The sequence below is a fragment of the Quercus lobata genome, chromosome 2, assembly GCF_001633185.2.
Source record: "Quercus lobata isolate SW786 chromosome 2, ValleyOak3.0 Primary Assembly, whole genome shotgun sequence".
NCBI lineage: Eukaryota > Viridiplantae > Streptophyta > Magnoliopsida > Fagales > Fagaceae > Quercus > Quercus lobata.
This window is the reverse complement of record NC_044905.1, coordinates 39,194,820-39,266,848: the sequence shown is the minus strand read 5'-3', so window position 1 is coordinate 39,266,848 and position 72,029 is coordinate 39,194,820. Positions and strand designations below refer to the sequence as shown.

Sequence of the window (72,029 nt, the reverse complement as noted above, 5' to 3'; positions counted from 1 at the left end):
TCAAGGGATCTCAATTAGCTCTACAACACTATATAAACATCGAGCACTCGCTTCCTCAAGGTATGTGAAATTATCCTAGCTCTTGCATCCCTAAATTCTTGGATATTCTTCTATCACTGACTTAACCTTCAAAGGGTCTTTGGTCGACATCCCACCGATGCTCTCTGTAAGTTCTTTACCTTTTTGTTATTCAGGTACCCCTATTAGAGCGTTTGTGGATGATCAGCTCACTAATGATTTTTGTATATCATCAATTGGTGCCGTCTGTGGGAACAAGTGATTAGCCATATCACTGCTTCTAAGACAAAAAGTTGCGTGGTCCAATCACGATCAATGGCTACCATTAACCAAAAGACCGGGAATCCCTCCAACGCATTGGAAAGACAAGTACAAACCCTTGTTGTGGCGGTCAAGGGACTCACCCAACGTAACCAGGAGTTGGAGCAACAACTGAACAAGAGGAATGAGCAACGTCCTAACAATCAACATGATGAGAGGGGCAATGGTGAGCGCAACAACAGCCACCTCCCAACGAGGGGACGACAGGAGAAGAAAGATCAGAAAGAAAGCAACGCCGCAAGCAAACGAGATCGACAAGACACTAATCGTCCGTCCGAGCTAGAAATCGGTGCGATCCGCATGGCACAGGACATGCAGATGATGAAGGAGAAGATGGACATAATGATGAACACCATAAGGGGACGAGTATCCATCGACCTAGACGAGCTAGTCCATCGGACTAACTCACCCTTCATAACGCAGGTCACCTCTTTTCCTCTTCCAGCCAAGTTCCAGATGCCACAGGTAGAGGCGTATGATGGATCGAAAAACCCACTCAACCATCTAGAATTATTCAAGACCCTCATACACCTACAAGGGGTCCAAGATGAAATCATGTGTAAGGCCTTCCCTACCACACTCAAGGGACTGACTAGGGTGTGGTTCAGTAAGATAACACCCAACACCGTCTTGACCTTTAAGGAGTTGAGTGGACATTTTGTCTCACACTTCATTGGCGTGTAGAGGTACAAGAGGTCCACCATGAGCTTGTTAAACAAGTAATGGGAGGACGAGAGCTTAAGGTCGTACGTAACTCGATTCAACAAAAAAGCCCTTTTGATCGACGAAGCCGACAACAAGGTCTTGGCTACAGCTTTCACCAATGGACTCTAGTCCAGGGATTTTCTCTTTTCCGTCTACAAGAAGGATCCAAAAACTATAGCAGATATGTTGTACCAAGCTACAAGATACATGAGCACTAAAGACACTATGATAGCCTAAGGAGGCAGACTAAAGAAGAGAGAAAGGCAAAAAGATCCCTGTCAAGATAGAGGGAGAAATACTGCCCGAACAAACAAATGAAGGGACGATAAAAGGTCGAAACCTCCACCTAGTAGGATGACCAATTCACCTTGCTGAACATTCCACTCAATTAAGTCCTCATATAGATAAGGGACGACGCAGCACTAACGTGGCCAAACAAGTTAAAGGGAAACCTTAACAAAAGACTGAGGAACAAGTATTGCCACTTTCATCGAGACCACGAGCACGACACTTCCGAATGTTATGATTTAAAGCAGCAGATAGAGGCCCTCATCAAGTAAGGAAAGCTAAAGCAACTCATCAGGTGAGAAAGAGCTAGAGAGAATCCACTAAGGGATTTAGAGCCCAACCAATGGACCAAGGAATGAACAAGAGCTCCACTCAGAGAAATAAGGGTGATTATAAAGGGAAGCATGATAGCTGGTTCCTCTAGAAAGGCAAGGAAGACCTACTTACGAATGGTGCAAAGTGTCCAAATCACTAGTCGTCTGCCCAAGTTGACAAGGGTCGATAACCCAACTATTAGCTTTTCTGATAAAGACGCCCGACGACTCGACCACCACCTTGACGACGCTCTAGTCATCAACCTATCGATAGCTGACTTCAATACCCAATGAGTCCTAGTGGACAACGGAATCTTAGATGACATCCTCTACTATAGTGCCTTCCAACAGATGAAGATCAACAAGGAGCAGCTTTTACTATCGAACACTCTGCTTGTAGGATTCGATGATACCAAAGTCTTCCTCGTCGGATCCCAATGACCATTGGCACATATCCTCAGCAACTCACCAAGGAGATCACCTTTTTAGTTGTCGACTGCTCCTCAGCCTACAACACCATCATTGGGTGACCTACACTTAACACATGAAGAGTAGTGACCTCTACTTACTACTTGTTTGTAAAATTCCAAACTGAGTACGGAGTAGGGGAAGCACACGAAGATTAGATGGCTCATCGCGAGTGCTACATAGCCATGCTAGAAATAGATGATCACCTACAAGCTCTAAACATCGAAGAGCAATGGGTGACGGTAGAGCCAACGAAAGCCTTGGAAGACGTTTCTCTTAATGACGAGCGTCCAAACTAGACCACCCACATTGGCACATAATCCAGCCTTTTGGTCCACAAAGAACTTACCTTCTTCCTGAGGAACAATCTAGACATTTTCGCTTGAAGCCATAAGGACACACCAGGGATTGATCCTAGTACTGTGGTTTATTGGATCAACGTCTCTCCACCCTTCCCCCCCATTCAACAGAAGGAGAGGGTCTTCACCCAAGAAAGGTTCAAAGCTATAGCTAAAGAGGTTCACAACCTACTGGAAGCAGGCTTCATCAGAGAGGTTTGCTACCTCAAATGATTAGCCAATGTAGTAATAGTTAAAAAAGCAAACGACAAGTGAAGAATGTGTGTGGACTTCATCAAACTAAACAAAGCCTGCCCGAAAGATAGTTACCCACTCCTATGGATTAACCTCCTTGTAGACTTGACGGCTGGACACCAGCTACTAAGCTTTATAGACGCTCTCTCTGGCTACAATCAAATCAGGTTGGACAAATTCGATCAAGAGAATACTTAGTTTGTCACAAGCCAAAGGCATTTTTGCTACAAGATCATGCCGTTTGGGCTAAAGAATGCGGGAGCGACATATCAAAGGCCTGTGAACAAAATGTTCGTCCAGCAGATTGGGCAAAATGTTGAAGTGTACATAGACAACATGTTGGTAAAGAGTAAGAAGGAAGATCACCATCTTGACGACCTTCGAGATCCTTTATCTTTATAACATAAAGCTGAATTCCAGTAAGTGTGTGTTCGGGGTGTCATCAGGAAAGTTTCTGGGTTTCATGGTATCCCAGCGGGGCGTCAAGGCCAACCCAGAAAAAATTAAGGCCGTGTTGGAAATGGAGCCCCTAAAGAACCTTAAGGAAGTGTAGAGTTTGATCGGAAGGGTCGCGGCCTTCAATAGGTTCGTCTCTCAAGCGACTGACAAATGCCTACCGTTCTTCAAGACACTTAAGAAGGCCTTCGAATGGACGGACTAATGACAAAAGGCCTTCAAGGAGCTGAAGGTATACCTTACGTCCCCACTTCACTCAGTCCATCCAAACCCAATGAAGAGCTTTCCCTCTACCTAACCATATCCTTCATGGCCATCAACTCAACTCTCATTCGGGAAGAGGACCACATACAGTTACCTGTATACTACACCAACCGAGCACTTAGGGGGGCAAAAGGGAGGTATCCCCCTACGGAAAAGTTGGCTTTCTCTCTAATTACATCCGCTCGCAAGCTTAGGCCGTATTTCCAAGCATACACCATAGTGATCCACACCGACAAACCCCTGTGCAAAGCAATGAACAAATCGGAGGCAACCAAACAATTGGTCCTATGGGCAATAGAGCTAAGTGAGTTTGACATACAATATCGACCGAAGACTACATTTAAAGCCCAAGCCCTAGCTGACTTTGTCATCGAATTCACAACGAATGAGGATAAAGGCTGCGGGGCGACCCTATGGTTGGTCAAGACGGGTGGATCACCTAACAGACATGTCGAAGGGATTGGAGTTGACCTATAATCCTCAAAAAGGGACATGATAGATTGCGCGATCCATCTCCAATTCCCAACGACTAATAATATAGCTGAGTATAAAGCGGTCCTGACAGGCCTCGACTTGGCCAAAGCAGCAGGGGCCTCATTAGTAGTCATACACAGTGACTCCCAAGTTATCGTTGGGCATGTCAATGGAAACTATGAGGCCAAAGATACGAAGAAGTACTTGCATCTGGTTAAGAAACAAATGAATCTAAATTTCGCAGTGAAATTCGTACAAATCCCAAGGTAAAAGAATGAACATTCTGACCATCTGGCCAAAGAGATATCTGCAGAACATATGATCGTCAGTAGTCAAGTACTATCCTTCATCCAGTATTTGCCTACCATTAATGAAGTAGATGTACAGATAATCCTAATAGGAGCTAACTGGATGACTTTAATCATCTCCTACCTCAAAAGCGGGACACTTCTGGAAGACCACAACGCCTCCCGAAGGTTGAGGGTGTAGGCGTCGTGCTTTGTATTAATAAGAAACGTCCTTTATAAAAGGGGTTTCTCCCAACCGTACTTGAGGTGTCTATTTCCCGACGAAGAAGACTATGTCATGAGAGAAGTCCACGAGGGGGTACGTGGAAACCACTCGAGAGCACAATCACTGGTTCATAAGCTTATACGCGCGGGGTACTATTGTCCCACTATGCAGAAGGATACCCAATCCTACGTAAAATCATGTGATAGATGCTAACGCTTTAGAAACATCATAAGGCAACCATCATAACAACTCACTCCGATGAATGCCCCATGGCCCTTCGCCCAGTGGAGACTTGACATTACGGGATCCTTCCTTATGGCAATACTGCAGCTCAAGTTCCTCGTAATAGGAATCGACTGCTTCATTAAATGAGTCGAAGTAGAACCCTTGGCCACAATCACTAAGAAGAACGTCTGAAACCTTGTGTGGAAGAACATCATTTGTCGCTTCGGAATCCTTAGAGTCTTTGTCTCTGACAATGAAAGCAATTCGACAACGATGCATTCAAAGACTTCTGCCAGCAACTGGGGATCAAAAACCACTACTCTTCACTCGCCTGCCCACAGGCCAATGGACAGGTTGAGATTACAAACCGATCCTTGCTCAAAATAATCAAGACTCGGCTTGAGGGGGTAAAGGGGATATGGACAGATGAGCTACCAAGCATTTTATGGGCATACAAGATGATGACTCGAACACCTACAAGCAAGACACCCTTTTGCCTTACATTTGGGAGTGAAGTTTTCATTCTAGTAGAAGTTGGGTTAACAAGCTCTAGGATAGCCCATCATGATAGAGGGAAGAATGAAGAAGGAATACGCCTATAGTTAGACCTTCTGGATGAAATTAGGGCGACAACTAAACAACGGATGGCACGCTACTAGGACCTTATGGCCAAGCATTACAACACCAAGGTTAGGTCCAGACACTTTAAGGTCAGGGACCTCATCTTGAGGAAGGTGAAGACAACTACTAAAGATCTCATGTAGGGCAAGTTAGGCCCCAATTGGGAAAGACCTTACAAAATCATTGATTGCTATAAAAGGGTACCTACCACCTAGAAACGCTCAACGAACAAAGGCTACATCACTCTTGGAACACCGAGCACCTAAGGAAATACTAATAGTAGTACGCAAACTACAAACTATGTTATCGCTTCTCCTTTAAAGTACTGTTATGGTTTTTCAGTTGTTTAAATTTTGTTGAGTAAACTCCAATGGCCCGTCGGGCAATCTATCTACATTTTTCATATATTTTCAATAAGAGGAATTGTTCTTGAAGAATTATCTACCCACAACAAGAAAAGCTAAAAACTTATAAGTCCTAACTACAGGGTAGATCAACGACTGAGGACACCAACGGGTGCCTACTCATTCAAAAAATTCTAAGTCTCACCTACAGGGTAAACCGATGACTACAATCACCAACCAATGCCTAGTCATTTAAAAAAAAAAAAAAATTCAAAATCCTACCTACCAGGTGGACGGACGGACCAGGACACTGACAGGTGCCTAGTCACCCATATATTCTAAATCCTACCTGTGGGGTGGACCAACGACTATGGACACCAACAGGTGCTTGGTCACCCATATATTCTAAATCCTACCTATAGGGTGGACCAACAACTATGGACATCGACAGGTGCCTAGTCACTTATAAAAATTCTAAATCCCACGATAATGTAGAACAACAACGAAGGACACCGATAGATGCCTAGTCGCTCATATCCTAACTCTTACCTGGAGGATAAACCAATGAACAAGGACACTGATAGGTTCCTAGTCCATAAATTTCTAGATCCTTCCTAAGGTATGGATCTAAGTCAATGGGTATATTGTATATAAAGTCGCTTAAAGATCGACAAATGCAACATGCAATTGAGCTAAGCATATAAAGCAGACGGGTACGTTAAATGCTCAATAAGGTCAATACATCATGCATTCATCACACATTCATGCATAAACAATATGTGCAAAAAACATGGATATATAAATAAAACTTCATCAAATCAAATGGAGGCATAAATTGTCACTTATGCCAAAACAAGGCACTCGAATTGTTTTCAAAATTATTTTAAACATAAAAAAGAAAAAGAAAAAGGGCTCAAAATAATCATGTTGGAGGAGCCTCAGGGACGGTTAGGCCTTCCGTGGTAGTTTCCCTATCGATCACACCTCTAGCCGGACTAGCTTTCTCCACCTTCACTTGTCCATCATCTCCCTTGTCATCGATCTCTACAATCATATCGCCTCCTCCAGAAGTCATTGGGACAGTAGTGTCAATCTAAACTTGAGAAAAGTCCTAACCAGGGAAAATGAGGATGGCCTACTTGCAAAATTCCTCGAAGCCTTCCCCATACTGGCCCCCCAACTCGTCAAAATAAGGTTAGGAATCTTTGAACTCCTCTACGGTGTCAGCTTTGGCCTTGTAAACTTGCTCACGGAGAGCAACCAGTTCGATCCTCAAGTTGGCATTGGTCTTGGCCAGCTCCTTCACCCAACGGGCATGACCCTGTAGCTGGGTCACCTTGGCTTTTTGATCATTGACCTCACCATTAAGGAGACAAATGGCCTCCTTATATTCCTTTATCTTTTCGCTGTCGGCAGTTAGACGGGTCCTTAAGCGCCTAACCACCACCTCCTAAGTAACACACCTAATCTGTATGGCCCGCATCCACACTAAAGCCTGATAAAGAGAGGGACGGTTAATGACATAGTATAGACAAAAGAGAAGTAAATGTGTGAGACAAGGGGCCTACCCTCGTTAGGTTGAAGAGGCCAGCATCCCCCAAAGGCTTCGTCTCATGCTCAGAGCATTCATCGAGGTCCACATCCCTAACAAAGGATTGGACCATCGTGACAACATACTGCTTGTTCCTCACAAGTAGGGGGGCGAGCGTAGGGGCAACAATTTTGGAGTTGACGGTTGAAGGAGTGACGAGGCCTTAGGAAGTCATCAAGCCTTTACGCACGCCATGGCGAGGGGGGTCGGGGGTCTTCTACGAGGGACCTACGCCAGCACCCACTTGAGGATCCATCATTCTCTTTAGTGGGTGCTCTTTGTCGCCCAAGTTCCTCCTCTTCTGCCCCACCTTGGCCGAAAGGGCAGACGGATTGCCGAACTTAAGCTAAAGGGCTGCCACCCTTTTTACCTCCAAGGCCCTATTCTTCCTTAGGTCCATCTCTGAAATGACAAAACCAACCAACAGGTTAAGTCGGTACCAACAAACCAATTTGGCAAGGATGAACCAAGATAGATAAGGGATGAGTGAAAGTAAACTTACGCAAACGGGCTTAGGCATCCAATCTTCTTGCTTTATCTGTCGGGATTGGGCTACCACAAAATGCGTGCAAGTTGTCAAGCGTGACCAACTTCTTCCAATTCCTTTCCCTGAGAGGGATAGCAAGGATGTGTTGTAAAAAGTCTTCTTCTTTTTCGTTAATCATAGGGCACACCTGGGTTGAAATAGAAAGCACATAGAGTCAATATAAAGAAGTGAGTACCGACGAATCAAACTATGACAAGCGACTCACCAAACTCATCCAAAATACCCCACATGTTGTCATATTCCTCCCCTATGTTGTCCCACTCGTCAAGCCTATACACCTAGTTTGAGCCCTAAACAAAGAAATACCTACTTTTCCTATCGCGATTGGAATCAGGATTGTCAGACACTAATTTTAACGACGGCTTGCGAACAAAAAAAAATTGTAAAATCCCTTCGAGGTTGCAATCTGTTAAGGTTTATAACAGTAGAAAAACTCGTCTAAGGTAAAGCAATGACAAAGAGATAATTTAACTTACATACTAAATGAACAATGAGTCCCAATATTTATAAACTTTTTCATGTCTTTTGGGAAGAGATATATCTGTTTACCAAAAGATGTATTTTATCTAAGAAACATGTTGTTTCGAGCTGAATAAGACTGAACGGTTTTTTTTAGTAAGACACATGTCGCAATGGGAGTGAATTAAGGATTAGGCTTCTAAGATTGGAACTTGGCAAGAGAAGTACTCATTCTAAGATTGTTCAATAAATAGAGAAACACTAATTTGGAGAAATTGATTGAAAGTTGTCCACAGGAAATAGATCTTAAAGAGAAGGAGAGAGAAAGAGCGGAGAGTATAGAGAAAGAAATAGATAAGAAAGAAGTGAGTTGTTTTATATTTTGTAACTACTACCCAAGAGACAGAACATTGTGTCTCTAAATTAATACAAACAAATGAACAGCAATGGTACTAAGAAAATCAAAACGTTTCGCATAAACCAACAAATGAAAAGGCACATTTTTTTGGGAGATTTTAAATGTAAACATGACAGTAATTTATTTAGCTATGTGGCGCAGTAAAGAGTGATCAATAAAAAGAAAAACGTTTCACAAGAGAACATAATTGTGATGAATTAATTATTATATACAGATTGGTATTCCTTGTATAAAAAAATTAAAAAAAAAAAGTAATTTGTATTTTTTGTCAATCAAGAAACACAATGATTTGAAGTTAAGAGGCAAGTCTTTGTTTAAATGGCAACGTTTCAAGTAAAGGGATGTATGGAAGACAAGGACAAGGTTTAATCGTGATAAATTATAGCTATCAAGTAGGCCAATAAATGGAATCTGATCTGTCCCCTTGTCTGTCATATCTATTCATCTGTCTTTTGTCTTTGCTCCTCCCTCATACTTCAAGTCACCATCCGTTGAGTCGAGACGCAAGTCATACCTCCAAGCCCCCTTTAACTATTCCCTTCACTCTCATTGAAGAAACCTTGGAAAAACTCAAAGTGAGGGAAGGAAGTTTATGGCAATCCTAAAAGAAGGAAAGAATCTCAATTAGGCAGGTTGCAATATCCATATTAGCCTGATTTTCTTGGATAAGTTGGATTGAGTTTAGTCAAGGATCAAAAACACCCAAGATGATTAATTTATCTATATATATATATATATATATAAAACCGAAGCCTTTGGAGCTCCCACAATTTTCCACGTCACCACTATTTTCTTTTTCTTTTTATTTGCCACATCATTTTTATTTTTTTGCTCCAATTCCAATTAGAACACATCTTTATTTCTCTCTTTACGTAACCCTTCTTTGCCAAAAGGCCCAAAACCCACACTTCATCATTGACACAAATAAAGGCTGCCTCCATAAACCCTAAACCTTCAACAACCCTAAACGTTGTAGCCAGTGTCTCCCTCTGCCTCCAAGAAAACATTTATCCATATTGGGTTTTCAAGTCATGTAGCTACAGAGCTTACAGTCAAGCTGCTAAGGATCCTATTGTAGTGACAGGAGAGAGTGCAAAAGAATAAACAACTAGGAAGAAAGAAGAAGTTGAGAAAGAATTAGAGGCTAGAAGATCAGCCGAAAGAAAGGTATGTGTGTACAAAAATTATATCTTTACTATTGCATAGACCTTCAATTATATGACCTTTTGAACATGAAATTCTACATGTTTACCTTCACAGCTTCACAACACTAAATTGATGTTTGTAAAAGTAGATCACTAATTTAAAGTAGCCACAAGACAATATACATTTATTTAGAATTGCTAAAGACTAAGGTAGTATTAACTGTATAGATGCATAATATGGATTATGAAAACATGTAGCATGGTAAGAGGAGTCTTGGCAATAATTTAGATTGAATTTAGTAGTAGTAGCCAAAATTAGGCTACAGTTAATTTATGAAGCATTCATTGGTCTGTTGTAGTTCACCCTTCAATATTGTACAAATAAACATTCTCTTTGTTTGTGTTCGTGACTAATCTGACGTTAGAGACTTTTAATTTGAACTATTTTTCTTTTGTTATTTTCTGCTCTATATTTATTCTTCAAACATATTTATTCCTTTGTTATATTTTGCTCTATGGGTATTTATTGTAAAATATAGGTTAATGCACTTTTTTATTTAGTTAAAATTTTGTATTTTGTTATTGTGATTTTCATGTTTTGATACTTTTGTTGTAAGTGAATGGACAAGTGCTTACATTGCGAGTGTCCTAGCCAACGTATTCAAATAATTTTTATTTCTTTGGTTACATCTTTCATAGTTTATGAATTATGTTTGTTTTAATTATTCGAATTAAGCTCTTCTTAATTGGAGGCTTGGAGTGACTAAACTTCTTGAGAATTTCTATTGAGACCTTGCATTGAAGATAAGAACATTGGCCTAATCCCCTTGTGACATTCAAGGTTTGGTCTTATCAAAATGAAAAATTTTCTAAGCAAGGTATGCTTTAGTTTCCCCACCTATCAACTAAAATCCAATTAAATTTAATTTAGTCTTTTACTATCTTTGATGTTAGGGTGTGCTATCAATTAGGGGTTTCATTGTACATTTTTTTTTTTTTTTTTTGTAAAATTATTAATGTACCTTCATGCAAATTAAATATATATGATTATTATTGAATTATCCTGTGCATCGCACGGGTTAGCGACTAGTTATTACTATTATCATGAGAACAAGAGTGTCCAAGGTTCTTTTAGAGCTTGACTATTTCTTTGAGTATTATAGAAAGAAATTCTTTAAGGGTGGTCTCAAGTTGTTGACTAAATATTTCAAACTTAAGACCTCATGGATTTCATGAGATCTTAAGAATCATTATTCATTAGGCCAACCTTAGGGTTAAATATTTTGAATTAGTGATTTAAGCAGTATTATATTTTTATTTGGATTACAGTGAAACTGTCCTAGAAATTAAATTTACAAGCTGAACAAAATTGGATTAAGTTATTTAAATTAGCAAGTAACAAATTTTAGATCTGAAAATATTTTATTTCAAAATAAGTTGTCCCATGTGCGGTAGGTGGCCTACAATTAGGGGGTTGGATATACAGTGAAATCAACTGCCTAATAAAGGGGGAAAAGAGAGATAACCGTTTGAGCTTTTACTGGTGTGTGATGTGTCCACCTCCACCACAATCATAACGACTAATGGGGGTAGGGTTTCCTAGGCATGAGCTTGTATCAAATTAAGAGACAAACTTATTGGGCCTCAATCTATGCCAATTAGATTGTAAATTTCCGTGTAATTTTTTAATATAAAAATTTCATAAAATTCCTACAATATTCGCTTAGGTTCCAATGTCGTTATGATACGCCTACAATTACTAACAAGTAACAATACAATACAAATTGCAACACAATGCAAATTGTCTATCTCCAATTTAAATTAGTAGCTCTGCCTCAGGTGAACTGGTGAAGGATTACACTCAGTACAGATATTGACACCTATTTTTCTAAGTGGAATTTAAAAAAGAAATTTGCAGTTATTCTGATAATAAATAAAATAATATTAAATTAAAGAGAAGGTGAAAATCCAAAGAAAAAGAAGAATTTGTAATGTTAAAAAAAAAAAAAAAAATCAAACCAATAGTAAAAGGCGTCCCATATTCCCATTGCCACGCACATGGTGAAGTTTGTCTGAACGTAGAATTCCCTATATAATAACAGTATAACACACAACAGTCAGCCTTAATTAATGGACCTTTACAAAAGCTTTTACTAATGAATAAATAAATAAAATACTATTGATTAAAGGTATAGATTTTCAAAGATAAATAACCAATGGTAGTTGGTAGTAAGTGAAAAAAGTTAGTACTTGACAACAAGCAAACACTGAACCCAAAACAGAGCTTCTTTAGAGAGAGAGAATGGAGGTAGTGAGAAGAAGAAGTGGGTCTGGGTGTTTGAGCATGGTGGTGGCTATAATGTGTGCTTTTGTGGTGGTAATGGTACCTGGAGCGTTGGCTACTCGCTGGACTGTGGGAGGGAATATGGGTTGGAACACTAATGTCAATTACACTGTTTGGGCTCAGGACAAGCACTTCTACAATGGTGACTGGCTCTGTAAGCGCTCTCTCTCTCTCTCTCTATGTGTGTGTGCATGCATGTTCTGAAGCTCACAGATCTACTCTGTACTTGTAGTACACCTTTCTCTATAAGTAGTTCATAGCAAAATTCATGTTCTTTCACGTTTTAGTCAGGTTTAGTTTCAAGTTGCAGCTAAAATGAGATAGATCTAAATTGGGTTGTGGAGATTATGCGCTTTTTCCTTGTTTTTGCTACTTATTTTGCCTTCTGTTTTAAGATAAAATTTCTGCTTTATGGAGATTGGAGAGTTCTTTCCCCTGATTTTGTTGAAATGCTTATCTTTTTGTGTAAAAACCGTTTGCACATATCAGATTATCTCAGATCTTTCAATTGTTGTTGTTAATTTGTGAAACTTACACTTATGGCCCACTTTGCCTGCTTGAAGATGCAAGAAAATGGAAAGAGGAAAAGATAAAAGAAAAAAAAAAAAAAAAAAAAAAGTGGCTAATGCACAGCAGACCTGAGAAATCAAAAAAATTTCCGACTCTACTGCTCAGCTTTGTTGAGTTGAGTCTTTTGTTTGCTGACCAAAAAAAAAAAAACTATTTTGCTTTGCTTTTCCAGCAACTAAAAGTGGGTGGTGAACTGGTGATTGAAGTAGTATTTTGAATTTTGATTTCTTCATTGTTTTGGTCATGACTGTCCAGGCTGGCTCAGATTTAAGGATTTAGTTGTTCTTTAGTTTAGGATTACTTTATGTAGATTTGCTACTTTCTTGAACGTTCTTGGGCTTCTGTTTGTGCCAAGTATAGAGTGCTTGTCTTTATTCTTTTGCGCTGTAGTTAGCTAGCTTTATTGATAAATCATGGTAAAAATCTCTTCTTTCTTGATCTAGACATATCTTTCACTGTTGCCTTCAACTTGAACTATCTTGCTTCTTTTATTTAAAGTTTTGCTGCGTAGGATTGAGTCTAACATACAGTGCCAACTTGAGCCTCAATTTTGCTTGATGACATTTCAAGACCTTCAACCTTGTTGGTCATTGTTGGCTTGATATGCATATTGTTTGTCCTGATTTCTTATTACTTAAGTATCTCAGATGATGAGGTTCTCTGACATGATTTTTGAACTCTTCAAACAATGTTCTTGGTTTGTACAAGGGGAGTGTTAGTTGGTTAGCTTGAGATACTCATTACTGATCAGGTTCTTAGCCACTTTTAAGTTTTTGGGACAATCTGTGCATCCCACTGAACCTGATCTTTGCTAAGGGAACAAAGCTATTGTAGTTTATTAATCACTGGAAGATCCTAAATTAGTGATCATGTTTGATTGGACTCTACATCAATACCATACCACATACATAATATTGTTTCTACATTCTATTAGTCATTATGCTCTCAGCTGAGTTAGACCCTCCTATCTATTTTATGACATTTGGCACAATGCAAACTATTTCAATTGAGAGTTTATCTCGATTGTAATTTTGTAAAGCTCTAAAAGGAGGAGTTTGTATGTGTAGTGTGAGTACCTTGCAGAAAGTATAGATTAGCATCAATTGGGAGTCAGTATCACTCATTCATGCTTATGATAGGGCAATGCCAAGTTCATTAAGAACATATAAATGAAGCACTTCTTGTAATCTGCTGATGATGCTAACCCTAGCTAATGTCAACAGAGAATGTTTAGATTTAATGCTCATAATTGAATTGTTAAATTTTAAACATTTCATATATTATTTCTCTTAAATATTTGGTTTGCTTGTTTGGAGAATGTTTTAGTGATTTCTTTCTAATATTTAAGCACAGCCATGTAATATCACTGTTATTTACTTAATTTGAAGGTTAATATTTAAGCTGCTGAGTAACTCATTGTTGTTTTCCCCAGTTTTTGTGTATGATAGGAACCAGATGAACGTGCTAGAGGTGAACAAGACGGACTATGAGTCATGCAATTCTGATAATTTTCTTCACAATTGGACTACTGGAGCTGGAAGGGATGTGGTTCCATTGAATGTGACTCGAAATTACTATATCATTAGTGGCAAGGGGTTCTGCTATGGTGGCATGAAGCTAGCAATACATGTGGAAAACCTACCACCTCCTCCCTCATCAACCCCATTGGATGAAAAAAGCAGCTCTCCTACTTTGACTTCAAGAGGCATGATTGTTTTGCCAATGGTTTTGGCCATTGGTGCAGTGTGGGATGCATTCTTCTGGTACTGGTAGCATTGTTGATCTTCAAAAATTCAGCATTTTAATGAGGGCATTCAATTATATTTGAGACATTCCTTAAACCAATTTGTAGAAAGGAAAGGAATCGAGTTGTAATCCACCTTTTTTTTTTCTTTTCTTTGGGGGGTAATTTTAATTTATGATGTGTGTTGGTTTTCTTCATGGGATGGGATGGATTGGTAGCTGACCTAAAATTGGGGGAAGGTAGTGTGAGTGAGTGAGTACATGATGTTTGAGTTTCAAATATGTTGACTGGACTGCAATCTGCAAGTGCAACACTAAGATATGATATGGTTTTATTGTCTGAGATTTTATTTATTGGAGAATTCAACTGCGTAAAATGCGGTTCTACTGCTGACTTCTTCTTTTTTTCTTCTTTTTTAATGAAGCAAGCTTTAACCATGTGCAGCTATATGTACTTGTTATGTCGCTTTCATCATGTGCTCATGTACACATATTCTACTAATGACACTCGTAAATCTTTATGAGAAAATGTGAACTGATATTGATGCTTTATATAAAATCCTTTTTATTCGTCTATTACCAACACTTGTACCAAGCATTATTTATGAAAAAAGTCCAAACCATCTTGGTCCCATAGCACCACTTAGAGCATTATCATCATGTGTGTCAAATGTCAAATATTTGGCATTTAGCACACCAAACAACAAAAATAGACCGTGTGCCAAATACCAAAAAATTTGGCACACCGTTACAGTATCGTCTCAAATATGAGACGGTACGGACACAAATGCTATAAATTTTTTTCCTTATTTTATTCTCTTTTCTCTCTCTCCACAACACAGTTCTCTCTCTCTCTCCTCTCTGGTCTCCATCTCTCCTCTCCGTCTCTGCGTCTCTTTCTCTCTCTCTCTTTTTTTTTTTTTTTTCCTGAGAAGGCGATTCCGATCTGAACCTCTGCTCGTCGATTGAAGCTTGCCAATCTGAACCTCTGCTCGCCCAGGGGTGATCGCCGATCTTTGCTCATCGTCCTCCACAGTCGTCGATCTTTGCTCGTCTTCCTCCACAGTCGCCGTTCCTTGCTCTTCGTCCTCCACAACTCTTGCCGCCGATCTCGTCGCCGATGGTTGGTTGAGTTTGGTCATTGATTGATCTGTTGGGTTGGGGTTTTGTTGAAGATTTTGAGTTTTTTTTTTTTTTTTTTGGTTGAGGTTTTTGGATTTGGAATTTGTTGGAGGATCCGGTGATTGTGGTTGTTGTGGCGGTGGTTGTAGCGGTGGTTGTTGGACCCGGTGGTGACTGGGTTGTGCATTTGTATTTTTGCTGTGTTTTGGGTAAATAAATTATTTTAATGTGTAGGAAATATTATTTTAATGTATAGAATTGAAGTATAGAACATCTGATAAATGATATGTTGTAAAATGATGTTCTAAAATGATAAAGTGGGTTTTTGGTGCGTTAAAATGGCATTTTTTTGAGAGAACTGATGAGAATGCTCTTAATAGTCCAATGAAGCTTTTTTTTTTTTTTTAAGTGAAAACGTTGGGTTTAGTGATTCTATTTTATTGCAAAAACAAAAATTATCTTTATTTTTTATATTTAATTTTTATTTTAAGATTTTAATTTATAAATAGATAAAGTAATTTGAAAATTAATAGGAGAGTGACCTTATTTTATAGGCAATGTTTTAGTGGGAGTTAGAGTTGTATTTTTACCGAATTGTCTTTTAGTTTTGTCTCTACATAAATATAGGAGTGTAGGAGTATTTTTAAACCAAAAAATGAGGAATCCAAATAGGAGAGCCTCTTAAATAGTAGTATAAATTAGACATTTTGTGGATTCCAATTAGATCAACTGGTAAAGTTTTTTATGGTTGAATAGGAGGAGTCCAAATCTTTTATCCTACTTTTCCTACTCCACTTTATACTCCACCAATAAAAGCTTGCCACATATTCACCTAATTAATTAAATACTACCATTAATTAATAATGATAATATTGATAAGTCAATAATGATAGTATTTAATTAATTATGTTAACACGTGGCAAGCTTTTATTAGTGGAGTATATAGAGTGGAGTAGAAAAAGTGGGACAGAAGATCTGGATTCGAATAAGAGATCAGAGGCTCAATTCTTGCCTACAGGAGCAGATACCATAAGTTGAAACCCTCTCAAATGAATCTCAATGCATGCATCTAATAAAAAGAAAGATAGAGATAGAATATATTTTTTAGAAAATAAAGATAGAATTTAAATTCAACTCGCTCATCCAACCAACGATCTTAGTTTTCTTTTTCTTTTTTCTTTTTTTTGGATAAGAGCGATCCTAGTTTTCTTTAAAAGAACCTCCTTCTTTTTTTCTTGCTTTTGCATTTTTTGGTCACTAAAATTGAGCCAATCACCAGTGGTCCCCTCCCTATGTTTAAGTTCATTTGAATAGAGCTATTCAAATTAAACCAGTTTTGAGGCTAATTGTAGAATTGTACATGCGGTATGATAATTGGGTCCTTCTACTCCTTTTGACGGGCTGTACCCAACAAATACTTCAAGGTGGGTTTGGGTTGGGGTGGGGTGCGGTGGCAGCAGATTTCTAGGACTCTCACTGTGTTAGTGAATTTTAGTCAAAGGCCAGCTCCCTTGAATCAGGCAGGGTCTTGCGCATATCACCTCACCAACGTAGACAAAACAGGATCAACGTGGACCGAATAGGACCAATGTAGACCGAATGGACCGACATGAACTGAATAAGACCAAATGAGCCAAATTGGACCGAATAAAACTTTAGTAGATAGAATGGACTAAATAGGACTGAATGGACCGAATATGACCAAATTGGACTGAAGAGGACAAAATGGAACGATATAACTAATGTGGACCAAATAAGACTTTTGAATATTTATCATTTTTATTGCATTTTTAAGGCTCATCTTTCCAATTTTTAATGTCTATTTTATTATTTTCTTTGTATTTTTTTAACTCAAAACTAAAAATTTTAGCCCAAATATTATAAAATTTCATACTTTTCAACCCAAATATGAAGAAAAAAAAATGTTAAGCCAAACTTAAAAGAAAACTTACAAAAAGAAGGATAAACTTTAAGTACAAAATTGGTTGTGATCTAAGATTACAATCTTACGCATCACGTAAAGTTGTAGTTTTATACTTTTATCATTTTAATTATTTATTCTCACGCATCGCGAGAGTCTGTGACTAGTAGTAGGATGATAATACCATACTTCATACTTCTTAATGTTGTCATACTTATCTTATTATATTTCAATGCTATTTAAAAAATTTATATTTCAATGAATAAATTATAATATATATTTAATTTTTATAAACACACAATAGAATTTTAAGTGTTGGTTATGAATCTTATGATATACTCCCTCCGTCCCACTTTGATTGTCCTGTTTGAAAAGTCAAACTTTTTAAGAGAACATCATTTATTGTCTTGTCTACCTTTTAAAAATGTACAAGTTTCCAAAATTACCCTTAAATAAATTTATCAAAAAATTGAATTAGTAAATTAATAGGGATATAATAGGAATATTAGTAAATTAATGACTTTTATTTTTAGAAACAGAACAATATTTTGGGACATCTCAAAATGGAATAGAGGACAAATAAAGTGGGACGAAGGGAGTATCAATTTGTAAGATTTACCATTCAGGTGGAGGTGGAACCCAGTTACAGTTTTCTAAAGGGCAACTCTCTCTATTGTCTAGACTCTAGAGTACTCTCCTGGGCGGCTTGGTATTCCATTAAAAGACTTATTGCTTTCTTACACATCTCTGCAGGTGTTTGTTTCCTTCCCCCATCCCCATGTCGCACCTCATTTCTATTTTTCCATACACTCCAGGCAATCATCAATCGAGTTGGAATCAATACTGGGATTCATCACAATTTTCTAAAGGATGTCTATAAACTCTCCTTGCCCTTGATCAATCACATGACACAGCTTGCTATAGCTCCATACCTTTTTGCATTCACACAATACATGCATAACAGTTTCGGCCCAGAGCCACGTGGGATCGTCGATGACTTTACTGTGAAAAAGGTTCATCTTCGTTGGAATAATATTTTGACACACTCTCCATAACCTTATTTGGGACTTGTGCTTTCCAAATTTTCTTACATAGTCTTTTCATCCCTGAAGGGTTTGACCTCTCTCCACCATTCATGCTTCCTTCTCTAGCTAATTTTCTTACTTTATGATTATGATTTTTTTTTTCTTTTGGTGTGTGGCCGTTGTTACTATTTGAATCTCAGTATGGATAAAGTTTTGCTCCAAACTAATTTAAAAGAATTTCTTTCAATCTATTATGTGGCGATTTATAAGATTATTCATATTTTTTATTTAATGAGTCACGTAACTAAAATTACACACTCTTATAATTTATTATGTAGCGATTTATAAGACTACTTATATTTATTATTTAATGAATCATAGGACTAATTTGGAAAGTCATTAATATTTTTTCACTGGTGGTTGTATGTAAAACTTAGAATATGTGAGGATATGTCAAGAGCTATGTAACTCAATTAGCATCTCTTAGTATTTTAAACGGAGATATCTAGTAGTTCAAATCCCTCCACCCCTAACTATCGAATTAAAAATAATATATATAAAATCCACCTAAAAATGCTACAACTTGTGCTTAAGAGTCTAAGCCCCCCTAGCTCCCCCAAAAAAACAACGGTCTATTTGGGGCTTTTTTGAGCTTATTTTGATGGGTTCTATGGACATTGATTCTCGTACATTTGTTAGTCTGTATGCATCACTTATTTCAGGTTTTAAATGTGGATATCAAAAAAAAAAAAAAAAAAAAAAATTGATATAACTTGTGAAGTTATAAATGTTGTATGTACAAAGTGTACATCAACGGGTGTGACAATATTTTCGGGGTTTTATACCAAACATTTCCGCTCCATTTTTGGTAGTTTTAGAACAAAGTCAATATAAAACACTTGTAAAAGAGCCTCTTCAGCGGTCCTAAGCTGTTCTTGTCATGGTGGCTGAGATAGGAATGGCAGACTATCTTATGCAGTTTACCATGAAAGAGAAAATTGATTTGCACTAAATCTGTGGGTTGGAGTTATTCACTCATCACTCTAGTGTTTGAATTACTGGTAATGTTGAAGCATTACCAACTGCAAAGAATGCATTACAGATATATATATTTATATATATATATATTTTCATTCCGATATAATTATTAGATCTTACTGATAGAGTAAATTCTATTTAGCTGTCAACCTGACTTCGGGTTTATTTCTGAACTATCTTTCATTACAAGATTTCGCATTTGACAAGTACCACTATATATATATGGTGTTCTGGAGGTGAAGAAGATAAGTTATGAGAAGTGCAAATGAGCAAGGCTTCATTAACAACATTCCAAGGGTTGGTCGGGATGTGTTACAACTCACAAGGGCAAGGCCATATTACTTCCTATCCAGTGGAGGCTACTGCTATGCCTATCATGGAATGAGAGCTGCTGTGTATGTTGAAACCTAACCCTCTCCAGCCACAAATGGTTCTCCTTCAAATACACCTACCCCATTCGATTCTTCTGTCCATTCCATTTTACATAGCTTTTGTATTTGGCCATCATGCTCAAAACAATTCAAAGGTTTCGCTTGGAAAATGAATACATGAGCTGTGAAGTGTAACATTTTCTCTGAATTGACATTCAGCATATGATGGAATATGAGAATAAATTATCTTATTTAAATACCATTTTGGCTTGTGCAAAATTAATGAGAACTAAAGGCGCAATTGACTTATCCTTATTAAGGGACTTTCTTGAGGATGTCCCCAAGTGGTGACTCCAAAAATTTTGTCCAGGGTGTTTCTATTCCACTTTGAAAAAATTTCGGGTCATTTTGGTCTATTTCGGATGTTTCCGGACGTTTCAGTAAATACCGACTGAAATTCAAGATTTGGCCTTAAAAAAATAAATCTTAAAACCAAAACAAATTTGCATTTTGTACATCGAAAAACCTCAAAAGGAAAAAAAAAAAAATGAAATGAAAAGAAATGAACGAAGGTACCTGTACAATAAATTATAAGTTAATTTGAAATATTAATAAAATTATTAATTATTATTGTTTAATTGTTTCATATATTTGTTTATTTTTTATAAACTATAATTTGTTGTATTGTTGTTTCATTAATTATTATTTAGCCTAACATAATTTAATTTATTTGACTTTTATAATCTATTAGTTAATTAAATTATTAATTATTAGTGTTTAGTTGCTTCATTAATTTCTTCTCATGTCTCTCTCATTAATATTTTAGCCTAACATGTCTTTCTCTCATTGATAGAAAATTTATCACCTATCTTCAAAATTTTTTTTTTTTCATCTCATTAGACCCTAGGCAGGTTGTATACAGTTTGCTTGCACTTTAGGATGAGACTTGCACGCAAAATAAAAACATCAACTCAAACTAAAAATAAAAAAAATCCGGATCTCTCTCTTCTTGTCTCTTTTTTTTTTTTTTTTTTTACCAAATAAACATGCATTAAACCAAGAAAGGAGCCTACAAGAAAGTTCAAACAGCCCAATACAGTCCAAAATATCTCACAAGTCAGACAGGGAAACAAGTAGTAAAATAAAGGCTAAGGTTGCGTTTGGATTGGGATAAAAACTTCTGAGTCTGTGTTTTTTTTTTTTTTTTTTTTTCACGCGTTTTTGAGCGTTTTGAGTGTTGCGGCTACTGTTCATGCACTGTTCAATGAACAGTAGCCACAAACTTTGACTTTTCAAATTTTTTTGGACCAATCACAGCATATCGTGTACTGTTCACGAACCCACAAATTTCACTTTTCAGCAACTTTTTCATTAAAAATGGGTCCTACGATACTATTCACACATTTAAAAATTATTTTGCTACAGTGTTTTTCAGTTTTCAGTTTCAGTTTTCAGTTTTCAGCTGTATCCAAACGGACCCAAAAGCAGAGAGTGAGCAGTCCTTGTTGATGTAGATAGTTCACAGATCTCTTCTTGTCTTTAGTTTCCACTTTCACTTCTCACTTTTCAAGCTCTCTCTGGTCTCTGGTCTCAAGTCTTTCTCCGGCTGCCCCTGTCATCACCATGTCTCTACCTCACTCTCTTTCCACCATGTCTCTACCTCTGTTGGCTTACTGACGGAGTACCAATGCCTTAAGGCAACTCAATGAAGCTGGGTTTTTTTTTTTGTGCTTGTTCTGTTACAATTTTTTTTTTTTTAGATTTTAGTTCAAAATTTGTTTGGCATAAAAATTTTGAGGGTGTCCATGATAGGGCTTGAGGGTGTTCCATTTTTTTTTTTTTTTCTTAAAGGATAAACAAATAAACAAATAAAAAAAAATTTAATTATCATATATAAATTTTTTTTTTCAAGTCAGGGTGTTCCTGGGAACATTTTGGACTCTGAGTGGCGTCGCCACTGGATGTCCCTCCTGAGTATTTGAGGCTGATCCTTAGTAGCTTGTTGAAAATTCATTTGGCCCAAAAATTTTAGAGCTAAAACTTGGTTTTTGTCGCCTCTTCAATTGTTTTACTCTCCATATCAAATAGTACTAATTGCATACACTCAAATTGTTTATAGGAGATCTCTTCATAATGTAATTGTTTTTTTTGAAACACCTTCATAATCTATATATAAAATAATAGATGAAGCAGAGGGAAACTTAAATTGCAATTTCAAATTAGATCTCTAATTTTATGCCACGTGTCTAGATTACAATTTCAAATTATAACTCTAATTGTGTGACGTGTCTTTCTTCAATCTTTCTAAAATTATCTAAAATTAAGTGGGATCAGATCACGCTTTCCTCTTTTTTTTTTGGGGGTGAATAAAACATTGCTCTTCACACCCGTGTATTTTCAGGTTCACCTCCCCTTCTACAATAATCAAAACCCAAAATCCTTCGTCTCCTTCAATATACAGCTCCCCTCTTCTTCAACTAATGCTATGGAATTTCAAAAGAATATCTCGGTATCAATGATGCATGTATTTCTGTATCTTATATAGGGCAGAGGTTCTCCATCTATTCCGATTGTACTTTTCTTCACAATTTTAAAGGTCCTGCTCTGCAAAACGAAAGGTTTGATTACTCCTATTCCTTCGTTTTTGTGAATAACCAAATGAAAACACCCAAAAAAAGAAAAAAAGAAAAAAACTAAATATCAGAGATTCAGAGAGATGTGCATAAATTTAAAGGGAAAAAATCATATTCCCAAATAGAGAAAAAGATAGATGAAAAAGGAAGAAAATTTACCTGAGTCTTGAGACTAAGAAACTGATCCGTCAACATGAGAAGCCTTAAGCCATGGTGGACAGTGAGGCGAAGTCGTGAGTGTGTCGATGAGGCGGCGGCGGCAACAGCTGGGGTTTGGATTGTGGAGGCTATGGAGTGAAGTCAGTGAAGGGTTGAGACCTGAGACTAGAGAGACTTGAGATTGGGAGTAGAGAGAACGGAGATTTTTGAGATTGGGAGTGATATTTTGATTTAATATTGAGAAGTGAGAACAGATCTGAGATGGGATTGAAGCTTCTGTCTTCTGCTTGCTTTTGCTGATTTGATTTTTGATTTTTTAAAGAAGACTCTAGAGACGTGTAGTAGATGTAGGTGCAAGATAAAAATAAAAAATAAAAAATATAGTACGGTAAAATTCAATTAGTCTTCGTCCAGTTATACCATGTTTGACTCTCCTCAATCAAAGTCTATAAGTGAACAGTAATTAATAATAATAATATATATATATATATATATATCTATATACCTATAATAAACAACAAGGATTAACTTTATAACAACTGGACAGGAGTGAATTAGGTAGAATTTCTTTCTTTTCTTTTTTTTCTTTTTTTTGGTAGAATCATCAGGTAGAATTTCACATTTTTATTTTGTGTTTTTTTTTTCCTCTTTTGCACGCGTTTCAGGCCAATATTTTACTGTTTATTCATTGTTGCGGCTACTGTTTATGAGCAATAACTACAATATTTGACTAATAAAGGGTCTTTAAACAGATTATTGTCTTAACACAAGTCATCTATGTTTTTACAATTCATGTCCTTATTTTGTGTGATTTTTTCCCTCCAGATTGTCATAAAATTGGGAAACTCTATTGCGAACGAACTGAGGCTTTTTAGTTACTTATTTTCTTATCAAAGGTCAGCTCTTTTTTATTGTTTATGTTATTATTATTGGTCAATTATTTGATAGACTGTTCATATTCTATTTATTAGAGATATAAATCTAGACTAAATATGTGTTGTAGTGTAAAGTCTAAGGTTCCCGTTTGGTAGAGTAGTTTAACAACATATTTTCAATTTTTAAACAATATTACATGCATTTTCACACACTTTTTCACTCACACGTATTTAAAAAAAAATACAAACAATATTACTAAAATAACGTTATCAAACGGCTCTTACATCTGAAAGCCAAAACATCTATGTGGAATTTTTAAAAAAAAAAATTAAAAAAAAAAGGGTTTGTAAACATCTATCCCAAATTCAATTGAAGTGGAAATTGTTCTAAGTGTTCACGTGGTGGGATTTCCATCAATCCACGTTTCATCCTTTTGTCAAAACACGTAATGTGCTTTCGAGGAATTGACACCTAAGGCATAGATCAGATAATTGCCCAAAAAAGGAAAAATAGCCAAAAACAAAAAAGAAAAGGTAAGGTAGAGATTAAAGATGCAACTGTAGTGATTCAAAATGGGGAGAAATTATTTTATGTATTAATAACCGCTTGTGTGTATATATAGTCATATGCATAAAACGAGTCAACTTAAAAAAAAAAAGTTAAGATTCAAATTATTTCTTGTGTTATAGTTTTTCACAATTATACATTATTTAATAAATTTTTATTAGATGATATATATATTAATATATATATATATATAAACTTACTATTTAAATACGTTGCTTCTCTAGAGTCTATATGCTCTGTACTTCCAAAATATTCTGTTTGGTTCAACATTTTTTTTTTCTCAAAAAAAATGAGTTCTTATTCAAAAAAATGAATTCAAGAAAATTATCTTATTTTTTCGTATTTAGTATTGACCTTGAAAATGAAATGAAAAATATTTTATGGTATTCAATAAAGAAAATCCATATTATAATGGAAAGATTTTAAAAATAATAATCTTATACAAAATCATCAAGTGGTATAATATTATAAAAAAATCTAACATATATTTATGAAATTTAAGATATTTGAGTTTTAGTTGATTTTATAATATTTTGGTATCTAAGTTTTTAAAGTTTTACCATTTTTAGCATTATATATATATATATATATATATATATCAAACTTACCCTTAACGATTAATGCATGCATATAAATATTCTCAAATAGTCATACCTTTAAAGAATTCTATACATGCAAGGCGTAAGATGTCTACAATATTTAAAAAATATATATATATATGACAAGTAGTTAGCTGTGATTTTCCATTGTACCTGCTTATTTTGTTAACAAAGGTCATTTTTTCCCTCTACTTATGTTGTGATTAGAAAAATATGGTTAGTATTTAGCCATGATAATGTATTAATAATTGTTTATTTTCTTGAAAAAGGTCAGCTCATAATAAAAGGAAATTATGCAAAAGCTTTATAGAATTATCATGATGCTGTCCAACTACAAATTGATCCATGTATATGTACAATAACATGGGCCTTATCCACACAGGGAACAGAAAATATGTGTAAGCTTTGGCATACCTCATTATTTAGGGTGCTGAAATGCCTTGAAAAACCAAACTAATTCCCATTGGTTTTTACATTAGAATGAATTTTTTTTTTTTTTCAATTTAGGAAATCATTCCGGACTACTATTCTTCAAATTTAAAGTAGTTAACAGTACTAAAATCATCCAACATAAATGGATACATGTGTACCAGATAACTCTACTATTGCCTCTTTTATTTTCCACAAAATGATCAATGATAAAACCTGAATAGCAAAAAGTACTATTTACGTTAACTTCTTAGCATGAAACTACCAGTTTGTGAAATTACTATTATGAAAAACTTATACATTGTAATCAAATTCACCAAAGAGAAACAACAATTAAACCCAGAATGTGGGATGATACCTTACCAAAGTATCTCACTGGATTTTCTGAGCAGCTTAAAATTGTCAAGAGAGCATATTCAAAAAGCCCCGATGTCTCGCCCTTCACTGCCTAAATTTCAACATTGAATAAGCACTTCTTTTCTTTGGGCAAAAGATTTTTTTTTATATAAATTAAAAAATAAAAAACAAAAATATAAAATTACTCAGAATATATATATATATATATATATATATATATATATATATACCTTTTTAAGTGAATGTCCATACATGTCATGGTAAGCAGAAATAATAGCAGCCAATTGTGCCCTGCTTCGTTCACTGAATATGTGGATAAAGGTCTTCTCATCAGTTCCCAATTTCTTTTCCACTGCTTTAAAAAGAGCCTTTGAATCCTTCACAGCTATCTCTCTGTCAAATTCCAGACCTTCATAACGGGGTGTGCTTACATATGCTACCAAGGGCTACATCAAATATTTTGCATTAAGATATTGATGACTTCATTTCCTCTCATATCCTAAAAGGGATATTTTAAATTCGAAAATATCAAGCCACTCCTCATATACCAGATATTACATATATAGTTATATACTACTATACTATAAGTTAGTAATGCTGTTATAATTGCGCCTATCACTCCTGCAGCATGAACTGCAAAACCCCAAAGCCAAGGAGCATTCAATGAACCGCACATTAGGTGTGCACTTTTAACCCTTTTTGGAAAATCCCAAAGACCATAAAGTGTGCTTCTATTTCTTTCTTTCATATTTTTCCCATAAACCCTTTCAATTAGCCACTACATTTTCGTATTTTAGTGCTTCGTGTTCTTTGACTTTTGGTCATATTTTGGTTAAGCCATGTACTTCATTTTGGTAATTGCTATTATAGCTGTCCAAATTTTGTAAAACAGAGACAATTTCCTAAAATGTTGCCTTTAAATTGTATATGATTAATTGATTATCACATTCTCCATTGATTATTTTTTTTCAAATTTACTATCTACAAAATATAAAAAATTGAAATAGCCATTGTTTGATTTAAAATTTGAAGTGACAACCTTCGTGCAATTGCACCACTCCAATGATTTGATCTAATAGCCTACATATTACTATTTTAAATTTTCAAAGTAATTTTGATTGTATATTATAAATATTTCTCCATATAAGAAAAAGTATTTAAACATAAATAAACTCATGATTAATAATATATTCATTCCCGTGCGGTAGCACGGGTTACATACTAGTGTAATGTAATTGTTGACGCCTTCACCTTAATGAGTAATGACACTTCTTGTATAAAAATTCCAGAGCAAATTGCTCTACATAGTTTTATGTGGCGCTGAGTACGAAAGTTGTGAAGTCAGAGTTGTCGCCTCAATAACTAACTTTGCTGCTGAATTTTATTTTACAATCTATAGAGTAAAACCATGGATCAGGTCTAGTTGTTGCCACAAATTTCCATTAGTCCAGAATACCCTCAGTCCCTTTTCAAATTCACCATGATACGGATACCCTTGACCTTCTTTCTATTCCCTCTTCATCAACATTATAGTAGCATAATTTCAGGCTCAGCTCTAGCATTTGAGAAAACTCAAAATCAAAGGAATAAAACCGACATGGCAGCTGCTGGGGCGCTGAGGGTCTTTGCAACAATGGGCTCGTCTCCTCTCAAGCCTCCCTTCCACCATCCAAGATTTTATTCTTTTCCTCCACATGTGATGTGCTTATTGAGCTGTAAAATCTTTACTTCTTGTTTTACCTCAGTGTTTGCTTCTTGCGTGTGAAAAATCTAAGTATAAAAGGAACAAGTCAGTGAAATATACTGGGTTCGCAAAAAGTGTTTTGTTTGTTTTTTAATGTTTGGTTGATGTCATTGGGGCTATGAGTAAGTGTTTATATAATTCCGGGTTGAAATAGAGTATGCATATTTTATTTTATTATTTTCTTTTAAAATTATATTTAGTTTTCAAAAACTCTTGTTAGAAACCAACCTGGCTAGCTTCTTTGAGATTATTTAAATTTTATTGCCTTGATACTCACATATGGGTCTTCTGATTACATGTTCACTGAATGTTTGGTTAATGCCAATTTCTGAAATCAGATTGTTTATCCTGAAAGTTGGTTCATGGGAAGAATGTGAGTCAAGACTCAAGGAAAGGAGGGTTTGGATATTGATAAGGTCGTTGACGTCCTTATCAATGTTTTCATGATAGTTTACTGTTAACACATTAAGGTGGTTGATTCATCACCACCGCCAACACAAGCAACATCGAGATGCTGTCATTAATACTACTTGTCATTGCAAGCAATGCCATTTGATCAAAATATAATGTTGATTCCTGAAGTCTAGTAAGTGAGTACTTTTGGCCCCTCAGGTTTCAAGTGAGGGTCATTAGTTTTAGATATTTAAAAATGAGTGCTATTGATCCTTATGAGTTTTATTGAACTTTTAAACAGTGGCGGCTTTAAGAATTATTTTTAAAATAGTCACTAAGAAACTTAAATTATACAAAATTTAATAAAAAGGCAATTTGAATATATTAACATCACAAAAAAAATTCACAGATACATGAAATATTACAAATTTTTGTATTAACAAAGAGAATAAGAAAAAAAAAATAGACTAATAAAAGATAAAGTACAAATTGAAAATGTTGATATGAGAATAATAAAATGACCACAACAATTTCATAACAAATTTTGTGTAACAAGTTGTTAGCTTATTATTGGTGGATAAAACATGTCAATATTGAACCCAAATAAGAATTACTAATAGTTTACTACATAAAATTTATTATAAAAATATTGTGGATGTAGCATTATTCTTATATTTATTGAATTCAAATTCTTATGAGTCTCAAGTAAAAGGGTTTAACATTTTTATTAAGATGATCAAAATAGATTAATTTAGTAAATAATATATTTTTTTGAAGTATAGATATATATATATATATACAATATTTTCAGGTCAGGTGGTTCCAGAACATATTAATTTAAATTAATTATTTATAATTATTTTTTTTTTTTTGCATATGTAAAATTTTTTTTTTTTTGACAAGCATACAAGTAGAGCCGCCAGTGCTTTTAAACCTGGCATGGAAGATACTTTTCACTTCAGCAACAACAAGAAGGAACTCTAATGCAAGAATAGCCAAGCAACGCTTGAAGACGGTCCTCTTCTCAGATAGATGTGCTGTTAGCCTGTTAGCGGTAAGGCAAAAAGGAAGACTGCCAGCAATATTGTGGGAGCCCTATCTGAATTTGTGGAGATAGACTCACATAATAATGTCCACTTTTGTGTCTCCACGGATGCAGACCTGGATACTGTGTACTCTGTCACAGTGCCTGTTCGATGTGTGAAGCCTGAATATCAGGAAGAGGATGACATTGAGGCCATAACAAATATTTAGTACAAAGATACTGGAGAAAATCCCGGATCTGTTCATGTGAGGTTTGATTTTTTTTTTTTTTTTTTTTTTCCGAATGATTAGTCTCATTAAATCTAGGTTTAGTTACTTCTTATCAACATGGAGAATTAGCTTAGTAGGTTCATGTGTATGCTAAGCAGTCTAAAGAAGAAATCTTTTAGGTGAGACAGTTTAATTCAGCTATTAGTTGTTAGGAAGCACATACAAATTCACAAATGTAGATATTTGTTCTTAGGTTTGTGCTGGTAAAAACCTGCATTGCCTAGAGGATAAAAGCTTGTTGTCGCAGTTAATTGCATGTCCACATTTATTTTTTCTTTCCTCACTCACATCTACCACTACCATGCATGCGTGCATAGTCTACAGACACAGATAAAATGGTGAACTAGAAGACATTACCATTTATATGATATACAAGCTTTGTTGACTCAATTATCATGATTTCTCATTGGTTATGTGATAGATCTAGTTTCCAGTCTATTTGTCTCTAAGTTTTTTCTTTAAACAAAAATGATGCATCTCTAGACGTGTGGTGGGTACGCCTTACTTTTAAAAGTCTAAAACCAATAGATGTTTGTAGTTATTAGTCAGAACTCAGGATAATGCAGTGAACATAATCTGACTTATGCTACATGAATTGGTACCGTTAATGATGGATGAAACAGATTAGATTCAGATGATGAAAGCTTTCCACTAAAGCAATATACAGATGTGCGTATATGCATGCTAACTACTTAGAATCTTACTGATTAGTTAAACAGGCAGACAACGTCATTTTTAAAGCCATCCAGGTAAAAGATGTTTACAGGACACTGTTATATCCTTCAAATAAGATCAGAACTTAACTGATTACTCAGCCATTCTATAAGCTTCAAGTTGTATGTGCACTTAGCTTCTAAGGAAGTCCAATTAATAATTACTAGTGGGTTTCACTTTGGAGATACATGCATCAAAGAATCATGATGATCATAATAACCGGTCATTTATAAGAAAGAATTAACTGAATTTGCAAATGAAATGTTTCTTTTAAGTCATTGCATGATCCAGAATCAAGTACCTTTCCGAAAGCTTCTCTCGGAGCTTGTATCAGATACTAGGTAGTGAACTAATCAAAATTAATGCAATCTCTCATAATGAAATAGCATGTTTCCTTTCATAGGACAGTAATATGAGCATATATTATTGGAGAGTAAAGTTGATAAATGAGATCAAACAAATCCGATAAAAAGCATTAGGTCCTGATCTGCAGCATCATTCTGAATAAGATTAATTAACTGCGCCGATTACAGTCGACAGACCTCTGCATTCTCATATCTTTACTGAGCTGCAGTCATTATTTTAGACCCAGTGCTCCCATTCAAACTCTTGTAAATAGTGAGAGCCTGAGCCACCATGGCTGCCGGATCCCCAACCTTGCTTGGAACCAAGGTGGTGGTACTTTCCTTGGCAATCTCGCTGTACGCCTCGATATACTGCTCTGCAATTCTCAAGCTCGACGCCTCAACCCCACACTTACCCGTAATTGCCTTCGACACCTCAAGAATCCCCTTTGCTGTGGCATTGGCGGCTGCAAGTATTGCCTCCGCCTCTCCCCTAGCCCTGTTCACCTGGTTTATCTTTGCCCCTTCTGACTCCAGTATCACCGCACTCCTCTTCCCATGTGCCACATTCGTACTCGACTCCCTTAACCTGTTACAATATTCATTAAATAATTAAATTCACAATTTTCTGACACTCATAAAGACACCAAATTTTCTGAAAAAATAAAGTCTTCAAATGAAATAAAAAATCTTCTGCCCTTCTAAAATGAGCAAAACTTTATTTTCAAAGAATCACAAAATTTTCCAAATAGAAAGATCTTATTAGCAATTTATGAGAGTATAGAGTAATAATACCCCTCAGCTTCCAGAATCTGTGCGCGCTTTCTGCGCTCAGCCTCAGCTTGCAACTGCATGGCCACCTTAACCCCATTAGGAGGGGTAACATCTTTGATCTCGTAACGAAGACACTCCAAGCCCCAGTCAGTTTTCAAAGGATGGTTGTTAATAGCCCCCAGTATGTTCTTATTCAACCTGTCACGCTCTTCAAAGGTCTTATCAAGCGTGATCTTCCCGAGCTCGCTGCGCATGGTGGTCTGTGCTAGCTGTGTCACAGCAAATATAGGATTTTCTATCCCATATGAGGCTAGGAAAGGGTCGATGATCTTGATGTAAAGCATGCCGTCAATGACGATGGGGACATTATCGACGGTAGTGGCGGTCTGGTCAGAGATGGGAATGGCTTGCTCTTTGAGAGAATGAGCATAGGCAATTTTGTCAATGAGAGGGATCAAGAAGTTGAGTCCTGGCTGAAGAATCTGTATGAACTTACCGAAGCGTTCCACTACGTAGGCTCGTTTTTGAGGGACGAAGTGGATGCCCAGCAAGTTGCGTGGGGGCTTGACCTTGTGAGGGTCGCGGCGGCTAGTGCCCAAGTTGCGGACTTGTTGAGTTATTGATGGTTTCGGTTTGGAGAGGTTGATGAGTTTGAGGGGTTCGACAAGGCTCAGGGATTTGATGTTGTTGAGGGAGATTTGTTTCAAGGGATTCATGGTTTTTCTTTGATTTTGATGAGGGGTTTTTTCTCTGGTTTTGGTTTGTGCCGTCAAGCCTTTGCTTGACAAACAAGTATATTATGGTAGAGTTCTATGAAACCTCAGAGAAAGTTTCTTGACTCACAAGTTTTTTTTTTTTTTTTTTTTGGCTGCATCCAATAATATCTCACAATATTTCCACTTTTTTTTTTTAACAAAATAGAAATTCTACTATATTATAGTAAGGTTCTCTAAGCTTCTTGACTCACAAGTTTTTTTTTTTTTTTTTTTTGGCTGCATCCTATAATATCTCATAACATTTTGACAATTTTTTTTAAAACAAAATAGAAATTCTATTATAATCTAATCTACGTGTATATATGCTACTTAAGTAATTATTAAAACTTTCTCAAAAAAGATAGTTATCAAAAGTTTAAAAAAAAAAAAAAAAAATCACAAAGAACAATGTTGCAAGTACAACTGTTTTACCACTTACAAACTGAATGTCACCAATCATAAAGAGGTAATTATATTCAATTCTGAGATAGTTGAAGCCACCAATTACATTAATTATCACATTAATTTAAAAGTTTTATATAGTAAAACTTGTATTCCTTTCAGGAATCCATCATAAGTAATAATGATAAAATAAAATAAGATCATGCAGGTCCTACCACAACTTAGAGAAGAATTTTGTAAAAATATTGTGGAATTTTTTTATGCTCTTTTTTTTTTTTTTTTTTTTGTGGGTATAATTTCATAAACCACTTTGGATCCTAATTCTAAATAGGACATATGTTTAAGGTTTGTTTTTTTATTCCTCCTTCAAATTATTATATCTATATTCAAAAAAATATTTAAAATATTCCTCCTTCGATGAAAAATATTTTTCAATTTTAAGTTGTTTATTTTACAGTAAAATATTTAATTAAAGGTAAAATGTTTTCAGTTAATTAAATCAACCTAAGTAAATATATGTAAAATTTACGGGTAAAACATTTTACAATTTTTTTTCCCTCGCTCACACCCCGACACTTATCACTCCCTCCCTCCCACAGTCACTTTCACGCATAACTCACCCTCTCAGATTTCTCTCCAAAAACCCAGCCACCTCCGGTCCCTCTCTCCCACCCATCACCGGTTCCAAGGTTTGAGGCACCATCAGCAAGCTCCACCCTCCGCCGGCGCTGCCCATCACCGGCGAAACCCAGGTACTTTTCTGTCTTTTTAGATTAGATTTCTCCTTTTCTTTTCATTTTTCTTCATCTCTATCCTTTCTCTTGTTTTTCTTAGTTTCGATTTCTTCCCCTTGCTGGAAAAACACCTCAAAGTTTCAGGTTTTATTTTTGATGAATCATAATTTTTACACATGTTTGATTTCTTATCATTTTTCATATGGGTTTTTTGGTGTTGATTTGGTTGTGTGAGATTTATTTATTTCTTTGATGATTTTGACATTGGTTGTTTGATATGAGTTAGGATTTATGATTTTCAGATCTGGGTTTTGTTTTTGGGGTTTTATTTATGTGTGGCATTATGATATTTGTGTGATGAAATTATTGTATACTAGTTTATGATTTCCTTTTCTTTTCTTTTTCTCTGGATTGTTGTTGTCCCTATTTTGTTTTGTTTTTATTTATTTTTTCAGTGTTTCTTTGTGATATATATGACATTTTTTTTTTCGGAGCTAAAAACTATAGAAACTTTGATTGATACTACGGAATAATACAAGTAAAAACTGAGTTAAGAGCAAACTCAGCTAGGGGGAACACCAGCCCAACAAAGCGATATCCCCAGGAAAAGAGAAAGAAGAAATTGAAGAAGGCCAAAAGAACATGAGGCCAGACAACAACTACCCTCTAGCTATCCTGTGCTGCCATCATGCTTTGGTAGTTTTCCAATAATCCACTAGCACCCTGTATAATCACCCTTGGATGCACCTGAACCTGTTCAAAATTGAACTTGTTTCTTGCGTTCCAAATAGCCCAAGCTTAGTTAAAATTCAAAGAAGATAATAAGGAAACTAGGCTTTTGATTCATATTTAATTATTTATATCAACCTCTGAGTAATGCATTTGGGAAGCATATTGATTGTAATTTCTGGACATTACACAATATCCGGCTAATGTTGCCTTATATATAGAGCTAGAAACTTCAAATTGTGTGAACTAGCTGAATAGGAACATCATAGGCTTCCATTGGGCACAATACCAACAAATGTTGCTATTCTTTAAAATTTTGACGAGCTACACATTGTGCTCAGGCTAATTACCTAAGCAGTCTTGAGATTGACTCTAAAATTGTCTTGTTGACTTCATAGATTAATGACATTAACATTATAGTTTTGATTACGTGTTCTCATTTTTTTTTTTTTTTTTAAATGGAGATTTAATTTTTTTTCCATGTTTGAACCCAAAAGGTATCAAACTTCTATAAAACCTGTAATATAAGTCAGACAAGAATACATGCGAACCAAGATATGGGTCAGAAAAAAAGCTAGCTTTGTTGTACTCATTCTCTATCAAGCTTGGTTCTGGGTTTTGTCCAGAAATATTCTGCAGGTTCTGCTGTATCTTGGTTGAGAAATGTGAACCCCTACCTCTTGATTGGAAGAGTCGAGATGGGTTGTTGGTTCAGAATGGAAAATGTGAGAGGCCCAGGCCACTGACTTGGGGCCTTTAGTAGCTGCTAAATGTGACAACAATAATTGTTAAGCTAATGTTCTGTTGTGGAGAAAGGTATTGTTTCCAACAATCTTTAGTTTGTTATTAGCTTAGTAAGATTTATGGAAAATTTTCAGATTCCCCCCCTCCTCATAAAAAAATTAGCTAGGGAAAGCCTTAAATACCAGCAATTTGCGTCAACTACATGATTTTTCTTTCTGCTGTTTGGACCAGTCAAAATCTACGCTATTTCTTGTAACAGTCATACCATAATTCTTTGCTTGTGGCCCTACTGTTGCTCACCTATTCTCTTTGTTCTATCTATGTCTTTGTGGTGGCATTGGTGCAGGAATGCATCAGCATATGAAAGAGCATGATATGCTCAATGCTTTAAACATCATTAATTGTTAGCATGTATGCCACATGACACTGGTTTTAGTTTAGATGCCTACTGATTACTGCATATTATCACCTTCATCTTACGGTTCATCTAAATTGTCAGCGTTGCTGGTATACGCTGCATAACATTATTTGCAGTCAGTAATATCAAAGCTAGTAATTTTGGTACTCCAATTTAATGTTTTATAGTAACACTAGTGATGTTTGATTCTGGCTGCAGGAAGTTACTTCAATTCTTGCAGCACATGGTGTGTCAAGTGAGAAGATATTAAAGAAATTCTGACAAACCAGATGTAGTTCATATTGTTGTATTATTTTTGAGCAACAGTTAGTGATTTATTTTCAGTTAGTGATTTATTTGTTCCAACTGCTGATTATCATTTCAGCTCGGTGTAGAAAATAAAACATATTTTGGGATTTTTCAGCATCTTATTGTATGTGGGATGATGGAAGAATGTATACTTATTCTTGTGTTACACAGCAAAGCACTTGCCCAACTTTATGAAGACAATCTAATCCCATATTGCTACTTGCCCAGCTTTTTGAATAAGAAATTAACGTCAGCTTCACTTTAGAAAATAAAGGAATTTGTTTGTTGTAAAGTGAGCAAAAACTTTTATAGATTCAGGCAGAAAGTTTGTTCAAAATTAAGTAAAGAACATTCTCGTCCATCTCTATGTATTTTTTGGAAGTTAATAAAAAAAAATTAAAATTTTTTTTTTTTCCATTTTACGTTGTGCCGAGCACTAGAAAATATTTTACACAATATTTTTATGTATACTGCCAAACATTGTAAAATAAAAATATTTTTATTGAAACAAAAACGGAGCGTTAATTTCAAATTTAAAAAATAAATAAATAAATAAAAAAGCAAAACACGAAAAATGTTTTACCAATTGTATCTTTGGTAAACATATTTAATACTATTATCTATACTACTTTTGAAGGGGTTTCTCCTGTTTGGGATCCTTAATTTTGTTGTCCAAAATATCCTCAAATTTACTAGTTTGTAAATTTCAATAATAGGATTAAACTTTTTTTTTTTTTTGGATTTAGTGTCATAATTTTCTAAGAATCGCAATTTGGTTTAATTGTTTTTTCGATAATATTATACTATTATGATGGGCCATGAGCCTTGTTGCCCAACTAGTACATTTCTAATGAAAATGTTTAGTGTTTCCTATCTTTCCGATTGTAACTATTATATATATAACTTATGATGAAGTTGTTTCTTAAAAAAATAATAATAATAATCATTTAAAAAAAAAAAATCCAATGAACTAGGTAAACAAATATGTTGGCGTTATAGAAGGAAAAATAAATATTGGGAATTAGTTCCTTGCAAGGCTTAAAGATGATAGGATATAACAGTATTATGTCTACATAATGCATGACTAAATATATAAATCAAATAAAATATATAAAACATAATTTTTAAGATTAGTAATATACCTTTAAACCTAACCCAAACCCAACTTGTCCCGTTCTTGCCTGGCGCGAGTTTTTCCCGCACTAAAAAGGGGATAGGGAGTGGGAATGAGGTATCCAAAATCTGAACCCATCCCACCCAATTGCCTTGCTAGTTCCTAAGGACAAAAAGTTGTGTTCTTAATGCTAAAAATTGTCCCCATATTTAATAAAAACGAAGTGGCAAGAGTAACCATAAGTGAGATGCTTTTTTCCCATGAGAATAACATGTTAACCACAGCTCACCAATATGTAGCAAAAAATGAACAATCACCAACAGCAATAAATCAACATTTTTTTTTTTTTTTTTTTCTGATAATTGCTGAAATGCCCGAGTCAGGTAGAGTACACGAGCATGTAGCATCGGAACACCACCGAAGATTGTTGCTTTGCTAGTTTGCTTTCCATGCAAGATTTATCCTTCTAAATATAGAGAGAACAAAAATTTAGAGAGGAAAAGAGATCCTCTGTACTCTCTCTTTTATACTTTTCTTTGTCCAAATTCGCACCCATTACTGCCAAACAACCAAGGATCCCTTTTCATTTCGACACTTTGTCTACATATTTCTTGCTCCCAAGAGAGAGACTTCAAAAGGCAAGATTTTTCAGGAGGCTCAGATCTTGTTTTCCTCCCTATAAGGACCTTGAAGGTATATCTCCCAAACACATCAAAAAACAAGAACCCTCATGATCTTCTTGTTAACCTTGGTCTTTTCTCATCTGGGTGTTGCGTAATTCCTTTGTTTGTTGAACTTTCTTTTGTTTTTTTTTTTTTAGAATGTGAGCTTTCTTGGAAAAGTTCTTAGCTTTTGTTTGGGTTTCTTTGTCCAGTTACATTGGCTTGGTTGATAATATCATGGGCCAAGACCAAGAACAGAGGCATGTGTGCAAGCTCTGCAACAAGAGTTTTATGAATGGAAGAGTCTTGGGAGGTCACATGAGGTGTCATAGCCATAAGAACCACAATCCAACCAAAGGACAGAAAAAGGTGAGCAAGAGCAACATGGATATTGAAAATGGTATTGGTAGGCATACTAAGTATGGCCTAAGAGAAAAACCCAAGATGTCTTGGAAGTTTTCAGGCTCTAACCATAATACTTCAGGGCAAGAAATTGTCTGTAAAGTGTGTGGCAAAGGGTTTGAGTCTTTAAGAGCTCTGTTTGGTCATATGAGGCATCACTCTGGGAGAGAGAGAAGTGGAATTTACTGTGAAGAATGTGGCAAAGGGTTTGGGTCATTGAAAGCTCTCACTACCCACAGGCACAGGAAAAGTCACTCTGAAAGAGTTGTGGTCTGTGATGAATCCTGGACTAGTTCAAGCCGTAAGACAGAAATGGAGAATCAATCCAACAGTGAGATCCAGGGGTTGGTGCGGAGAAAGAGATCAAACAGAATGAGGTACAAGACTACTCCTAATTCTTTTGTTTCTAGTTTGAATGAATCCGTATCCTGTACTGATATTGAGCAAGAAGTAGAAGAGGTAGCTATCTGCTTGATGATGCTGTCAAGGGGTATAGGCAATTGGGGTGGATTTAATTTGGTCACTGAGTTCTCGGATAATGATTCTGTCACTTACAAGGCTAAATCATTGGAACAAAATAAGCGAATTGTCAGTGATGATGGGGGTGGAATTTTTGCTTGTGAATTCAATGAGTCTTTAAAGATGAAGAAACCAAGGGTGGAGGAGTTTGGTTCTTATGTTTCAGATTCTAAGATTGTCTCCACTGAAAATGATTTTGTGTTTGGAAGTGATGATGAAAAGATTGAACTGGAAGTTCCACTTGAAAAGTTTTATAGGGATGGTGAATGTAAAATGCCTAAAATGGAGGATGTGTTTGGATTAGCATCATACAATGATAAGACGGAGAAGGATATCCGTAATGAGATGAAAAACAAGCCCACTGAAGTAGAATTAGAAGAGGATTTTACAGAAGACTATGGTTTGGATTCAGCCAATTCAGGATCCATGAATTTTGGTTTGAACAAGAAAGCCAAGCTTGCTGCTTGTGGCTCTCACCTGAGGGGAAAGTCTTGCAAGAAGATATGTACTTCTGATGATTCTGCAATCCTAAGTAAATCAAATCATTCTTGGGAGAATAGTGAATACAAGTGCAAGACCTGCAACAAGAATTTCCACTCATACCAGGCACTTGGAGGCCACCAGTCAATACACAGAACTGAAAATTGCCCTGTATTGGAAATTTGGAACTGCAAAACGAGCAGCCAGAGTAATATTGTTCCTGAAACTGAGGCTAATTTCGATGTTGTCAATCTTGAATGTAGGGAGAACTCTGAGGAGCAGAAGATAAGTAGAGTGTCTCTGACAAGTTATGAGTTCAAGGAGAGAAAGGAGCACAAGTGCCATATCTGCTTTAAGGTTTTTGCATCAGGTCAAGCTTTGGGTGGTCACAAGAGAGCTCATTTAATCAAAAATTCTGAGGTCATATCTGAAGAGACCGTAGTAATAAAGGAAGAGATTTCTGATATCCTTAATATAGTTGGTATTGATCTCCCAATTATTCTTGAGGAAGATACTAATGTTGGTGTTGGATTTAAGTCATCGTGGGTTGAAAATGATCAGAAGCATGAGCTAATGGGGGGTCTAATTCCTAACTGAGAAAAGATATTCCCATCCATGGCCACCATTAACTTTCTAGTTATCGTTGCTGATTTGGTATGACCCATGTATAGGTGAAGCTTTCCTATGCTTTGCTGCTTATAGCTTAGATTGAAACTTTTTGTACTACCTTTATATCTCTTTTTGTTTCTGATAAATCTCCATAGTTGTTCATTCATTCTCTTTTGGAACCTTGATACTCCATAGAATTTGTCCTCCCTTTTTTTTGACAGTTTAGTAATATTCTTTCCTTTGCATTGCAGCTTGCTTCCACTTTATTAGTCAAAATAAAGCAGAAATATTGTCATTGATTTTTCTAACAATAACCTGTTTTCGTATCTCAATTTTTTTGTTTCAAATAGTTGAACAGTAGAATAGAACTGTATTTTGGGAAATGCAAATTTTGGACTTCTTTTTCTGTATTTAATCTATATGCATTGATTATGAAATATTGGTGTGGCTACCGTGCTAAATGGGAAGAATGTTTATTGATTGTCAGGTTGAAGAGACAAAAGATTGGTAACCATCTAAACAAGCAGATAATGCACAAAAGATGGCATTTTAACTGAAGGTGATTGCGTAGTTACTACACATACAAATATGACAAACCATCTCACTTAACTTATGTTGTACAGTTCTTTTTCCATTTATGCCATGGAACATGAAAATTTCAATATTTTATGAGTCCAATTAACGAGTGTCTTTAGGGCATTTATTAATTAATTATTTTTGGAAAATTTTAATAAAACTTTTATGGGAAATATAAAAAACTGTAAAAAAAAAATCATATTTTCTAAATCAATACCTTTAGGACATCTGTTAATTTTTCCCACATTTTATTGGGTTTACCACCCTTTGTCTCTCTCTCTCTCCCCTAAATAATCTTTAGTCATAGCAGCTAGGCAGAGGAACCTTTGCCTTAAAATACTGACCAAATGGAAGGTGCAAATTCCACAAGCCTAGGGCCTAGAAAGGGCCAGGCCCAACAAGACCATGTCCCATTGGGCTAGCCTAGAGGGTCGGGTCGGAAGCTAAACCCCGGCCTACCAATGTGCATTTTGCCAAGTTCAAGACGAGCCAATTAGAGCACACGTACCAGTGCTTTATATAATAGAAAAATGACCGCATTTTATGGAACAAAGCCTTAAATTCACCCATATAGAGTCATACAAAGTTGGGTAAAAATACATAATTTCTATAATAACTATATAAATTTATATTGGCACTATCATTTAGTTTTTTATTCTTTCTTTGCGTATCTCGAGAATAAAAATGAAGTAGATGGTAGTTGTTGTGTGTAAAGAAAGAGAAACAATTAGAAATTTTGATATTTTAATAAAATATTGTGTAAAATAAATAATTTGATGTAAGATGTTTTAAAAGATTAGTATGTAAATTAGAAAAAAGTAGATACCTATGCTAAAATAGACAAGAATTTTCGCACCAATTAATGCAAATGCTTAGGTTCATAATTAAGTCTTTTGGTCATGGGAATGTTACATAGTACAACTTTTCAGCATACATTATACATTTTAGCTCTCAACTTGCCACCATTGATGGAAGACACTAACTCAAGTCGCCTCCTACCCATTTTTTTAGTTCATAAAATAAATAAATAAAAATTGTCAATATGAAAACCAATGAAGCAAGATCCGATGGTGCTGCTACTTTTATTAATGGAATTATTCAGAATACTAAGAGCTAGCATATCATCTGATTAAATAGCTCGTATTTATTAGGCAAAGAATTAAGGTCTGAGCCCACATCCACTTTGGTATAACACCGCTCAACGCCTCAAACAAACATAAATACAAAAGGAAAATACGAAGAGGCACAATTACTAACAAATAAATAAATAACATTAATAGTAAAAGCTTCCATAACAAACTACACCTCAATTCGACAGGAATCTTTTTTTTTTTTTTTTTTTTGGGGGGGTTGGGGTGGGGGGGGGGTTGGTGTTGTTCGTAGGAAGCCTTCGTCTTCTGAAATGGAATCATCAAAACTAGATGAGCCCATCCCAAGCTGATCCTGAAAAGGGGAAACACGATTTGTGTTTTGCAGATAAGGGTTTAGCAACCCACAAACTCAAAAGGCAAAATTCCATGAGTCTTACTTTGACACACTCATGGAGATCAACTACCTTTTGAGAAAATACTTTTTATGCTTCACATCTTCCAATGTGTAAAAGATCTCACAAGGAAAACTATATTAACCAGCGTCCTTAAAAGGCAGATAATCTACAACCATGCAAATCTTGTTTAATATCGTCTGTCATCTGAAAGGCCTGGAATGATCGATGCCCCAAAGATTACTTACACTCATAAGAGGACCAAGAGAACTGGAGGAAACAAATCAGCTGTAGCTGATATAGTTGGCCTTGCCATCCTTGTTGCAAGACTCTGAACATGAAACCACTTTACTCGTATGAAGCAATTCAATCAAACCGCAAATTGGTAAAAATTTCCCCCACCCTGTCTGTTATTATCCAAGCTTCACCATCGCAAGGCTTATAAACATATCCTGGAATGCTTCATAAAAATATCCTGGGATGCATTAAACATCTTGACATTCGACAAGATGTATCATTGAGTGTTTCATTTCTCCACCGGACTCTCTTGCATTAGTCTCCCCATCAAGTGTACCACAGCTATCAACCCTGTCACGCTGACACTCATATGATGTGCAGGAGTCATCTTGAATATCATAATCCTCACCATTACTGCCGTGAATTTTACCACAAAGCTCTAAATCAAAATCAACATGACAATCACCATAGAAAGTACTAACATGTGTTCCTGAAATATCATCTATATCTCCCCCATCATCTTCATCAGTTCCAACCCTATGAATAATGATGTTAGCACCATTGTTACAAGCATCTATCTCCTCCTCAACCTCAATATCATCAAGGCAATCCTCTACATGATCTTCCTGATGATTTGCAGTGGCATCTTGATCAAGTGGAGACTCTACCACAGAGTCTTCATCTTCATCTGCCAGTCCAAGTTCACTTTTTTGCCACTCATCATTGTCACTATCAATGTTTAGTGGATCAAGTCTATTCTGCTCAGCACGTTTCCGAAGCATAAAGACATTGAAATAATAGCTCACAATGTCATTCTTTGTTCGAGAAGGGAAAACTGCCAAGAGATGGTCCCAAAAGTTCTTCCCCAACGATGCAGGGTTAGAAAGAACAACATCTTGGAAGGCTTGTTCTTCCTCTTCAGTCCATTTCTTTACAACCTCTTCTCCCATCTCACAGAAACCCAACTCTTCAAATATTTCCTGCCCAAGATTTTCCCTTATTTTCTCTCTTGCTTCCATTACATGTTGTCTCACACATCTGACAGAACCCTCATCAAGGCACCTACAGTCACTTCTGGTTCCCCTGTTTCTGTAGCAAGAATTTGCAGATGCTTCAAGGTCAGGCATTGGAATGACACGAGTACCCATCAGTATCTCCTCACTAGCATCATCAATCAGGAGGCCTCCACCTGATTTGTGTACAAGGCCAAGCAGAGGATCCGAGTTATCCAGATGGTCTGAAGAGTTCTTAAGACCCTGTAGGCCCCATTCTGGAATGAAAGCTTGATGCTCTGGTCCAACAGAAACAAGCTTTCGCGTAGGACAATCGAAAAGGGATGAATAGATCTCATCAGACTGATATAAAGATTTTATTTGGTGTTCAGCTTCAAAAAATTCTGGAAAAAATGATAAATGAGCTGCTGCCTCTGACATAACATCAGCTCCAATGATACTTCCATTTACCCACAAAAATTGGGAAATGCTGCCGGAAGCACCAGTTTCTAATACCGTGGTCTCATTTGAGATTTCAGTGATTGCATCATTTACAAGACTTCCTTCATCTTGACATTTAATAAAACTGTCCTCGCCTTCACCATCATCATATGGGAATTAGGTCAGGTATAAAATTGAATTGGAAATCTAAAGATATGATAGCACTAGTCCTAATGTGACTAATTTAAAAACATGCAAGTGACAAGAAAATCATTGTAACAGGCTCAGAGCAAGTTAATGGTCAGTTTAAATGATTTTTAATGAATTTTTTAAACCAATCAGCTGAAAAAAGAATTCAAAGTCACATCCCTGTTGTTTGACTGAAAAAGATGTACATGGGGGAAAAAAAAAAAAAAAAAGATTGCAGCGTGCTTCCATTCTAAATAAGTCAAATCAAATTTCTGGAAGGTGAGAAGGAAAATGGTGAACAGCCCTAGTTATGTCTATAAACCTAATTTGAAATTCCATCCAATATTGCCAATCTCTGTGTCAATGTTTTGGCCAAGTCATTATATGCAAAAAACAAAAAAATAAAATCAAAATAAAAATCTTATTTATAGCAAGACAACTAGTAGGATGACACAAGATATATCACTTTTCTTACCAATTATCTCAAGCAATGTTATATGAAAATAGCAACACTATCCTACCTGAAGTTTGAGGCTTCTCCGGAGCATTGTTGGAAGGGACAATGTTAATAGTACAAGCACACTGACTAGAATGTTCTAGTTGTCTTGGTTGCTTAGAAGCAACTACATATGAATCCTCGCCAACAAGGGGCCGTTTGTGTATCATTTCGCCCTGCAATTCAGAGTTGGTTATACTTTAAAAGAGAGGATACATAATACAAGTAGAGGTCATAGACATTCTTAAGTTTACTGTGAAGCATTTTCTTTGAAAGAGGAACAAAGAAACATTTTCTTTTATTTTATAGGTAAATCACGACCACCATACCTAAATGGGATTGAACATGTGACCTCACCCTCCACCCCATACCTATTGGGGAAGTGAATGCACTTTGGTCGAACTCAAAAACCCATAGGCAAAAGAATTAACTTAAAAGACAGCAAGATCTGATATTCAATTTGGAGTAACAGATATTTTATGAAATCAAATTTCACCATCTACTTGCATCATCGTTTCTATCAACCAGCTAATCCTAATACCCACTAACAATATTAATTAGCCAACCATAAGCTAAAATACATTATTAAAAACAGGATAATTTTTCAGATTCATGCAAGGGAACAGATGCCACTTTGTGGTTTACAATTTTTCATTCCTTGACTCTAAATATCCTTTTCCATACTTTGTAACTTGGCTAATGAGCTCTAGCTTAAATAGCATTCCAATGATAATGTGTCATATTCAAACCATAATTGCAAGAATGATTATGTATCCCACAAAATTTAAGCCGCAAATAAACTCCTTCCTGTAGACTAAAACGTTCAACTTCATAAGAGAACACATATGAAAATAGTATCATCAACTGAAGAAAGCATAATTTAATACCTGAGCTACAGGAGCTAGTGTAACTTGCAAAATTGTTGAAAAAACAACCGACGAAACGTGAACAATGAAGCAAGTTTATAGAACCCCCAAATCTTCAAAAGCCCCAAAAACCCTACTTGATCCTAGTTTAACAATGATTTACAAGCAATCGAAATGTAAGATATACAGAGTTCATACAAATAATTAAAAATGAAACTTTTTGAGAAATCCAAAGCAATGCTCAACTTTTCACAGGATGAATTTTGGATCTTCAGCAACTGAGATTTATAGATCGAACAAAACCTAACGATGAAATCAAAAAATTTACCCGTAATTGTGAAAAATCCCAAACCCTAGAGTCAAAATTAGGGCACGGCGAGGTGTAAAACTGGGATCAATCCGTAGATAAAAGAGCGAATCGAACACAGAAAGACTCGATTTTAAGATTCAATTGAGGGATCCGAAGGAATAACAGAGATTTTGGATCGAAAATTTGGAACCTAAACAAAAAAAAAGTTTGAGGGCTCATTGTCGGGACAAATTTATTGTTGAGTTCGGTGATCCGACGATGTTCTGAAAATGAGAACATGAATTTACAAAAACAAACACGAATCTTTTCACAATTACAGGATTTAGACACTTTGGGATACTGGGCACTCAGGGATAGAGCAGGAAAAGTTGTAATTTTTTGCCACGTGGAACAAAGTTAAGAGTCTTTTTGGCGCCTGCATGTTATTTTTAGCTTTGCAAACGCCAAACGGCCGTTGTTGGTTTGTCAAAATTATTTATTTCATTTTCACTCGAGGGTGAAAACAATTTTTTTTTTTTTTTACCTATTTTATTACCCTTTTTTTTTTTTTTTTTTTTTTTTGAAAATCCAGAACCAAGGGCCAAGTTTTATTTCATAATAACTCAAAAGGGGAGCTATATCATCAATAGAGGAGTCAATCCAGGAGCTCTATCATCAAAAGGGTAGCTATAGCTCACGGCCAGAAACAAATTTCTTGGTAAGAAAATGGCAACCGAATTGCTTATGCATTTCACATGAGAAACATTAAGGGGTGTTTGAGCAATGTTATTTGGATGTTTTTGATATAGATGTGGGTAGAAAAATGTGTAATATTATTTAAAATGTTTAAAAATGTATTCAAAATAGGCTACCAAACTGGCACTTAAACATCAAAATTCATCAGCTACAATCATAATGTCATTAATCACATGACCATATTCAGGATTCGTTGTGTCACCAGCTAGAATAGCCTTGATAATAACCTTAGCATCACCTTCAACTGAAACTTCAAAAATGGTTAATTCCTTTGCAAAAACAGAGCCCTCCTACATGCCAATGCTTCAACCACCGCTGAAGAAGATGGAAGCTAGATTCTTTCTGTCATGGCTCCAATAACACTCCCTGTATGATCACGCACAACAGCACCCAGCCCAGCAGTACATACCCTATTGAATGTGGCCCCCATCAAAGTTAACTTTGTATAGGGAATATATAGGAGGGATCCAACGAATAGCTCTTTCACTAGTTAGAGGTTGCTGAATTTTCCTACCTTGCACCTGCTGAAAGTCATGAAGGTAAGCCATTGCTCTCTTTCGAACCTGTAGTACCTCAATGGCATACTCACCCACTCGTGCTGAATTTCTTCTAGACTAGATAAACTTGAAAATCATGGCCATGAGATTAACATCCAACCTGTCCCTCATCTTCAAGAGCATTCTCCCACAGATCAGCAAACGAAAAAATACCTATACCTGAGTAATTTTGCTACCACCTCATTAGTCTCCCAAACGGGAATGAGGGAAGCACAACTCCATAGGACATGCACCATGACTTGCAGACTCGCAACTGGAACAAAGAATTGAGCTAATAGCATTTCTTCGCCAAAGATTATAAAGAGTAGGGAGAGCATTGTGTGTAGCTTGCCAAATCATGTGTTTTACTTTGTGGGGAACTTGTAAATTCCAAATGCTATTCCACATCAAGTGGTTTCGATCTGGACTTGAGCAAGAGGGTAGCAACTGTTTGTTAGCACCAGGAAGAAGTTTATAGGCATTGCAAGTTGAGAAGGTACCTTGAGGTATGGAGAGCCAAACTTGATTATTTGCAAAATCCTGGTAGCTCACTGAGATGCCAAGGATAATGCTTGCTTCATGTGTTTTACTTTGTGGGGAACTTGTAAATTCCAAATGCTATTCCACATCAAGTGGTTTCGATCTGGACTTGAGCAAGAGGGTAGCAACTGTTTGTTAGCACCAGGAAGAAGTTTATAGGCATTGCAAGTTGAGAAGGTACCTTGAGGTATGGAGAGCCAAACTTGATTATTTGCAAAATCCTGGTAGCTCACTGAGATGCCAAGGATAATGCTTGCTTCCTGGGGTATGAATTCTTGCTTTACCAAATCAACCTTCCAAGTGTGTGTCTCAGCATTTATTACCATTTCGAACACTAAAAAAAAACACACACACACACACACATATATATATATATATATATTACTATCTTCTAAACTGAATTATCTTTTTCTCAATCAACCTTCTCACTGTCACCCTCCATTTTCTTTCTCATGTTTATCTTTCTACTACAAAACCACATAATTAAGAATAACGAATTACATTTAAACTTGGCTCAACCTATCTTGCTCCTACCAGTGGCGGCGCCACATAGAGGTCAGGGTGGTCCCAGGACCACCCTGACCTGAAAAAAAAAAAAAATAGGAACACCCTCAAAAAAATTAGGAACATCCTCAAAATTTTTTTATGCCAATAAAATTAAAGAGAGATGCTATGTCTACAATATTTTTACAATATTTTCATAACAAATTACAGGTGGTTAGTTGTTATTAGTTCAAATTTGAACCTAGCACTAAGATTACTTTTTTATGACAACAATAATAACTATTAACAACCTACCACTTAGGATTTGTTGTAAAAACGTTGTGAAAATGTCATGGACATATCATTTCTCAAAATTAAATTTTGGTGGATTATTTGTTACATTTCGGCCGGTACCAGTTTTTAGAAGAAAAAAAGAAAAATCCCTAAACGGACAAACTCATCAACACAGCATGTCATTACCTGCATCGAATGCCTAAAAAACAAATCCAGCCATCGCAAAGGTCACCCCTACTTCTTCTTTTTCCTTTTCTTCTTCTTCTTATTGTACTATTTTTGGTTGTTGTTTTTTATTATTTAATTACATATTTATGTTTTAATATTATAAAACAATAATTGTTATGTAATAACTAAATGATCTGAGTGTCAAAAAAGAAAAACTAAACGATTTGTTTTATTTGAGGTTTACTTATTTGGATCAATAATTTTATGTTGTATAAGAAAATATAAATATAAATATATATTATTTTTAATTTTGTTTAGAAACCCCGAAATACCCTGAAATGGTACGTCGAAATAGATCAGTACCGAAATATTCCGTTTCACTAAACAAATCGAAACAGTGTCCAAAACAGTATTCATAACATTGCTTTCAAGCAAAAAGAAAAGGCTAAAAAAAAAAATTTGAACTAAAATCTAAAAAATAAAAAATTGTAATAGAGAATCTAAAGAAAAAAAAAATTGTAACAGAGCAAGCCCACCCAGGAACACCCTGAAAAATATTCCTGGAGTCGCCACTGGCTCCTACCCTAAAGAGGAGATGGAACTAGGAAGAAATACGAATACTCATGATTAGATCACACCTCACCTTGCTTCCATCATTACCCAACCCTCTTTTTTCATGAGAGATTTGTGTCTTGTATTAAAAAAAAATGGTAAAATACAAAAACTACCCATAAAATTTAGGCTAAGCCAAATAGTATCAAAACTTTTCAAAAGCATTTAATTTGCTTCCTAAGCACAAACATCACTTAATATTGTTTGATAATCCCCTCACTCTTCTTGTTGCTTTCTCCATCTTTGGCTACTATTTATTTATCAGTTGTTACTCAAATACTCTCTCATGTGTATAACTAGGGGATTTAAATTCTAGATGTTTCCATTGAAAACACCAAGAGATGTCAACCAATTGAGTTACAAGGCTCTTGCTCCATTATGTTTAAAATTTAATTATTTTTCTTTTTGGATTCTTTTCCATACATGTTTAGAGTAAAATAGACAATTTGCGTATACTAGAGTTTAGAAATATTATGTTCATTAGAAACAGAAATTAGGAAGACAACGAGTTCTTGTTAATCTAATTGTGTGTGTGTATATGTTTTGAATTTATCTAGACTGATTTATGAACATCATAGTTTGGCCCCCTCAACCCAAAATTCTTGGCCCCGCCACTAATTGGAAGAAAACAAAGGATTTAAAAAAACATGAAACTTCAAAAAGTGTCAAGTGTCGCTATTGCTTAGGGTGCAAATTGGATATTTTTCAAAAGTCTTGGTAACACTTGACATTAGCACAAATCTCAACGGTGGTTTTGTATTTTACAGAGAGAGAGAGAGAGAGAGAGAGAGAGAGAGAGAGATATGCTAGTTAAACAAATGTGAAAGGAAGTTTAATAAGATATGGTGAAATTGTATTAATGTTGCAGAATTTGGGAAAAACAGCTAACAATTGTATGCATCCCACAAAAGTTGGGCGTGGACGAAAGAGGGTACCTCTTCCATAGTTCTAAACATGATATTGAAGGAGAGTGCTGCAACAAGTTGTTGACTACTCACCTAATACTTGCTTAACAATTTACAAGACTATTCATGTATATTTTTTAAACAAATCACATGACTCATTAAAAAGTCATGTGAGTAAAATTATACATAAATGGCTTCTTCAATCATTTCGTCATATGTTAGAGCAAGATAGTTCCAAATCAGTTTAGAGCCAAAATTTTTCCTTTCAATATTTGTGTTGATTGTTAAAATAATGAGAGAAAGAGAGAGAGAGAAAGAAACCCACAATCAATTAAATTTTTATAAATTTTGAATATACAAAACTATATAAATAACCGTTAACATTTGTCACTCTAAAAATAACCATTAACATTTACCTAGAAAGAATCTCTTGATTGGACTAAAACATGTTATATGTGCTATATGTGATGTGGTGTATATACACACTTTTGCATTCCTTGTTCTTGAAATATCATTCTATTTCAAAAGAGAAAAAAGGATAATATGGAAAGAACTACATGTTGAAGAACCTGATGCTCAAGTTACAAAGAAGCTCAAACTATCCTTGGTTCAGCAATAGAAAATTGTTTCATTTATCTAGAACATGCTATGCACAGCTCATGATGCGCACCGTTTCATTAATCACTTAAGTGATGCGCACCGTTTTGATTGATATTTGGTGTTTCTTCTTTAAGCCTGAAATGGTGTCGTCTGAAGCAAGAATAAATGTTAGTTACTAATGGCACGAAGATTAGTTATAATTCCACAGTTAACTCCTTGAATCACGGCGCATAGTTTGGATCATAATCTATTCTGGTATTGGGAATGATGTGTACCTATAAATAGAGAGCCATAGTTCAGATGTAATTATGCTAGTGAAAACAGTTTTCTTCTTCAATAAAATCTTTTCTCTCTATCTCATTCTCTCTCTCTCTCTCTCTCTCTCTCTCTCTCTCTCTCTCTCTCTCTCTGTGTTCTTCTTCTTAATCTGTTTTCTCAAGAACTCTTTCTCTAGTTTTACTTGATTCTAAGACTAGCATTCATAAAGTTTCACTGTATTACAATTTCATCATGGTATTGAAGCCAATGGCAACTACAAGTTCAACCATGGCTTCGTCTTCAATGGGAACTACAGGTTCAACAATTGCTTCTTCTACATCATCATTGTCCTCTTCAAGTTCTTCAGTGAATGTACTTAATCAACCACTCCTCCTTCTCTCTAATATGGTCAACATGATGACCATAAAGCTGGACAATACAAACTACATAGTTTGGAGGCATCAAATTACTATGGTGCTAGAGACTTATTCACTGTTTGAGTTGATTGAAGAACCACAACTAATCCCTGATAAATATCTCAAAGATCTCTCAGGAGCATACACAGCTGTTGTGAATCCTAATTTCTTGGTTTGGAAGTCTAAAGAAAAGGCTTTATTGACCTTCTTGAGCTCTACCTTGTCTCTTTCAATTCTAGCACTTAGTGTGGGGTGCTCATCAGCATTAGAAGTCTGGAAGGTTTTGGAGAACAAATTCTCCTCCATTTCAAGGTCACACATTATGAACATTAAGGGTGAGCTTCGTAATATCAAGAAAGGTGTTGATATTGTAGATTTGTACCTGCAAAAGATTAAAGTGGTCAAAGACAAATTGCTAGTTGTAGGAGTAATTGTGGATGATAAGGAGCTACTTCACATTACTCTCAAGGGACTCCCCAAGGAGTACAATGCTTTTAAGTTAGCTATCAGGACCAAGAGTACTCATTTGAGTTTTGATGAGCTTTCAACCATGCTTAACGCAGAAGAAGATTCCTTGTGTGATGGATCTGAAGTCAAAGATACCATCTTTGCTATGGCAGCAATAGCTAGTCAAAAGCCTAATAACAATGGCTTGAATCAGTCTTACAATAGAGGAAGGGGCAGAGGTAACTCAAATAATAGAGGGGGCAAAGGTGGTAGAGGATCCAATGGTCAATCCTCTCAATTTCAATCTCAATTCCCTCATTTCAATCAATTTCAATTTCAACAAGCTTAATCTAATTCTAATGGTGCTAGGTTAGAAAGACCTATCTGTCAGATTTGTGGAAAGGTTGGTTACTTAGCACTAGATTGCTACCATAGGATGGATTATGCTTATCAGGGAATGCATCCTCCTACCAAGCTTGCAGCTATGGCCACTGCATCAAATGCTTACTTCACTCAAGATCAACCTTGGCTTGCTGATAGTGCTGCAACAGACCATGTTACATCCAAACTCAACCATCTTAGCTTTCCTAAGCCTTATCAAGGGCAAGATCATATTACTGTGGGCAATGGACAAACTCTTCCTATTACTCATTTAGGTAATGCTTCTATTTTCCTTCCTCACTCCACACTTCATCTAAATGATGTTCCCAGAGTACCTTCTATTGCATCTAATCTTGCCTCAGTACATAAAATCTGTCATGATAACCAATGTTGGTGTATTTTGATGAAAATATCATTTCCATTCAAGCCTTAGCCATGGGGAAAATTCTTTACCAAGGCAAGAGTGAAGATGGAGTTTACCCCATTTACCCTCAAAAGGCTTCTCAGCTCTCTTTGTCTTCTAAATCATGTAATAGTGTTACTACTAGTTCCGGTTTTAATAAAACTCTTTGGCATTTGAGACTTGGACATCCCTCTGACCAAGTTCTCAAACAGTTGTTTCCTAATGTCATAGTTGATTTCAATAAGTGTACTTCTGTTGATAATTCTTATACACATTGTTTGTATGGAAAAATGCACAACTTACCTTTTCTTAAATCTCAATTTACTGCATTTACTCCTTTTGAGCTTGTTCATTCAAATCTATGGGGTCCTGCACCTATGAACTCCATTAATGGCTTTAAATACTATGTTTTTTTCATTGATCATTTCACAAGGTTTACTTGGATTTATTTGCTCAAATCTAAATCAGAAGTTTTTTGCTAAATTTGTTCAATTCAAAGCCATGATTGAAAATCAATTCTATGCTCAGATTAAGACTTTTAGATCAGATGGTGGGGGTGAGGATACCTCTACTAAATTCAAGACTTATCTTTCCCAACAAGGCATTAAATTTCATGTCCATATACTTCTCAACAAAATGGTCTAGTGGAGAGGAAGCACAGACATCTTGTTGAGACCACCATAACACTTTTGTCATAGGCTTCAATGCCTTCCTCTTATTGGTCTTATGTAGTCCTCACTGCATTGACTTTGATCAATTTGCTACCCACTCATGTTCTTGATTTTGATTCTCCCCGAACTAGACTTTATTCTTCACCCCCTAACATCTCTCAACTTAAAGTATTTGGTTGTGCCTGTTATCCTAATCTCAGGTCTTACACTCCTCATAAACTTGCTCCTAGAACCACTGAATGTATCTTTCTAGGTTACCCTATGGGCACTAAAGGTAACCTATGTCTAGACTATGCCAGTAAATACTTATATACTTCCAAACATTTGGTCTTCAATGAAACTAGATTTCCCTTCACATACATCACTTCCACACAATCTTCCTCTCCTTCCTCTTCCTTATCCCTTGATCTCTCTTGGTTCTCCAATCTGTCTTGGGTCCTTATTCTACCTCTCAATCTTCTACCACACGTGTGTCTACTACCACCATTATTTCACAATCCCCTATTCCTTCTCTTGAGTCTCAACCTGTTATTTCTTCAGATCACTTACCTTCCTCAGCTCCTTTTGTTTTTGATATTCCATCTGATACTTTACCTTCATTGGTTTCATCTTTGTTTATCTCTTCATCTGCTCCTATACCTAATTTGCCCTCTTCTCATTCCTTATCTACCAATCATCATCCTATGCAAACCAGGTCCAAGAGTGGCATCTCTAAGCCTAACCCCAAGTTATGTTACAAGGCAGTTTTGGATTACACATTTACTAAACCTCCATCTTATAAAGTTGCTACTAAGTACCCTGAGTGGTGTAAGGCTATGGATGATGAGTTTTAAGCCTTGTAGAGACAGCAAACATGGTCTTTGGTTCCTACACCTCCCAATGTGAATCTAATTGGCTACAAATGGGTTTTTAAGTTAAAGTTGAATAGTAATGGCTCTATTTCAAGGTACAAGGCCAAATTGGTGGCTAAAGGCTTCCATCAATAAGCAGGCACTAATTATCATGAGACTTTTAGTCCTGTTATCAAGCCTGCCACTGTGAGACTTGTTATGGCCATTGCAGTCAGTTGCAATTGGAGTTTAAGGAAGCTTGATGTGTGTTAGGGGCAAAAAAATTTCCCTCTCGACAAATGAGATTTATGTTGGGTTGGGGGCCTAAACCAAAACTCAACGTTGGGCTTGATGCACGACCCATAGGCTATCGATGAAGATCCAAAGCATTCACTGTATTTTATGCCTTGGGCTTAGGTTGAGACTAACAAGAATGGCCCATAACCAATCCCTATAGTGGACACGTCAACATGGTTAAAAAACATACTGTAAGAAATAACCCAGCAGTAAAGTGTTTCTGCAAAAAATAGCCAGCGGTAAAGTGCTTCTGCAGTAAATCGGCTCAACAATAAAATGTCCCAGCAATAAAATGAGATAAAACAGAATAAACTTCCAACTATTTGCTATTTCACAGATTGAAGAAAATATCTATATTTTCAGACTCATCATTCGTTAGCTCTGGAGAAGAGTCTTCCAGTACAACAATATGAGAGAAAAATTCTATAGTAACAGTTACATTATAACCATCAATAGTAAATGAATAAGTAAATATCATGGGTTCCATTACAACAAATAATGAGGAAAACTTAGCGTGAGATAAAGGGAGAGAGAGAAATCCCAGCTAGCATAGCAAGATCATTATGGTGCCAAGACATGCTCGTGAATATAGTGAGTAATAAGGAAGATTTCAGGTAGTATGAGTAGTAAGAGAGAGTGTGTATAGTAAAACTGTTGGGGCTTTCTGCTGGGGGTAGATAAGTGTTTATGAGTAGAGTTATGAGGAGTGTTTGTGAGCTAAGAGTTGGGAAACTTAGTTTCTATACTTGAAACTAAGAACTCAGTCACTTTTTCAGAGCTTCGAGAAGGCTTAAATAGAGGGGTTAAGGAAGAGTTCTTTCTTCCTGGTGTATATCTTAGTGTGTTCCTCCCTTTAAAGCATTAATGGAGAGTTACCTTTATATTTTGGGTTTTAGGGGGTAATTAGCAAATAATCTCTGCTAAATCTTTCTCAATTTTCAGAAAATCCTTAGAAAATCGTTCCTAGGATTTTAGCTAAGAGTGGTAAGCTCAACTTTAGAAAGTTCTTGTTGTTTTGGGTAATAACATCTGGGATTCTGACTTAGCATTGAATGCTAATTGGCCTTGGCCGATGGGATTAAAGCATGCATTAGGCTAAAGATCTTGGTTATGCTGCTAGAATCAAAACTCCCTAGGGCAGATTGTATCACCCCAAGCCAAGTGTCAATCTTGGAGCCCTTGTTGGGAACTCTGCTGGGATCCTCTTGGTGCCCTCCAAACCACATTTCCCTAAGTTTCCCCATTTAAGGTTCATGTGCTTGGTCCATGAACCAAAGAATACATGTTTTTAGTATGAAAATGAATTGATTTCATGTTGTTTCAGGAGCTTTAATGGCCTGGTTATGGCTGCTCTTGGTTCTTGACCAGATGAGTTGAAGAAGAAAGAAGAGATAGTTGGTTGAAGCTTCCCAGCTTTCTATCACGTCACCTTCAGCTTTATGTCACATGAGAAATAATGGAATTTCAGCTTGTGAAGGAAGGGTTTTACCCCTGATGGACACATGTCCTCTCTTGATCTGATTGGACAAGTTGGGACTTGATGGGAATGGGCTTCAACTGTTTAGTTGTGCTGAAATTTGGCTAGTCAACTCATGTGATCTCCAGCTGCTGGAATTTGTGTGTGAGCTGGGCTAGCTTAGCTAGGCTTTGTAGTTAAGCTTCTTTGGTCTTGGTTATCCCTACAAAATGAATAGTTTTGTCATGGGTGATATAAATGGGCTTTTATAAATCTTGTAAGAGAGGTATTTCTTAAGGGATGAGTAATTACATTTCCTATGAGTGAGGGATTTAGTATATGCAAAACAAGTGTCAAAAATAATATTTGAGTTTTGTAAGTATGTGCCAAAATAGCTTTTGGGCTTTATAAAATAGGTGTCAAATTAATATTTAGGCTTTGTAAAATAAGTGTCAAATTAATATTTGGGTTTTGTAGGATTATGTAAAAATATTGTCATGTAGTAACGGGTTTTTAGAGGTGTCATATCGTAACAGGCTTTAGAGTGCTATATCATAACGGGCTTTAGAAATGCCATATCGTAACGAACCTTAGAGATGCCATATCGTAACAGGCTTTAGAGTGTCGTATCGTAACAGGCTTTAGAAATGCCATATCGTAACGGACTTTAGAGTGCCGTATCATAACGGGCCTTAGAGGGGGGTTTTGTTGGGCTTTTTGGATTTTCCCACAAGGTAAATGTTTTTGGGCTTTCTTGTGGAGATAACATAATTTTGTGGCCCAATTTTGGTAGTAATATGGTGATTATTTTTGTGAAGACCCAAGTTGCATAATATATGGGATATGATGGGTAATATTTGTGAGAGGGCCCAAGGCAATTTATGGGGCTTATATAAGGAATATTTATGGGAGCCCAATAACATGGAAAATATTTGGGTAATATATATGAGGAATATTTATGTGGGCTCAAAATAATTTATGAGCTTGTGTAGGTATTTTTGTGAGAGGGCTAATGAAATTAAGGCCCAAAAATTTGTACCTCAACAATGTGTCTAATGCCTTCCTACATGACATCCTTGAAGAAGATGTTTACATGCACCAGCCTCCAGGATATGTGGATTCTCTTCATCCCTCATATGTGTGCAAGCTCCACAAGTCTTTATATGGCCTTAAACAGGCTCCTAGAGCCTAGTTTGAGAGGTTCATTTTCCATCTTCTTCATTTGGGATTCATTGTTTCTCTACCTGACAGCTCTCTCTTCATTTTTCAGTATTCAAGCACCATCATCTACCTATTGTTATATGTTGATGATATCATTGTTATAGGCAATAATTCCTCTTAGATTGCTAATCTCATCACTACTCTTAGTCAGGTGTTTGAATTGAAGGACTTGGGCCCCTTGAACTATTTCTTGGGCATTCAGATTTCTCATACTAATCATGGCATCACTCTTACTCAATCTAAGTATGCCTCTGATATTTTACATAGGTTTAATATGGAGAATTCTAAACCCATGAAGACCCCTTGTTGTTCCTCTTCTCGTTTGGTGCCTCATTCTGATGTCCCTTTATTTGATCCATCTGTCTATAGGAGTTGGTTGGTGCCCTTCAATATCTAACTTTCACTAGACTTGATCTAGCCTTCAGTGTTCATCAGCTTTAATTTGTCAATTCATGAGCAAGCCTACATCTGATCATTTGGAGGCTGCTAAACGAGTCCTCAGATATCTCAGGGGTACATCGCATCATGGAATTTGCTTCTCACCTGGTCCCTTGACCCTTACTGCCTTTTCTGATGCAGATTGGGCAAGGGACCCTACTGACAGGCGCTCCACCACAGGTTTATTGGTGTTTCTTGGTCCTAATCCCATATCTTGGTCTGCTAAGAAGCAACAGACTGTCTCACGCTCCTCCACAGAAGCTGAGTATAGAGCTCTTGCTACTTCAACTGCTGAATTGTCTTGGCTGTGCATTCTCTTCAAAGAACTTAAAATCTTCCTTCCTTATGTTCTTGTAATCTGGTGTGGCAATGTCTTGACTCTTACTCTTTCTACCAATCTTGTTTTTCATTCCAGGTTTAAGCATTTGGAAGTTGATTACCATTATATTCATGAAAAGGTTCTTCGCAAGGATCTTCATGTTGGTTTTGTCTCTGGTAAATTGTTTCATTTATCTAGCATATGTTGTGCACAGCTCATTATGCGCACTGTTTCATTAATCACTTAAGTGATGCGCACCATTCTGGTTGATGTTCTGGTGTTTCTTCTTTAAGCCTTAGACAGTGTCGTCTGAAGCAAGAATAAATGTTAGTTACTAATGGCATGAAAATTATTTATAATTCCACAATTAACTCCTTGAATCACGGTGCATAGTTTTTATCGTAATCTATTCTGGTATTGGGAATGATGTGTACCTATAAGTAGAGAGTTATAGTTCAGATGTAATTATGCTAGTCAAAACAATTTTCTTCTTCAATAAAATCTTTTCTCCTTATCTCTCTCTCTCTCCTCTCTCTCTCTCTCTCTCTCTCTCTCTGTTCTTCTTCTTGATCTGCTTTCTCAAGAACTCTTTCTTTGGTTTTACTTGATTCTGCATTCATAAAGTTTCACTGTATTACAATTTCATCACTACAAACTAGTTCCATAAAATCTAATATGATGCGGGCGAAAGTCGCAAGAAGTAGAACACATCTACTTCAAGAAAATAACGACAAATCCACGAGGGTTTCTCGAATTCATAAGGAGAGATAGTCTAGAATCCACGAGGGTTTCTTGAATTCATAAGGAGAGATAGTCTAGAATCCACCCAAAATAAAGACAAATTTTTTTTATTAAACTGAATATGAATTGTTTGAAGAAAAAAAAATTACAGATTTAGAAACCTATTTGAAGGTTCCGTAAAATTAACATTTTGAAAATATATTCTAAAATAAATCCTAATTAATACCAAAGAGCATTCCCATCAAGTGTGCCAAATGTGCCAAATGCCAAATATTTGGCACATTTGACACACCAAACACAAAAACAAGCCCTCATTAGCCGTTCCAAATCTCAAAAAATTTGGAACATATCTACAGTACCATCTCAAATATGAGACAGTACGGACAACAATGCCAAACACTGTTTGGCTTATTTAATTCGTTTTTTCTCTCTCCTCCATCATTTGTCTCTCTTCGTCTGCAACCCATCTCTCTCTCTCTCTCTCTCTCTCTCTCTGGCATTCTCATCGTCGTCTTGCCACGCCGAGAGACAGAGACTAGGGATGGCAATTTTGCCCCGCCCCGCTTGACCCGCCCCTCCCCGCTTCGCCCCGTGCGGGTTTTCCCCGCCCCGCAAAGGTGGTGGGGCGGGGATGAGGCGAGATTTTAGACCCGTACCACGGGGCGGGGCGGGGATGGGTTTACACCTTTTAGCCCCACCCCGCCCCGCCCCGCCCCACCCCATCCCCGCCCCACCCCGCATTAATAAAGGTTAAAAGGTAATTTTTTATACCCTAAAACCCCACTATTTAAACAAAAATATCATCATCTTATTTTATTTAAGTGGAGATTCTTTTTGAAGAACTAGACAATTTTTATTTTGTTATGTATTAGGAGTTTGGATTATTTTATTGTGTCATACTATGAGATTTTTGTTGTGATATTATCTTGTTAAACATTTAGATAATATTATTTAGTATTTGCTAAAAATTAGTTTGATTTGATAAAAATTAGTTTGATTTGATAGGATCAATTTATTTATAATTTCAAGTATATTTTTATTATTGAAACATGTCATTTTATTTGAAAAAATGGTAATAGTTGTAGGGAAAATTAACAAGAAATAAAGTTTTACGGTGTAGGGCGGGGCTTCGCGGGTCTTCGCGGGGCCTTAAGGGGCGGGGATGGGGCAAGAAATTTTCCCCGTCATGCGGGGCGGGGCGGGGATGGGGCAAGAAAAATCCATACGGGGCGGGGGCGAAGATCCCATCCTTCGGCCCCGCCCCGCCCCATTGCCATCCCTAACAGAGACCGCCCAGGCTTAAGGATGGCAATGGGGTGGGGCGGGGCCGAAGGATGGGGTCTTCGTCCCCGCCCCGCATAGTTTTGTCTTGCCCCATCCCCGCCCCGCCCCGCCTCGCATGACGGGGAATACTTTCTCACCCCATCCCCGCCCCTTGGGCCCCCACAAAGCCCCGCCCCACCCCGTGAAACTCTACTTTTTGTTAATTTGCCCTACAACTAGTACAATTTTTTTAATGAAACCTATTTCATTAATAAAAATATACTTGAAATTATAACTAAATTTATCCCATCAAATCAAATCAATTTTTAGAAAAAATTGAATAATATATCCAAGTGTTTAACAAGACAATCATTAAAAATAAATAAATAAATAAAAATCTCATAGTATAACACATAAAAAAAATAAAGGCAGAGAATCATATTGGATAGAATAAAATATGCTAATATTAATATGTTTGTTTAAATAGTAGGGTTTTAGGGTATGAAAAATTTACAATTATAACCTTTAGTAACGCGGGCTAGGGCGGGGCGGGGTGGGTCTAAAAAGCCTAAACCCATCCTTGCCCCGCCCCATGGTGCGGGGCTAAAATCTTGCCCCATCCCCTCCCCACCGCCTTTGCGGGGCGGGGAAAACCCGTGCGGGGCGAAGCGGAGAAGGGCGGGTTAAGCGGGGCGAGGAAAAATTGACATCCCTACCCAGGCTCGCCACTAATCACTGACCCACTTTGCGACGAAGAGGAACTCCAGTGTGAAGGATACAGTGGCCGGAAGTGAAAACTTCCATCAGCGACGGCGACGGAGACGGTTGTCCTGATCTGATTGTCGCTCTTGAAATGTAACAAACACTGAAGGAGGAGAGAAAAAAAAAAGGGTTTGTGCCGATTCAATTTATGATTTTAGTGTAAATTGTAATTAATTTTATAATTGATTCGGTGGATTTGGGATGTGGGTTTGTTTGATTTGGTGGATGTGGGTTTGTACCGGTGGTGGATGTAGGTTTGTGCCGGTGGTGGTGTGGGTTTGTGCCGGTGATGGATGTGGGTTTGTTTGGTTTGGTCTCTCTGGTTGTGTTTTTTTTTTTTTTTTTTTTTTTTTTTTGAGGTGGCGTTGGTGGATGTGGGTTTGTGCCGTGGTGGATGTCCGGTGGTGGTGTGGGTTTGGTGCCGTGATGGATGTGGGTTTATGCTGGTGGTGGGTTTGGGATGTGGGTTTGTTTGGTTTGGTCTCTCTGGTTGTGTTTTTTTTTTTTTTTTTTTTTTTGAGGTGGCGTTGCTGGATATGGGTTTGTGCCGGTGGTGGCCGTCGGTGTTGTTGCCAGTGGTGGCCATCGGTGTTTGTGCCGATGGTGGCCGTTGGTGATGATGATGATGATAGTGATAGTGATAGGGACAGGGAGGAGGTAATATATTATTTTAATGTGTAGTAAATATTATTTTAATGTATAGAATTAAAGTATAGAACATCTGATAAATGGTATGTTGTAAAATCATATGCTAAAATGATAAAGTTGGTTTTTGGTGTGTCAAAATGGCATTTTTTTTAGAGAACTGATGAAAATGCTCTAACCATAATAAGAATCTAAATTGACCTAAAACACACTAAAAACACCTAAAATCAAGCAAATAAAAATCGTAAAACTAAAATTCAGAAAATTAAAATTAAAAATCAAAATTAATAAATAACAAAAAATAAATAAATTGCAGATTCTATCTTATATCATAATATAAGTTTGATGTTGGAATGAAAAATCGTAATGCAATATAATAAAAGTTGGGTTTACATACTGTATTTGTGTTATGTAATTTACTGTTGGTATCGTAAACGGTTCTTTTACCACACAAAACATTGAAATTTTATGCCAGAGAGAAGTAGGAAACAAAAAATTGGAAAAGTGAGATCCAGCGCCGTATCCTAGCAACTTCGAGCCAAGTTCTGGTGGCTCAGATAGTTGAAACTTGAAAGAAAATCAAAGTAGGTCGGTCTTGCTAAATAAATAAACTTCTCATCTAGTTCAACATGGGCTGTCGAGGTCAAGTGTTTCTGAATTTGAAGTCACCAAAGGCAAACTCTAACATCTTCTGTTATGCTAGTAGTCTCATAAATGCATTCTCCTTCCTCATGAAAACTTAAGAGATACAAGCCTGTCAAATCCATCAGTTTCCAAAGAGAAAAGATGAACCAAAAAAGTAATAAGTTTAAACTCACCCCTGATATGCATTTGAGATAAATGCTTTCAAAAACATTCTAATTATAATAGACGATCAAACAAAATAAATGATCAATGAAGTTCAACTTGGAATACAATGTAAGGCAAAACATAGAGGCTCTTACTTTCACCAGAATTATACAAATACTCTTACTGCCGTGCGAAAGTAAGAAACAGTGGAAATCATTAAAAAATTGTAAAGAATCAAACTGATTGTCTCCAACTATAATTCCTTGGCTCCTGGCATAAGCCACTCCAATGCATTTCTTCTATGCCACAGCGGGCATGTCTTTTAGCCATGGATCCAGGGGCTTACCAATTGAGTACACAATAAAACCAATCTCACGCAGCTTTTCCACATCAACGACGTTCCTGCCATCAAATACAAAAGCTGGTTTCTGCATGTTATCATATATCCTCTTGTAATCAAGTGTCTTGAACTCATCCCACTCAGTCAGAATGCAGATACCATGGGCATCCTTTGTTGCCTCATAAGCTTCCCAAACCACACTCACTTGCTTCACAGTGGAGGGGCTCATTGGCTGGAGGTGAATAGGATGATCCCAAGTAAACTTGTCCATTGTAAGGTCCCTCTGAATCTGGTCTTCAGTGACCTGTGGATCATATATGCTCAGCCGGGCCTTGTCACCCAATAGCCCCTTGCACACATCAATGGCTGGGGTCTCTCTTGTGTCACCAGTATCTTTCTTGAAAGCAAATCCCAAAACAGCGATCTTCTTATTTGAAACTGTGTTAAACATGGAGGCAACAACACGGTTCACAAAGCGGTTCTTTTGGTAATCATTGATCTTGATGACTTGTTTCCAGTACTCCGCCACCTCAGGAAGGCCATTACACTCACAGATGTAAACAAGATTCAAAATATCCTTCTGAAAGCAGGATCCACCAAAACCAACACTAGCATTGAGGAACTTGGGTCCAATCCTTGAGTCCTTACCAACAGCATATGATACTTGTGTAATATTTGCCCCAGTAGCCTCGCAGAGGGCTGACATTGCATTAACAGAGGATATTCTCTGGGCCAAGAAGGCATTGGCAGCAAGCTTTGAGAGTTCTGCAGACCAGAGATTGGTGGTTAGTATACGTTCTTGAGGGACCCATTGAGCATAGACATCCTTCAATGCTTGGATGGCCTTCTGGCCTTCTGGGGTTTCCCGGCCTCCAATTAGGACTCGGTCTGGTTTAAGAAGATCTTCAATTGCAGTTCCCTCAGCAAGGAATTCTGGGTTTGAGAGAATTTGGAATTGGATTCCCTTGCTGTTGTGGGTCAGAATTTTTTCAATTGCCTCAGCAGTTTTGACAGGGACTGTAGATTTCTCAACAACAATTTTGTTAGATTTTGACACGTCAGCGATCATGCGAGCTGCACTCTCCCAATATGTCAGATCTGCAGCCTTGCCTGCCCCAAGACCCCGAGTTTTGGTTGGGGTGTTGACAGAGACAAAAACTATATCAGCCTCTGAGACATGTTTCTCCACATCGGTGCTGAAGAATAGGTTCTTGCCTCGGCATTGCTTCACAACACCATCAAGTCCTGGCTCATAGATGGGGAGCTGGTCGCTGTTCCAGGCTGTGATCCGAGATACGGAGATATCCACAACAGCCACTTCGATAGATGGGCACTTGAGTGCAATAATAGCCATTGTTGGGCCCCCAACATATCCAGCACCAATGCAACAGACCTTCACCATTTTCCTTTTCAACTTTAACCCCTGAACAAGATTAGGTTCATGAACATCAGAAACAGGAAAACTCATATCCAGATGACCCAATTGCAATCAACCTACTGGACAAAACAGTACAACTAAGAAATAATTTTTTAGAATTCACCCACCACTAGAGGATAAGATCACACCCCCCATGTTCACCAAAGACTGAAATATGAAAGGAATGGAGGAAAATGCCATATCTTTTGTTCAAAACTGGTTCCAAGCCTGGTAAAAAAAAATGAAAAATGGAGGGTTGCGGTAGATTGGTGGCCAGTGGAAAAATTTAGTCACCCTATTATTGTTATGAATTTTGGTTTTCCAAACATGTGATTTTTATATGATCTCATAACAAGATTGATAGAGAAGAAAGGGGACACTGTGCTTAAAAGTGGTTAAAAATAAATAAAACCTTGAAGACACAGAATTTGCTAGAATCTTAAAGCTGAAAACTGGATTTTTCGGATTGACTGAAGCAAAGAGAATAAACAGCTCATGACAGTGAAATAACGTGTTCTAACTTGACCAACAATGCAGGAATATAATAACGATGGAAGGTAAGCCAAGTCAGATCTGACCCAAATACAGGATCAACATCAATTTGCTGCTTAGAAATAGAATAGCAATGCAGGTGACGGATCAAGGCCATTGATATAACAACTTAACAACATTGAATTGATAGTTACAAAATTGCACCAGATCCATAACCAATTAGCTCGATTTATATACTCAATGTTTAAGTATCAATCAGAAAACAATCCTGAGAAATCTTAAAATCAAATACGGAAAGCGAAAATGGCAAATAGATCGAATGAGCACAGAAATGAAAGATAAGACCCATTTCAGATCACAAACAAAAAACAAACATAAACGTGTTTTTAGGGGACCGGGGGGGGTTCCAAAAATTAAGGTAATGTTTTTAGAATTGGAATCAGAAATTTGAAATAGAGGGTCGAGATATACTTACCTTCTGAAGTAGTAGTAGTAGTTTCTCAAAGCCCTGTGGATTTATTATTATTATTTTGTGAATGAGGAAGAGCGGGGTGGGAGGGAGCTCTTTATATACGCAACTAACCCATGTCCGAATCTACCCCTGCTCTGTTAAGAAAAGGCCAGCCCCCAACCAAGGCCCCACTACAGCTTGCTGTTAGTGTGTACTCCCCAACACGTTTTCTTTCGTATATATGAATCATACAATTAATTTCCACTAGGCATCAATTAATTTTGTGTAATAAGTGGGTCCAAGTCTAACGACAGATTTTTTTTTTCTTTTTTTTTTAAGAAGACATAATAACTAACTTATTTCTTAATAAAGTCTAAGCTGGTAACTTTTATCGGCAAGAGTCTCGTTGTTAGTATTTAGAGCATTCACATTTGCTTTTTACAAAATATTTAATTTTATCATCTTAAAAGGTTTTTTTTGGTTAAAAATTTCAAAAGTTATTTTATTTATTATACCATATTATTTTATAAGAGTAAGACTTAAGTACAGTACTTAGGTGTTGTTCCTTAGGTTCATTTCTTAAGATTCTGCCATGTGAATTTTTTCTTATGGGATAGAAGTATATTTCTTAGTTAAATAGCCAAGTGGCTAAATTTTAAAAGAAAAATTTAAGGAACAGCACCTAAGGAGCTGTTTGGATTTATGATTTCCATAATTTATAACTCTGTTTCCATAACTCATAACTCAAAAATGGTGGGACCCATAGTTGAGAAGTCTGTTTGGATTTTCATAACTCTGTTTCCAGTTTTTGTTTCCATCACTCAATTCTCTGATTTTTGAGTGATGAGTTATGGAAACTGAAAACACCTTTTTAGGTGTTTTCAGTTTCCATAACTCTGTTTTCAATAGTAATTCCGTAATTAAACATACACCAAGGGACCCACTAACCGACAACTTTTGAGTCACTCTCCTTTTTCTTTTTCTTTTTTCTTTTTTCTTTCTTCTCCACTTTTCTTTCTTCTCCACTTTTCTTTCTTCTTTCTTTGTTCTTCCGTTCGATCTTTCTTTCTCTTTTTTCTTCATTTTCGCCTTTCTCATCTCAGTTCGTTCTTTCTTTCTTTTTCCTTTTTTTTCCTTCCTTTTCTCCTTTCTCATCTCAGACCCATTAAAAAAAAAATCAAGAAACAGGGCTGAAGGGGTGGGTTGCTTGAATTGGTCTGAGTTCGGTGTTGAAGGACGGTTTGAATTTTGGTCTTGAATCGGTGGGTTGCTTGCCAGTTTGGGTGTTGGTTTTTTCTAGGTTTGGTGAGTGGTGGTGGTGAGAGATGGAGGGCTTTCATACCACCACAAATCCGAATCGGTTTTGTCTAGCATTTAGAGATAATTTGGGACATTTGACTATAATTATTGAATACAATTTTTGAAGTTGGCATACCAAAATTTATGGGTTTTTATTAAAGATTATTTGGGTGCAAATTTGCTTCTCACCTAGGCAAAGTCTTTGGCAAAAAATTCACGAGCTAAGCAAGGGCATCTGAAGAATGCCTCGGTTTCGACTAGGCTTTTCGGTGTCTGATGGGTTTCAACTGGGCTAGGGTTCTTCGAACAGGACACCTTTTCTTCGACTATGAAGAAATTAAACTCCAAACATACTACTTGAGAGATGATGAGGAAGAGAAAAAGTTAAACAAATGGAGCAAATTTATTTTAGGCAGTTTATTGGTAGATGAGAGGAGTAAAGGAGGTTGTTGGAGTAATGGCTGAGAAGAGAAAAGAAGCTTAATCAGAGAAGAGAGAAGAAGCACCATTGTGTAGAGTCAGAAAGAAAGAAAGAATAAAAAATTAGAAAAAATAGAAGGGTCTAACACTCAGCTCAGGTATGGGACCCACAAAAAGGTTGAAATATTTTGAGTGATATGAAGTGAAAACAGTTGCCAAACGGATGTGTTTAGAAAATTTGGGTATTTTAAGTGATGAGTGATGAATAATGAGTGATAAGTGATAAGTGACGAAAATTGAGTGATGAGTGAGGAAAAAAAAAAATTCAAACAGGGCCTAAGGTTGTACCTAAGTTTTATCAATTTTACAATACACTCAACATCCCAACTTTTATTTTATCATACAATATATTAAAATAATATATTTACATAATAAAATAATATAACCTAAAATCCAATAAAACCCAAAGTCAGTGAAAGAGGGAGACAAAATGATAAGAAAGAGGCTGAACGAATAAAACAAAATAAAAAAATAAATACAAGCTACTACAATAAGTTGCATATATAAAAGCCTACCGTAGCAATATTGTAAATTGCTTAGGGTGCGTTTGGATACCGCTGAAAACTGAAAACTGAAACTGAAAACTGAAAAACACTGTAGCGAAATAATTTTTAAATGTGTGAATAGTATCGTGGGACCCATTTTTAATGAAAAAGTTGCTGAAAAGTGAAATTTGTGGGTCCGTGAACAGTACACGATGTGCTGTGATTGGTCCAAAAAAATTTGAAAAGTCAAAGTTTGCGGCTACTGTTCATTGAACAGTGCATGAACAGTAGCCGCTTGTGGGAAAATCGCGTGAAAAAAAAAAAAAAAAAAAAAAAAAAAATAGAAAAACGCAAACGCGGATTGGGCAAAAAACGCCCAATCCAAACGCAACCTTAGTATATAAAAACCGGATAAAGCATCATTTTAGTATTTGTGGATTGTAAAATACAATTTTGAGGCCCAATACTAATGCTTAGCAGCTAGCTTCAATTGCCTATAAATATATATATATATATATATATATATATATATTTCGAAGTATCTAAAAATATACTCCATATCACTTCTTTATTTAAAAAAAAAAAAAAAAAAAAAAAAAAAAAAAAAAAAGGGGGGGGAGAGGATTAGATATGTGAAATCAAAACGAAATTAGAAAAGTGCCCATGCGCCATGGAAAAGTCAAGCACCGACTACTTGGCAATTGGCATTAGCATTGTGATCCTCTGATTCTACGCGTTTGCTCTGCAAAGCAATGCTCTGTAAAGCCATTATTCGTGAGTTTCCAGGATGGTCTCCCCAAAAGTATATATTAATTACTTCTTTGTGAGATTAGACTTACTCACTAGTCGACTTAATACTACTTTAACTATGTTTGATTCTTAAAAAAATAAAAAAAAATAAAAATAATAATTTAATTTAATATGTTTGATATTATTATAAGTTATATAATTATACATTTTCTCAGTTTAATTAGACATTATTGTGCTAAGATTTTTTTTTTTTTATAAAGAATTTTAACCTATAATGTTTGCTACTGGTGAAGTTTTTTATTTCACAACAAAATACTGGGGATTCTAGCTTTTTACCCCTATTTTTTAAAATATTTGGCAATATGCCCCTGTTTCCAAACTATCTAGGTTTATACCCCTGTTTCAATACTCGATTACCATGAAATTAAGTTTCAATGAAATACTCGATTTGTACAATCGAGTTATGCCCGATCAAAATTATAAAATAAAAAAAAAAATTGCATGGAATTCGAGTTCCAAAATGCCACTATAGGTGTTCTTGAACGCCACTACAGTTGATCAAACTAAAAAAAATTGCATGGAACTCGGGCATAACCTATAGCTACCTTTTGATTGTCCTGTAGTAGCATTTTCAATGGAACTTGAGTTCCATGCAATTTTTTTTTTTTTTTTTTTTTTTATAAGTTTGATCGGGCATAACTCGATTTTGTACAAATCAAGTATTTCATTGAAACTCGATTTTAAGGTAATCGAGTATCGAAATAAGGGCATTTACCTATATAGTTTCAAAACAGGGGCATATTGCTAAAAAAAATTTAAAATAAGGGTAAAATGCTAGAATCCCCCAAAATACTCTACTAATTGTGCTAACTGAAAACCATTTGTTCTAAGATTCTTGTAAGCACTTTGTGGTATTCTAATTCTAAGCCTAGGATTATGAAATTCTTATTTTGCACTATCTTGAATTATTATTATTTATTTGGTAGTGGTCAAGAAGTGAGGTATGACTAGTATTAAATTAGCATGTTTGGTAAACTGTAATAGACACTGTAATGTAATAGTTATTTCTATAGTCTTCTTTATTTTTTTAATGAGAGTTATTTCTATAGTTTAGCTATTCTTTAGTTTAGTTATGTTTTTATTACAAGGAATAGTAATTCCTCAAAATGAGGAATAACTATTCCTCTTTAAAAGGGTTATAATGTTGTATTAGCTATTCCTTAATAAGTGCAATAATTTCAAAACTTAATATATTTCCAAATAAACAAACTTTCCATATACATCTAAAAATTATAAAGAAATCATAAAAAATAACATATATCTCTCTTAAATTTTAAAAAATAACAATTTTTAAGGAGATATAATTGTATAAGTAAGATATTTCCTAAAATAAATTTTAAGTTTTATTCTAATGTTATAACTCACAACCAAACTTATGAATAGGTTTAGTTATTACATTACAACACATTTTATTTCTAGTAATAAAAATTACAATTCATGTTGTAATCCCCATTCAATATACCAAATGTATCCTTAATCATTTTTTTAGAATGTATTAATCTATGCTAATTTGGATTGAATGATGTACACAATACTTAATACTCTGTGTCAATTTTAACCACAACTCAATGAAGCATAAATTATGATTTTTTTTTTTTAAAGCATAGATTATTAGTTCGAATATCCTGTTTTCCTTGCCTTGTATCAAAATTCACTTATTAAAAAAAAAATCAAATGGTAGGAATAAAAAATTTTGATGTGTAATAAGTGCCACAATTTACCATTGGACATTATTGTAGGACAGAACTTGCGAATTTCATTTTCACCCTTTTTTTTTCCTTTTTTCTTCACTGCACTTATAATTTCAACCTGGAAAAGAGAAAGAATTGAAGATAAAATTACATCTTCCTTTCCAAAGTTTTTTTGTTGGGTGATCTCTAAAGAAGCTTCAATCTTTTTTTTTTTTTTGGTTTCTCCAAATGTTTTGTAGTGGCATCCCAAATGAATGGGTATTTTAAACAAAAGTTGTACATATTAAGTACCCATTTGGTTAGTGCATTTTGGGCCAATAATCACAATTGCAGTTTTAAGATGTAAATTTTGTGTTTTCACTAGGGGTGTCCAACTCAACCGGTGGCCCGACCCACCCGGTAAATCTGACCGGACCCAGACCGACCCGCCAGTCGACCCGACTACTCCGGCGGTCAGTAGCGGGTTTTCTTCTCCAGAATCCAATCTGGTCAGTTCGGTCTTGGATCTTCTCCCCAAAACCCGAAGAAACCCGAACCGACCGAGCTTTATAGCATTTTCCGTAAAGATTTTTTAGATTCGGCGAGATTTCAGCTAGATCCTTGAAATCTCCACTGGATTTGGCGAGATCTCGTCGTTTATGCCCAAATCCAGCTACAATCTAATGGATTTTGCTCAAATAAGGCTCAGATCCATTGAAAATATGATGGGTTTTGCTCAAATCCGACGAAACTCCGATGGTATTTGCTCAAATCCGGTGACGATTTGGTGTATTTTTGCTTAGATCTCGTGACTTTTGCAAAAATCATGTGACGATTTGATGTTTTTTTGCTTAGATCTGGTGATTTTTGCACAAATCCAGCGAAGATCCGGTGAAAAATATAGTCACCGTCAAATGGAATCTCTTGCAGCATCATCGTCGGCTTTGACCGATCCGACTGCCGATCAAACAACTCTAATCCGACCTGACCCGTTGGTGGTTGCGGTCGACGGCAGGTTTTCTCGCCGGAAACCCGATGTCATCGAGTCGGTTCCGAGTTGGGCACAAACCCGACCCGGACCGACCTGTGGACACCCCTAGTTTTCACAATGGATTCTTTGAGCAAAAATTTCAAATCGCAACAAAACACACTAAAACCAATTTTTCATCTATGGTTTTAATGAGCATTTACATATGAAGATGTAAAAAAAAATACCTATTTTACATCCTCAAATACTACTTTATCTAATTTATCAACTCATTTTACAATTACACTCCACATCACAGTTCTTATTTTACATACAATCTGATAAAATAATATAAATTACCCAATAAAATAAACATAAAACTCCCATTTCTTTCTCTTGTTCTCAACCACCCATCACACAAACCTAAACCCAAAAAAACCCCTCCACTGCCCACCATCCAAACCCAATCAACCCAACTTAGCCACCACCACCAACAACCAAAGCAACCACCATAATCAGCCACACTGCCCACCATAACAACCATAATTGCCACCACCAAACCACAAACCCAATAGAATCCACCACAAAACCATCCACTGCCCACCACAAACCAAAAAAAAAAAACTCATCCACTACCCACACAAACCCATTGGAACAAACCACAACCACTGCTTCGGCCCAAGGACTAGAGACTTCCAACTCAACCCATAACCACCCATCACACAAATCCAAACCCAAACCCCCCCCCCCCCTCACCGCCCAAACCTAATCAACCCAACTCAGCTACCACCACCAACCAAAACTAAAACCACCACCAACAACCAAAGCAACCACCATAATCAACCACACTGCCAACCATAACAACCATAATCGCCACCACCACCATGCCACAATCAACAAACACCACTAAAACCACAACCCCACCAGAATCTGCCACAAAACCATCCATTGCCCACCACAAACGAAAACAAAAAAACTAATCCACTTCCCACACAAACCCATCAGAACAAACCACAACCACCGCTCCAGCCCAAGGACTAGAGCCTACTGACGCAATCCATAACCGCCAACCAAAACAACAAACAACCACTACCACAACCGCCGATCTACACCAAAACTCAAAACCCACAGCCTACAACCCTCATGCCACCACACCACCATCGTACCACAACCATCGAACCACCCCACAACCAAGCGAAAACCCATGCCACAAAACCCATAACCTTCATGCCATCATGACCACACTACCACAGTGCCACCACCATCGAACTACCTCACAACTAGCAACAACCCACTCCATAGATGACAGAACTCACAACCCATGTGACCTATAGCCTATAACTCCACGCCATCGCGACCCATGACCACACCATCACTGCCCTACCACCATTAGCAGCTGGGAGATGAGAAAGCATTGGTTTGAGAGAGAGAACTGATGAGAGACATGTGAGAAATGAGAGAGGAGTATTTTATTTTTATTTGGTAAAAGAGAGAATAAATACTATAAAAAAATTTACATCTTGACCTACAGTGGGTTGTAAAAACCCCCAGTTTGCTATTTTACCAACCAAAACCTCAAAAAATTTATCTGGGTATGTATATCTTTCTTTTTTAGCAACTGTGAATAGTAAGTTCTTAAATATACAACATACTATTCATGGGTTGTAACTTGTAAATATACAAATTAATTTTATTGGAGAGAGAGAGAGAGATGGAAGAGAAGAGAGAGAAACAATTTTTTTATATTATTTGATTATGTAGGTTATATTATTTTATTGGGTTGTGTGTAAAATAAGAACTGAAATTCTTAAATGAGTTGGTAAAATAGATAAAATAGTATTTGATGATGTAAAATAGATAAAATAGTATTTTATATAGCAACCCAGTTAAACCAAATTTTAAGCATATGAAGATGTAAAATAGCAATTTGAGAAGTTTTATGCCCCAATGCTAATGCTCTAATAAGCTAATTCAAACTCATGCTCATGCCCTAAACAACAAATAAATTGATAGTTTAGTTGGTAGGTCTTTGTTTTCCCATGTTTCTTAATGAGAAAAAGGACTGCTAGAAGCCTAGAATTATTCAAGTCAAAGTACGAGCAGTGATTTTCATATGCATGAAGGCCATCACCAGACACTATAATTGCACCTTATTTGTTAAAGTACGAAGGGAAAACTTCAAAACTAAGGATAAACTTGCTTCAGGAGTCAGAAAAGAAGGAGCGTTTTCGAAGCTAAATCATAAGACACATTTTAAAGACTTTTTTTTGGACAGAAAAGCGGAACACTTTTTTTTTGAGAATAAAAGCGGTGCACATTTTAAAGACGGGTGAGTTTGGTTCAGCTTTTAGAAAAAGTGCATAATGAAAAAGTGAAGTTTTGTAAAAGTGCATAATGTAAAAAGTGGAGTTTCAAAAAGCTGAGTGTTTGGTAAAAACTGTTAAAAAGTGCATAATGAAAAAGCTGAGTGTTTGGTAAAAGCTGATAAAAGTGGCTTTTTGAGGGGTAAATGACCAAAAAGGACAATGTATATATAAGGGAATTTATTTCAAAATTTTTTTTTTTATGTGAGTTTGTTTCATACTTAAATCAATTACTTCATCATACTTAAATCAATTTTTCTCTTTCTAAAAAAATTATTTTTTTCTTACCAATATTAGCTAATAATAATCTACCACTTAAGATTTATTGTGAAAGTATTGTAAAAATATTGTGATAAAAATTGATAGTAATTTTAATTTTAACATACTATTAAAATTATTTTTTTCTCTTTCTAAAAAAATTATTTTTTTCTCATCAATATTAACTAATAATAGTCTACCTTAAAATTTATTGTAAAAATATTGTGAAAATATTATGGTATAATTTCTTTTTTCTCCCTTTTTTTTCTCTCCACACACGTGGCTCTACTTCCTTTTTCTTTTCTTTTCTTTTTTCTCCTCTTTTTTTCTCATCCACCCACGTAACCAACCACACTCTCTTTTCTTTTCCTTTTTCCTTCTTTCCTCTCCCATCTTCTCAGTCCAGAACATTCCTAGCTCTCTTTCCTTTTTTTTTTTTTTTTTTTTTTTTTGGCCTCTTAGCACTTCGGTCCCAACACCATCTGCTTCTTCTTCTTCTTTTTTTTTTTTTTTGGCCTCTTAGCACTTCGGTCCAGAACA

General features: G+C 36.2%; 5 protein-coding genes and 1 long non-coding RNA gene across 9 annotated transcripts; 3 read left to right on the top strand and 3 right to left on the bottom strand.

The window, feature by feature from the left end:
• The first annotated feature begins 11,934 nt into the window (after positions 1-11,934).
• LOC115975561 (lamin-like protein) lies at positions 11,935-14,815 on the top strand. Its single transcript, XM_031096387.1, has 2 exons — positions 11,935-12,262; positions 14,111-14,815. The coding sequence occupies exons 1-2, from the start codon at positions 12,067-12,069 to the stop codon at positions 14,449-14,451; spliced, it is 537 nt and encodes a 178-aa protein (XP_030952247.1). The 5' UTR covers positions 11,935-12,066; the 3' UTR covers positions 14,452-14,815.
• A 15,354-nt stretch (positions 14,816-30,169) lies between these two features.
• LOC115957071 (stomatin-like protein 2, mitochondrial) lies at positions 30,170-31,545 on the bottom strand. Its single transcript, XM_031075311.1, has 2 exons — positions 30,823-31,545; positions 30,170-30,616 (listed from the first exon to the last, which is right to left on the bottom strand). The coding sequence occupies exons 1-2, from the start codon at positions 31,515-31,517 to the stop codon at positions 30,244-30,246; spliced, it is 1,068 nt and encodes a 355-aa protein (XP_030931171.1). The 5' UTR covers positions 31,518-31,545; the 3' UTR covers positions 30,170-30,243.
• Positions 31,546-32,525: 980 nt separating this feature from the next.
• Positions 32,526-35,046, top strand: LOC115975560. Its single transcript, XR_004088132.1, has 2 exons — positions 32,526-34,237; positions 34,782-35,046. It is a non-coding gene; the product is annotated as an uncharacterized LOC115975560 (long non-coding RNA).
• Positions 35,047-36,074: 1,028 nt separating this feature from the next.
• LOC115975557 lies at positions 36,075-38,819 on the top strand. 2 transcript variants are annotated; one of them, XM_031096383.1, is made up of 2 exons: positions 36,075-36,678; positions 36,860-38,819. In XM_031096383.1, exon 2 carries the CDS (start codon positions 36,885-36,887, stop codon positions 38,643-38,645), a length of 1,761 nt encoding a protein of 586 aa, XP_030952243.1. In that variant the 5' UTR covers positions 36,075-36,678; positions 36,860-36,884; the 3' UTR covers positions 38,646-38,819. The 2 variants fall into 2 exon arrangements, with proteins under 2 accessions (XP_030952243.1, XP_030952242.1); XM_031096382.1 differs by having other exon boundaries at positions 36,806-38,819.
• A 1,520-nt stretch (positions 38,820-40,339) lies between these two features.
• Positions 40,340-44,598, bottom strand: LOC115975558. Of its 3 annotated transcripts, none has more exons than XM_031096384.1 (4): positions 44,184-44,598; positions 43,959-44,080; positions 43,097-43,247; positions 40,340-42,541 (listed from the first exon to the last, which is right to left on the bottom strand). In XM_031096384.1, exons 3-4 carry the CDS (start codon positions 43,239-43,241, stop codon positions 41,202-41,204), a joined length of 1,485 nt encoding a protein of 494 aa, XP_030952244.1. In that variant the 5' UTR covers positions 43,242-43,247; positions 43,959-44,080; positions 44,184-44,598; the 3' UTR covers positions 40,340-41,201. The 3 variants fall into 3 exon arrangements, with proteins under 3 accessions (XP_030952244.1, XP_030952245.1, XP_030952246.1); XM_031096385.1 differs by having other exon boundaries at positions 44,266-44,598; XM_031096386.1 differs by lacking the exon at positions 43,959-44,080 and having other exon boundaries at positions 44,266-44,598.
• A 15,775-nt stretch (positions 44,599-60,373) lies between these two features.
• Positions 60,374-63,289, bottom strand: LOC115975556 (UDP-glucose 6-dehydrogenase 1). Its single transcript, XM_031096381.1, has 2 exons — positions 63,182-63,289; positions 60,374-62,220 (listed from the first exon to the last, which is right to left on the bottom strand). The coding sequence occupies exon 2, from the start codon at positions 62,197-62,199 to the stop codon at positions 60,757-60,759; it is 1,443 nt and encodes a 480-aa protein (XP_030952241.1). The 5' UTR covers positions 62,200-62,220; positions 63,182-63,289; the 3' UTR covers positions 60,374-60,756.
• Between the last annotated feature and the right edge of the window lie 8,740 nt (positions 63,290-72,029).

Excerpts from the sequence above, each read along its gene's own strand:
- LOC115975561 (XM_031096387.1), top strand. The coding sequence starts at position 12,067 with ATGGAGGTAGTGAGAAGAAGAAGTGGGTCTGGGTGTTTGAGCATGGTG. Across the intron at positions 12,263-14,110 it reads CTACAATGGTGACTGGCTCT|TTTTTGTGTATGATAGGAAC; the intron begins GTAAGCGCTCTC and ends TGTTTTCCCCAG.
- LOC115957071 (XM_031075311.1), bottom strand. The coding sequence starts at position 31,517 with ATGAATCCCTTGAAACAAATCTCCCTCAACAACATCAAATCCCTGAGC. Across the intron at positions 30,617-30,822 it reads CAGATTCTGGAAGCTGAGGG|GTTAAGGGAGTCGAGTACGA; the intron begins GTATTATTACTC and ends ATATTGTAACAG.
- LOC115975557 (XM_031096383.1), top strand. The coding sequence starts at position 36,885 with ATGGGCCAAGACCAAGAACAGAGGCATGTGTGCAAGCTCTGCAACAAG.
- LOC115975558 (XM_031096384.1), bottom strand. The coding sequence starts at position 43,241 with ATGATACACAAACGGCCCCTTGTTGGCGAGGATTCATATGTAGTTGCT. Across the intron at positions 42,542-43,096 it reads GGAGAAGCCTCAAACTTCAG|GCGAGGACAGTTTTATTAAA; the intron begins GTAGGATAGTGT and ends ATGATGGTGAAG.
- LOC115975556 (XM_031096381.1), bottom strand. The coding sequence starts at position 62,199 with ATGGTGAAGGTCTGTTGCATTGGTGCTGGATATGTTGGGGGCCCAACA.